Source organism: Typha latifolia, chromosome 10 (assembly GCF_019914945.1).
Source record: "Typha latifolia isolate L0001 chromosome 10, TyphaL0001v2, whole genome shotgun sequence".
NCBI classification, from domain to species: Eukaryota; Viridiplantae; Streptophyta; class Magnoliopsida; order Poales; family Typhaceae; genus Typha; species Typha latifolia.
In genome coordinates this window covers 4,658,522-4,722,042 of record NC_133095.1, presented here as the reverse complement: position 1 = coordinate 4,722,042, position 63,521 = coordinate 4,658,522, and the positions used below count along the sequence as shown (strand labels likewise).

Genomic DNA, 63,521 nt, shown 5'->3' with positions numbered 1-63,521 from the left:
ATGTATGATCACTATTTTAGTTTCTCAATGACATAAGTTTTATATGTTGGAAAAATCATGATTTGAACTACTTTGAGGGGGTCCACACATTAACTAGTGATGAATTAATGGTGGAAGAAAAAGAGCTCAAAGAATATTTTAATATTATATATTTACTTATTCAGTTTTACGAAGGAAAGTGAATAGAAATTAGCTTTGAAAAGTGAATTTAGTATCATGTTATTTATTCGTGAAATATTAGTAATACATGCAGGTACTAAGTTGCTAGTGAACTTTAGACCTTAAGAGGGTGCTCATTTTTGTGGTAAAAAAATCTATGATTCAACTCACACTTGTATGCATGTTCGAAGTTCAAATTGTTTTTTTTTTCTCTGATTTAGTCCCAAAAGTGCCCTTTTGCTTGAACAATTATAAGTTTCGATTTGCTTGAGCCTATTATCGATTCGCTCGAGCGATTTGCCAATTGGTTCGAGCAATTGTGGTGAGATGTTTCTGCGAAAGAATGTCTCTGTTGAAGAAAAGATGCTTCCTTTCGACTAGCTGTTTTCCCAACTGATTGGATTTTTGCACCCCTTTTGTAGTAATTGTTTCATCCATTATAAATAGATTATCATTTTACATTAGAAAAAAAATGCAATTGATATGAGTCGATATGAATTGAATTAAGTTAAATTCAATTCACTCATTCATTCTTTTAAGTCTTTTGTTAATGCAATAAGAGAATGAGATAACTGCATTATTTAGGTTCGAAAAGTCACTCGAATTTGTTGATTAATTTTGTGTATAAAACAATCGTTGTCTTAAAAAATTGATCTAAAAATAATCGGTGGACGAAGAATTAATTTTAAGGACATAGTGTTCAATGCTAGATTCAGTTTGTACAAAATACTATGTTCTGTGATCTATAAGTTTTATTATTTAATTTTATTATTATTTGGGTTAATTTTGTGACTATTTGTTGGTTCATCAAAACTAGACTCAATTTGTGCGGAATACTATATTATGTGATCTATAAGTTTTATTATTTAATTTTATTATTATTTTGGATTAAATTTTGTGACTATTAACAATAGTATCAACATGATGCTATATAGGTTTTGAGTAACCTAATATGGTGTCCTAGCTTCCTTTATTAAAGGGTTAATTATACCTACACCTCTTGAACTATACCTAATTTTTATGGAGACCCCTAAATTATTTTTTATTATAGTGTCCCTCTCAACTTTAGAACAAATGAAGGAGTGAATATTAAGCCCTCGTTTACTTGTGGAATAAGGGTGGAATAAATATATATTCTTAAAAAGAAGAGAGCTAATATTAATATAAGTTATTCTAATATTTAGTACAATACTAGTATAAGGAGTATTAATTATATTTGATGTGACATAAAATTGATATTAAAGTATTAAAAAATAATAAAATTGTATTGGGGATAGAGTTTAAATCAAATGATAAAAATACCCTTTGAGTATATAAAGTAGTAGTAAATAATATATTTCTAAAATAATATTATTTTTTATTATAAATACAAGCTTAAATGCTTTATATACCTGCATTAAGAATAAATATAGACTTACAAATGCATAGTAGTGCGTAATAGTGTGTGGCAATGCATAATAATGCATTGACTATACGGTAGCAACGTAGTGCGTGACGATGCGATGTAGTACGTGACAATATATTGACTATGTAATGTGTCACAATATGCTATAGTGTGTGTGATATGATTCGATTTATATTGGCTCCACACGTGATATTGGGTTCATGGGAATGAGCTTATTTATCTAGTTGAGTAAGTTGAATCAATAAAATCAATTATTATTAGGATGCATTCGAACGCAAGGACCGCATTCGAACGGGGTGGTTCGAATGCCTGCATCACGTTCGCATCGACAGAGGACGGAATTTGCGCGTTCGAACGAAAACGAGCGTGTTCGAATGTGGTCGTTCGAACGCCTACATCACTTTCGCATCAACAGAGAACGAAAATTCCGCGTTCGAACGTAATCGGGCGCGTTGGAACGCACCGCGGCGAAAGTATGGGTTAAGTTAGGGATTGTTAGGGTTGTTTGGAGTATTTTTATATTAATTAAGGAGTTCTTAAGGTGAGCATCTATATATATATGGAGGAAACCCTAATTGAGGGATTATCTTGTTATTGGAATTGACTTTTGCATTATCTTCTTCTCTTTTGTCTTTAGCCATTGGCGCCCTCTCCCACCTCCCTTTTTTCACCGCCCAAGTCTTTGGTCTGCATCTTCCAGCCTCTAACCACCCTCTTCCACAACAACTTCTCCCCCTTCACACCACGAACTAACCCTAGCATCCATCTAGCCATTGGAGGGCTATCAAGCTAGGATCTAAGTTTCAGAACCGTTGCGGATCGGATTAGGCCGGTTCGTAATAACTGGTATCAGAGCCAACGTTCCTTGGACCACTATAGCTACCACCAGATCCAAGGCGGCTAAGCAAGTAAGTGATCAAGACGTGGAGACGGACTGCGTGGCTATATCAAGATCTCCATCCCCTCAGAATTCTTGAGGACGGACACAAAGCCCACCTGATCTCGCGCAAACCCTAGCGCTTATGGCACAAACATTGTTGGAGATCAAGACCATCCTTACTGATAGGAATGAATACCCTCCAAGGCATAAGCGTCATCGAAGACATGAAGAACCCCCCCTTACCTAGAGAGGAAAACTGACGTGGATCGATCCTGGAGGCACCTTGGAGACAACATGACGAGCTGCACAGGCGTCGCGTCGACTTACCTCCCTTTCACCCGAGGGAACCTATGGCCCCACACCCAGAGGAGGAGCCTTGGGATGAGTGGGAGGAACTCTCTCATTAGCCAAGGGCCCAACAACAAGAGCCGATTCGCCGAGGACATGAGAACGGGCGTGACCAAATGATACAACCCCGGACCGTTCGAATCAATTTTCCTACGTTCAACGGTGGGGACCCGTTGGATTGGATTTATAGGGTGGAACAATTCTTCACATATCAAGGGACACCTAATCATCAAAAGGTGTTATTGGCCTCATTCCAACTTTGAAGACGTAGTGGTGAGGTGGTATCAAGCAACACATCGCTCACATCCCTTCGCTACTTACGAGGAGTATGCTGATGCGCTTTGTGTGCGTTTCGGACCTTCGGACTATGAAAACTTCCAAGCCACCTTGACGAAACTAACCCAAAAGACTTCTGTAAGAGCCTATCAAGAGGAGTTCGAAAGAATCAGCAATAGAGTCCATGGGTGGTCGGACTCGGCTCTTAAAAGCACTTTCATCTCCGAGCTTCGTTGTGATATCCAAGCGGAAGTCAAGGCTAACCATCCTACATCCTTACTAGAGGCCATTTCAGCGGCTCAAATAATGGAAGAAAAGATAAAGGAATTGAAGGCTACTCACTGCCCCAATTGGAGCGTTACAGACCTGCGTGTTAACACCAGATTGTCGGTCTCGGGAGTTGCACGTTCGGGGTGGGCTCGGCCAAACCTTAATCGGCCAAACCCACCACGAACAGGCCCTGACTATAGGGGACAGCCAAGGGTGACAAAATGATGCCTCACACCAACGGAGGTCGAAGATCGGCGTTCAAAGGGCTTATGCTTCTATTGCGACGAGCGCTTCACGCCGGGCAACAAATGTGCCAAACAACCTGCAGCCATCATGCTCATGGAAGAGATGATTGAGGAAGATCCTATTGAAGATCTTGAAGGACAGCAAGTGGAAGAAATGAATCACATCGAGGAAGACAACTCGCTGGAAGTTCAAGCCGAACTCTCATTCTATTCGCTTGCCGGCGAATCGACTCTAAAAACCCTTCGGGTCGAAGGTATGATTAAGAGGAAAAAGGTGCTAATTCTTATTGATTTAGGAAACACCCACGACTTTGTGGATCTACGGATAGTGAGGCGATTGGGATTAGAGTTGGAGCCTTCTAATGGCTTTGATGTGATTATCGGAGATGGCACTGTGTTGAGAACTAAGGAAATATGCTGCAAGGTACAGCTACAAATTTAAGGCCATACCTTTTGAATCGACCTCTACCTGTTGGCTCTTCAAGGAACCGACATGGTGCTTGGGGTGCAATGGCTACGGAATCTTGGATCGGTCACCTTCAATTTCACCACCATGGTGATGGAGTTCAGATACGAAGGCAACCCGATCCAATTAACGGCAGTATCAAACACGGAAACCTTTGGAGCATTGCAGTCCCTATAAGGGTTGCCAAAACCCAGGTGCCGCGGGGTCTACATGCAACTCATCAAGGGGACCCAAAACATGAATGATTCAGCACCCTTACCCACTGATTTAAAGGTTGTTTTGCAAGAATTTAAAGATGTGTTCCAGCAGCCCCATGGACTGCCACCTAGAGCGCAAAACCATCGCATTGAGATCTTGCTAGGGGCGAGTCCAGCTAATGTAAGGCCATACTGATATTCATTCATCCAAAAGGAGGCTATATCAAAGATGGTCCAAGAGATGTTGTTCACCAGTCTTACTTGTGCGGAAGAAGGACGGGTCGTAGCGGTTCTGTGTGGATTATCGAGTTCTCAATTCCATCACGGTCAAGGATCGGTACCCCATTCCGGTGATTGAAGAGTTGTTGGATGAACTAACTAGTGCATATTATTTTTCAAAGTTGGATTTGAGAGCTGGATACCATCAAATCAGAGTCGAACCATCTGACGTGCACAAGACGGCGTTTAGAACTCATGATAGACACTATGAGTTTCTGGTCATGCCTTTCGGTCTTACCAATGCCCCAGCCACTTTTCAGAGCTTAATGAATAATATATTTAGGTCTCACTTAAGACAATATGTGCTGATATTCTTTGATGATATATTAGTATACAGCCGCACATGGGAGGAGCATTTGGGGCATCTTCGAACGGTTCTTAGACTACTTCGACAGCATGAGCTAAAGGCAAAGGACTCCAAATGTTTATGGGGGCAGCAAAGGGTCGACTACCTAAGTCACATCATATCAAAAGATGACGTGGAAAACCCTAAGAAGATCCAAAGCATGGTGAATTGGCCGACACCAAAGACTACTAAGGAGCTGCATGGTTTCCTAGGTTTAATCGGCTACTATCGTCGGTTTGTAGCGAACTACGGCAAGGTGGCAGCTCCTCTCGCGGCCTTGCTATGAAAGGGTGCATTCTCATGGACGGACAAAGCTAGGGAAGCATTTGAAGCCTTGAAGAAGGCAATGGTCTCAGCCCCGGTCCTTGTCTTAGCAGATTTTATGAAATCGTTCACCATTGAGTGCGATGCATCCAGAGTCGGTGTGAGGGCGGTTTTGATGCAAGATGGAAGGCATGTAGCCTACATGAGCAAGGCTCTTTCCGAGCGTTCACAGCTGCTATCTATCTATGAAAGAGAGATGCTCGCCATCATCTATGTTATCACCAAATGGAGGTCTTATCTCATCGGGCGACGCTTCACGATCTGCACGAATCAAAGGAGTCTATCATATTTTCTTGAGCAGCACATTCACACACCAGCCTAACAGAGATGGGTGTCTAAGCTACTCAGATATGACTACGAGATCGTGTACAAAAGGGGGACTAAAAATAGTGCCGCTGACGCCTTATCCAGATGCCCGAACCTAGCCGAGTTGGCAGCCATTTCAGCACCGATATTTCCCTTTTTCCAGCAGCTGCGAGAGGCCTACAAGAATTATCCGAATACCAAGAAGATGATGGATGATATTGCTGCAGATCCCAACTATAAACAGGGGGTGTTGATGAGGGATGGACTCTTAATAGACAAGGGTAACATCATGATTCCAGCTGACTGTCAATTGCACCTAGAGTTGATGCGTCACTTCCATGACTCTCCTATGGCTGGACATAAAAGGGTGTTACGCACCTACAAAAGGCTGAGACAGAATTGCATATGGGCTGGAATGAATAAGGATGTATAGGTTTATGTCAAGGCTTGTGAAGTGTGCCAAAGAGCAAAGACGGAGTCAGCAAAACCTGCTGGATTGCTTCAACTGCTTCCCATTCCGATGAAGGTTTGGGAGGATGTCGACATGGATTTCATTGATGGTCTACCCAAGGCCAAGGGACATTCTGTTATATTGGTGGTGGTAGATCGCCTCAGCAAGTATGCGCATTTTTCAGCTTTAGCGCATCCTTACATGGCAAAAAGGGTGGCGGAAGTCTATGTGCACGACGTGGCCAAGATACATGGTATGTCAAAATCAATTATTTCATATCGTGATCCTATATTTATGAGTCAATTTTGGCAGCAATTCTTTGCACTCCAAGGGACTACCTTCTGAATGAGCTCAGCCTATCATCCTCAAATGGACGGGCAATTCGAAGTGTTGAACCATTGCTTAGAACAGTATTTGAGGTGCTTTGTGGGCGAGCGACCACAGCAGTGGATATCTTATTTGCCATGGGCAGAATGGTCATATAATATAGTTTTTCATTCGGCCATTGGCATAACTCCGTTTGAAGCCATCTATGGACAGCCACCTCCTACCTTGCAGATATACTTGCCATCAACCCGAACTGAGCAAATCAAGGTAGATGCAGCTTTGCGAGATCGTAATGAGGTGTTGAGGAAACTCAAAATACATTTAGCGACTGCCCAAAATAGGATGAAGCAAGTCTACGACCAGATGCACCAAGAAAGGTCCTTTTCAATTGGGGATTGGGTCTTCATCAAGCTCCAACCATATCGGCAAAGCTCGGTTAGACCAATTCCTAATCAAAAGTTAACTCAAAAATTTTATGGATCATATTAGGTGATCGAGAGGAGTGGACATGTAGCATATCGCCTAGACTTACCGGAGGAGGCGCGGATACACCTAATATTTCACGTGTCGAATCTCAAGGCCTGAGTTCCTCTTACCGAGCCTATCGGAGGTGTTCCACCAGAACCAACGATGACAGAAGCTGAAGAATCTGAATCCGAATCAAGTACCCCTACCCGAGTTCGGATCCTACCTCGCCGACGCACTCGAGTTCAGGGCGAGTGGATGACTGAGATTTTGGTGGAGTGGCAAGGTCGCCCAGTGGATATCTAATCTAAAGACAATATAGTAATTATAAATTATTATTATTATTATTATTATTATTATTATTATTATTATTATTATTATTATTTTAAGTTGGTACGGAATAAAATGAAAGAGAATGATAAATTATTATATTACTGCACCATAATTCATATTCTTATTCAAAAAGGCAACGGGGGCCAAGTACACGAGACTCGACACCGCCGGCGTTAGCTTCACCTCGTTGCTCTCGTCCTCCCTCTCCTTGTGGTGGTAGCAGTGGTGGTCGCGATCCGATGAGGAGCCCTCCCCCTTGCTGTCGCGATTGATTCTCACCCAGGAATGGATGCTGGTGGGCTTCTTGGTACTGGACGGAGCGGAGTCATCAAGGGATACCTCAAACGAGAGCGAGGAGACGAGGGGTCCCACGGCGTTCTCCCTCGCGAACTCCTCTTGCGCGCCCCGGGTCGTGGTCGGCCATCCGACCGACGAGCTCGGCGACGCGCATTTGCAACCTCATAGGCGAATCGGCGATCACCTGGACGACGACAGAGACGGCAAATTCGGCGAGGAGGGACTCAACCAGGTCGTGGTCGGCGGCGAGGTTAGTGAGTGCCATGGCAGCGGCAATCTGGGCGTCGAGGAGGGTGAGGAGCGGCGGCACACCGCCCTCCTTGACGATGATCTTTCGATTGCGGTGGATGGATTGGGTGGGGGGGACGGACATCTGAAGAGCGGTGATGTAAGACCAGAACCAGGCGAGTATGGGGTCGGTGCTTGCGATTGAAGGAAGGCTAAGGGCGTCGAAGGAGGAATAGATGGAGAGAAGCCATTTCAAGTCGGCGAGAGAGGCGTCGAGGACGGAAAAGGCTCTATGGAAGTCGACAGAACCAGCGGCCACAGCGACGGCTCGCCAAGAAGAGGAGGGAAGACCGCCGCAGGCATCGGCGGAAGAGGGCCTTCGAGGCCTCAGCGGCGACGCAGCGGGCGTGTCGCTCGTAGACTAGGGAATAGGAAGGGGGCCAGGGGGATATGGTAAGTAGAAGAGGGGAAGGCCTCGGGCGGGTCGGATTCCGGTGGAGGAGGAGGGAGGTCGGCGGCGGTGGAGAAAGGCGGTGACCGAGATGGAGATGAGAAAAAAAAAAAGGATATGAGGAGGGCATTTAGGTTATTTCATATATATATATATATAAGTAATCTGATATGATTGGCATATAAGTTAAATCGTCCAATTTAACTAACAGTAGTCTAAAATAAAATAATTGTTCCAAAATTTAGAGAATATTGTAATAAAAAAATGATTTAGAAACTCTCCTCTCCATGAAAATAATTAGGTATAGTTTTGGGGTGTTGAAAAGGGTCGTTTAATTGATAAAGTTGTGGTGCTGAGCCATATTTACAAAGTTTTTCAACTAATCTAGAATAATAAATTTATCTTTAAAACACAAAAGCAAAAGATAAAGTTTTCCACCCACTTTTTATTGAATTTATCTTTCAAATCACTGGGCCCTCTTATTTTACAATAACATTTAGAATCTTTATTCTCTTTATATTAAAATCATGTGCTTTTTTTTATCATTAAGAGTGGAAAGATTAGGTAAATGGTTGACAAATACCGACCGCACTACTGAGCTATTAAGGTGCGTCGTTGAGCTAAATCACTAAATTATTAAATAATAGTGTTTTAAGTTTTTTTTCACTATTTATAAATTTCTTATTTTCTAAGTAGATTATGAGTTTGTTGGCTAGATAAAGGGGCTAATTTTTTTTCAATATATTTGTGGAACAATTGAATTAATTTTTTCACAATAAATCTGAACCATATTCATATAACGCTCTGGTGGAATATTCACTAAAATATCAACCTCAATATCCATCAGGAAAATTAAATTTATGAGCTCTAATATGAGCTAGTATGACTCAATAACTAAGCTACGGTGATGATCTTTTATAACTTTCTTGTAGTTAAGTGTGATGTCAAAAGTGAAAGAAATTCATTCCAATTGGCTACCGAAAAGCTTAGTTGTTGATCACCTTGATGATTTCCTAATATCTACATGACTGAGATAATTAAACAATTTGCATCTCAACATTTACTAGAGCTATGTACATTGAAGCTATGTACATGAACCATATTTTTCCTCAAAATGAAAGCACCATAAGATCTCAGATAAAATTTAAGCTGCACTAATTCAACATGTACAATTTGCCTTTGATGATCCTCTTTTTCTTTATATTTTCTGAGTTATTAGCACATCTTTGATCACCATATTCGAATGATAAAAAGAATCAGATTACACAAAGAACTCTTGGACATTTTTTAAAGAAATTTGCATATAATACTCAGTCTTTTAATAAAATTATGGTTTATAAATCGAACCTTATAATTTAGTAAATATGTGCAGAAAATACCCTAATGTTAGATCTGCTAATTAAATTTAAACAAGTATCTATGTTAAGTTAACTATACTAAAAAAATATAAAAAATATTTTCAATCAAGTCATATAAAGGGTATTTTAATTATTTTAGAAATAAGGGCATTTTGGTTATTTTAGAATAATTTATCTCTATTTAATAGAATATTATTCGCTCAATTTATAAATAGTATAAATATAGGGTGTAAATAGAAATTTTGTTAAAGTAGGGTGTTAAATGCAAATTTTTCTTTTTTTTCAGTTTTATATTAAAAAAAAGAGCTGAATGTGTGTATGTTAAAAACGATGATAGTGGCAAAGTATAATTATCCCCAAGAAAAATCCACCTCAATCATTGAACAGAATCCTCCTCTATTCCAACTCCCTTCTATAATTTATACAGGCGTTGACTATTCTACTAACTCAACCTATTTCACCACCATTCCATAATACTCTCTCTCTCTCTCTCTCTCTCTATATCTTACCAGTTACCACCAAAAGCTAACGCTTTTGGATCCAAATCCATCATGCACAAACGTAGGCAAATCTCCTTGTCCTCCTCCTCTTGACCTTTCATTTGGATTTCTTTCTCTCTCTCTCTCTCTTAAATTCTCAAATAATGTCGTTCTCAATCCTTCTCTCTCAAACTTAGATGGGATCCCCAAGCTCCTCCTCCTCGTTCATCTCATTGCCGTCTCCACCGCCGCCGTTACGGTGCAGCACCGTGATTGAAAGAAGAATAAGAAACGGCTTCCCCCGTCGATGGAGAACCCGAGAGCCACTCCGCGTCTCGTGCTGAGCCACTCCGGCCGCGTCGAGGAACTAGAGAGGTTCTCGCAATACGTCGGTAATTAATTGTCGCCTTCTTCTTTCATCTCCTTTTGCGTATATTTCGTCAATACAAAGTGCTAGAATATAATAATTCTGAAGTAAAAAAAAAAGTTCTTTCTTTTATGATGGTTGGTGTTGATAATTATATGCAGCTAGGCAATTAGGTTTTGAGGAGACGGATGAATGCCCCCACTTGCACAAATTATCATATGATTATTTGAGGAAGGCCAATGGATGTGAGGATAACATATTTGCCTTCTTTGCTAATTACCCAAATGCTGAAGCTTTGTATGTGAAGTTCATAGAGGAGCTGGATAAATGCATACTGGGCTACTTTGCATTCCACTGGTGCCATGCAACTCTAATGGTTAGCCAGGTGAAAACTTTTTTGAGAAAATTACAATCTTCTTCTGCTTCTAAGATGTATATATTTTTCTGATTGTTTCCTTGTGTAGGTTTTGGCTGCTGAAGGTGAAGCTAAAAGGAAGCTCAAGAACTTGATCTTGGAGGCTACTAGGTATGCAATAATTCTTGTGGATAGACACTAACAACTACACCCACATTTAGAAAACTTCATTCTATTAGGGTCTTATGAAATGTTAATTTTTATTATTTTTTCAGTTAGTATTTATCTCTTGCTTCCCCTATTTGTTTATGACCGTCCAATTTGACCTGCATGTGCTATGATATAGTAAGGTTGATTAACTTGCCTATGAAGTGGTTGAAGGATTGCCTGAGAGAGTATTATTCAAATCTTTTGGTCATTGTTATTGTATTGAGGGGAATCCCCCCGGAAGGTTCTGATTATTTATGTACTTGATTGACATCCCTCTTGGGTATAAATAATTCAGCTCGTTGTGTGGGATCTGATTAAATATCACAAGTTGATCAATGGAGTAGAACTTATCTGGCCAATAAGATATCTGATCTAACACAATTTGCAGTCAAAGCAAATATAACTAGTATTGATCAATGTTCACATTTTACCACAACTAAAATGAGAGTTATCCATAAAAGAGTTTTTTAACAAAAATTTGTGGTCTGCATTGATGACAGGAAACTGAGATTTGAGAGGTTAACAAGAGACCTGAAGGTCACCAGGGTGTTCTCTACACTAGTGGAGGAGCTGAAAGCCATTGGGATTGCGGCACATGATGAACCGCGATATCCGGAGGTGATGATTCCAGCCGCACACAGCAATAGAAGCCCTGTACTACTCCTCATGGGGGGTGGCATGGGAGCTGGAAAGAGTACAGTGCTCCAGGAAATACTCAAGGAGTAAGTCCTCAACCAGTCAATTTTTCCACTTCCTACTTACTAGAATGAATTCTTGACATTTCTTCTCAAATCTCAATAATTGTCAATCTCAAAGTTAGTGAGAGCGATATAAAGATATGTTGGCAATTGTCCTTTCGCAGATTCTTATCTGAATTCTGAGAAGGACAAGAGCATCAAGAAAGCATAATTCCTCATGTAGTGATTGCTAACTTTTTGTAGCATTAGCACATTTGTGCAAATGTATCAAGAAAGTATCTTATCTAAGAGGGAAAATTAGACAAATGATGGATGATAAGAAATTGGTGAGTATTTAAAGAGTGTGGTCCTCACTTACAAAGTGCAGCATCCCTGTCACACAAAGAGAAAAGTAATGTGAAGAATTGATAGAACTAGTCCTGCTCTCCAATTGAAGTTAGCCTTAATTAGATTTTTGGTCTTGTGAAAATTGCTAGATCCAGGTCCTGACTAGTTTAATTTGTTGATCAAGGCTATTAAATTGCATAGATGTCATTAGGCCTCATCCAGTATGAAAGTAATTTAGCACCTGTGCAATTCAAATGGACACTAAACATGACTAGGTGCCAGATATTAGCAAAACTACCTCAGAAAACAAAGTTGGGCTCTCCCCAGTGATTGGAGATGTAAAGTGGTAATCCAATGGTGCACCTTTTGCCAAGAAATAGCAGGATTAGGAGAACTATTTGGATGGGATCAAAGTCTGCATAAACCATTCAATTTTTAACATATTATACATAGTTATTCAATTGAAGCCCTAGAAGTTTACAGCATAACAGTCTGAAAGCTTAGACACCGCACAACAGTTTAACACTATGGGTGTTGTTTAATAACATCAAATTGAAGAAATAACTACATAAAGTATAAAAGGAATACAAGACTTGGCACCAGGTGCACATGTCTGCTCCAATTCCCTGTGCTAAGATCAACTACAGAGCTTTCTTGACATATCCTTAATATGAAATGCATCAGGACTGCAAATTACTATCACTTACAAAGTAATAGGAAATTCTGGTAACTCTATTCAGGGCATTCTGGTCAGGAGCTGCATCGAATGCTGTAGTTGTTGAAGCAGATGCATTCAAGGAGACAGATGTCATTTACCGAGCCATTAGCTCCAGAGGTCACCATAATGACATGCTCCAAACTGCTGAACTGGTACTTTCTATGCTCCTTGTTAGTAAAATTTCATGTGCACAATTCGGATGATCACTAGACTCTTCTTTGGAATTTGTCTTCTGAACTAAAGGCCTAAATCCACTGACTAATTACACTTTTGAAGCTTCTTAGAAAGAAAATTTGAAAGATCTTACTGAAACTTTCTTCAGATAAATATCTTCATATCTTTCTAAAAGAAAAGGAATTGATATAGAAGTTGTAACAGGTGCACCAGTCATCGATGGATGCAGCCTCATCCCTTCTCGTGACAGCGCTCAATGAAGGTCGCGATGTCATCATGGACGGCACTCTCTCATGGGAGCCATTTGTACAGCAAACAATTGCCATGGCCAGGGCCGTCCATCAACGGCGCTACCGCATGGGAGTCGGATATAAAGTTGCTGCCGATGAAACTGTCACCGAGGATTACTGGGAAGCAGTGGAAGATGATGAGGAAAACAATGAGCCTGGCACAAGAAAGCCTTACAGGATAGAGCTAGTTGGAGTTGTGTGTGATGCCTACCTTGCAGTGGTAAGAGGAATCAGGTGAAGTCTACAACACAAGTTATATTGCAATATCTCCACATGAACTTCATAGAGATCTAAATATGACAACAATTCTGAATCACAGACGAGCAATATTGATGAGGAGAGCAGTAAGGGTGAAGTCCCAACTGAAGTCTCACAAGAGATTTGCAAGTGCCTTCCCTAGATACTGTCTGTTAGTAGACAATGCCAGGCTCTACAGCACTAACTCTACGGGATCAGCAAAGGTCAGTGAGCTATTTTTTTCTGTTATGAATTCCAGTGCTCAAAACCAAGTCTATGATATGAAAATCTAATGATATATATCAAATTACATGATGATGTTGCTAATCAACAGCTGATAGGATGGAAGGATGGAAACAGCAGTTTACTTGTGGAGCCACACGAGATTGGTTGCCTAGAGAAAGTGAGCAGTTTAAATGAGGAGGCCAGCTCAATCTCTGAGCTGTATCCTAATGGTGATACAACTTGCGGGTTGCGATCGATTTGGGATGATTTGGTGATGTCCTCATCGAGGGCATCGATCCAGCAAGAACTCAAGCACGCAATCCAAGAGATTGAGGCTCATGCCCTGTGACATGAAAGCCCACATGAAGTAATGCTGCTTGGAGGTCTGAAGATTTGCATAGTATTGCAGATTATGTACGAAATGAGCAAGTCAAGGAATCAGATCTTAGTGGCTCTTCATTTCAATCTGAATGTGAGATTACCTTCATCAGTTTAATATTGTGCATATAAATTTTAGTCCTCATCATTCTTTGCAGCATATGACTTATGGCATCATTTGATTTAATTTGCACATAATTTACTGAAGAAAATTAGAAGTGGCTGAATGAAGTGTTCTTCAAAGAAAGTGTTTGATAAGTAAATTCAAACATATTTCAACTATAAGCATGATACAAGTTTTGAATCAAGCTTGATCATATCAAACTCTTTATTTTGGGAGAATAGATATGAATATCTAGATCTGATCTGGTGGTCCTGAACTTTAAATATTCTCATTTTGAACCTTATCAAGCCGAGCTAGATGAGCTATCTATCTATCATAAGCTTGATTTGAAATTAACTTCGAACAAGTTGGCTTACTTATAAATGAGCCGAACTCGATCAAACCAACTTAATTAACTTTAAGGATTAATTATCCATAGCCACTCTAAACTATTGCTCATTTTTACATAAATTTCTTTATTTTATTTTTGGTACATTATGATGATTTTAGCACAAAATATCAAGTAACCATCTAACCTTTACTTTTTCCCCCCCCTAAAATAAAGGCAAAATTATTCCAAAAGTGTCTAAAATTGGTCTAGTGAATTTTTTTAATAGAGAAAAATTAAACAAATAACTAACCTAGGAGGCATTTATGAGATTTTACAAAGTTAAAAAGATTAATATGTTAGAAAAATAAATAGAAGAGTCTATGTGAAAACATGCAACAAATAGAAATGTCTAAGTATAATTATGCCTTATTTTAATACTCTAGCCTTGTTTTATATCATTCCAAGTTCAAGATGGGCAGACGCAAATAGGCAATACTTTCCATGTGAATTACACCTGCAATGTTTTATTATTATTTTTTATATAGTTGACAACGAAAACTTTAAAAAATATTATAATTGCCACTTTCTTCTGTAAATTTTAAAGTATCATAATTGCTCTTTTGTTTTATTTTTTTTTATAATTACCATTATGGTTATTTTTTCATGAGATATTTATAAAATATTTCTGCTAGATAGTTGTTAAAGTCAAGCAATATATGTAAAAAAAAATTAAAAAAACAGAAATATCCATTTTTTTTCTTGAAGTTGAACATAAAATATTTATCACTGAATTTTATTTTCTTACCAAAAAAAATAAGATATTTTTTCCCATAATATGATAGTCTAACATTATATGACTTTAAAACCATTTCAAATATTTTATTTAAGATTAATGATTTAATAAGAACCACGAATTGCTCTCTCCTAATCCAACGATTTAGATTAAATAATATTAAATAAAATTAAGTGAAAGTGCCCATGACTATTTTAATTTACATAAGTAAATTAGTCATATTTTATTTCCCTTCTAGTAAACCCGTTCGCATTCCTTTCACAAGTCAGCAAACAAAAAATTCACCATTTTTTTTTCATGTTTTTCTAGTTTACTTTCTAAATGTTTATTATTTACAATTTGAGCCCTACTTTTTTACAAAATATTTACAATAGAACATCCCACTATTAGATTTGTTTGGAGAAATGTATAAGATTAATTTTTTTTTTCTTTTGCAAATGTGATCAAATGGGCTTAATTTGTAAATATGAAAATAAATCAAATCAAAATACACCCCTTTAATTTATCAATGGATTATTATCGAATCATCCCACAGTTGTTTTTTTTTTTGAAATAGTTTAATAATTTTAATGGTAATTATGATATTTAAAAAAAAATTTAAATATATTTTACTCTTATATACACTTACATCCAAAATTAAGACCATTAAATTTTTTTACTAATATTCTAAGCTCATCTCACTTCAACTTCTCTATTCTCTACACCATCATCCCCCACCTTCGTTGGAAACCACCTAGCCTCTCTCTGTGCTCCCTTTCCACCGTACTTATCTCCCTTTGTTAAGAGGAAAGAGGATGGTGGTGAGGAGGAAGAGAATGCGAAGAGGTTAGAAAAAAGAATGTTTTTTTTATTGTTGATTTTGGCATAAGGTTTAGTCTATAAAATATATGAACTTGAATTAAAAAATTAATTTTAAAGATTATTTGGGTAGGTCCAGTTAAATTGAAAAGAAAATTTAAATGTACAAGGAATAGAATTTAAAATATATTTAATCTTTTAAAAAGTAAAAATTTTTATAAATCTAACTCTATATTTTATCTATTATAATTCACGTCAGTATTTTGTAATTAGACACCTTCTTTTTTTTTTTGTCATCTTTTTTTCTTCCCAAGAAGAAGAAGAAGAAAATAAGGAGGAGGGAGGAGAGATGAGGAGAGGTAGTGGCCGTGGCGATGATGATAATGGTAACTATGGAGGAGGTAGGTAGAAAAATTAGTAAAGAGATATAGAAAATAAAAGAAAATAGTATAAATATTTTAATAATTTGGTCGATGTTAGTCAGTCAAAATAACGTCAGGGTGTTAAATAAAAATTATAGAAAAAAAGATCGGTGGTTACAAAATTCTTAAAGACGGATGTGAATAATAAAATAGATAAAATGTAGGTTATGATTTATAAATTCCCTAAAAGAAATATAATGACAAAATAGATAAAAGATAGGCTGCGATTTGTAAATTACCTAAAAAAATATATAAGGGCTAATACAATATTTATGGAAAATTAAGTGGCAATTATGTAATAATCCCATCTATAAATACCACGCAAACCCTATTTCACCGCCCCTCTCCCAGAAACCCTAATAGCGAGCTCGCCCTCCTCTCGTTGCAATCTAGGGTTACTCTGCTTCTTCTCCCCCACAACAATGGTAGGCCCAACATCTAAGCCCAATCGAATCGTTCAATAGATCTACCTAATGGCTTCTTCTTATCCTTATTCTGGGATGCAGGCCGACGTAGATGTCGATGTCGCCGCAGGGCAGCCGAAAAAGAGGACGTTCAGGAAGTTCAGCTACAGGGGCGTGGATCTCGATGCACTTCTCGACATGTCCACCGACGAGCTCGTCAAGCTCTTCCCTGCTCGTGCTCGCAGAAGGTAAAGCCTCATCTCCATGAGATCTAGTTGATTTTTTTTTGGTTTAGAGTTTTTATGTGAATGATTTGTTTAGGTTTCAGAGGGGTCTTAAGAGGAAGCCGATGGCTTTGATCAAGAAACTGCGCAAGGCGGTAAGAGTGAAAGATTTCTGCTTTCTTACCATATGTATGGCTATATTAATTTTGTTTATGATGATTTTCATTAGAATTATTTCATAATATAACCTTAGTTAGTAAATAAATCTATGTCAAGGTACCAAATAGATGCGATAAGAACTTCTCAGCATATTCTAAAGCGTTATGAAGGACATCATTTGACCTGCTGCTCCTTAACGTTTTGAAATTTTCTTTATGTTGTTTTTCAGTTCGGTTGTATCAGGGAAATATTTTTCAATCTCTTATCTTGATGATGTTTAAAATTCCGGAGATATAAGATAAATACAAGTATTAACATTTGGTGAATGCTTGGCAGAATTGTACTTGGTGTTTTGAAAATAAAGTTGCTGGTCTTGTCTACAGTACTGTAAATAAATCTGTCAGTAGGAGATACAAAGGAGTACAAAATATCAGATATTCAGTTTGGTTTATTACTTAGATAAATTAAGTATGGATTTATGCTCTCTCTCTCTCTCTCTCTCTATATATATATATATATATTTGATACTGGGTTTGGGATCAAGATTGATTGTAAGTTGTTTACGGCCAATTTTTGACCCTTGTTGGGATCTTTTAGCTATGAGTCATAAGAACGATAAGAATGTTTGAACCGTAACACATTCTTTTATCATGGTGCTTATCAGATCTGTGCACTATACTTGTTTCTTCCAACTGGATAATGTGGTTATTTTGATGTACATTAGGGGTACATGATAGATGAATTAGTTTATTACACTTAAAGTTTCTCATTGAGACCAATACATCTATTTGATCAGGATAGATCTCATGAAAATACATGTACTGCCTTTTGTGTTAAGAACGCAATGCTCTTCACTCTAGTAGTTTAACATATAATTTCTTTGAAATTGTGCATATTTTTGTTGTTCTGGGAACTGCTTCTGTAGTGAAGGGTTATAACTTGTCTTAAATAATGTCAAAGGATTGTCGGGTTTATATGATCGACCAAGTGACTCTGGTATGCATAATACAGACAGCGTGCAATTTGTTATCTTATCCCTGATGAGTTTCCAACATCTTCTGGAGTTTGTTATGAGGGCTTGTAATGCTTTCGGTATTCATCTCACAGATTTCAGCTACTGTTAACCGTCGAAGATATTGTCTTGGGATGTTTGCATATGTAGCATTTGGTTGCTGATTGCCCATCTCATGTTTCATTTCCTTTACTAATGCTGCATACTGTGCTTGTTGTGCGGTACTGCTGTCTTTATATTATATCAGTCCAAGGAAAACTCTGGCTACCGGCTAGTCTTTCTGTTTCCTTCTTTTCACTTTCTACTTTCTCACGAAAGTAGATTACATATATTTTATGTGTTTCTTCTATCATTTCATATACGGTCTCTAAACATTTTATCTGTACAGAAAAAGGAGGCCCCTCAAGGTGAGAAGCCTGAGCCTGTCAGGACTCATCTCCGCAACATGATCATCGTGCCCGAGATGATTGGGAGCATCATTGGTGTCTACAATGGGAAGACCTTTAACCAGGTTGAGATCAAGCCCGAGATGATCGGTCACTACCTTGCAGAGTTCTCCATCTCATACAAGCCTGTCAAGCATGGAAGGCCCGGTATTGGTGCCACCCACTCTTCCAGGTTCATTCCTCTGAAGTGAGGAGTTCTGCTGTTAATTTTATGTTAGGCCAAACTTATCTTTTCCTCTCATGGGATTTTTGACTGGTAATGCTTATTTTGTTCTGGATTTGATTACTCTATTCTTCTCGGGGTTCCTATAAACAACTACTCATGGTATCAGTTATTGTTCAAATTTGAGAATGGTGGGTGGATGGATCACAAAGGCAAGATCCGAAAATCTATATTTGTCATTTCTCTCCTATAGGTGAAGATGATTTACCAATTCTCCTTATAGCAATTAGTAATAGATTGTAAAATGAAAGAGATGCATGTGTACTTCCTCTATTCATCGTTAGTGACATCATTAAAAACACGAGGGAATAAAAAAAATATTAAATGAAGTGAAACAAGATCAAATGTATTTATTTTTGCTCTAGTGTTGAGTTCACAAGTAATTATTTCATCTCTTTTCTTTTCGGAAAAAGAACAACTAAATCAATCTTGGTGGTCGGTATTACCCGTTTGATAGATGGGCTACCTCGTACCTTAGTAAACTTCATGATTCAGTATTATAAATAAAAAATAAAACAGCCATAGTGAGCAATTCCAAAGATTTGAACTCATCCTAAATATATGAAGAGGTTTTTTTAAATAATTACCACTCAAATTTTTAAAATTTTATAATTGTCACTATATTTGCCGCTGAAATTTTTTCAAAATTGCCATGGTTCAATTTTTAACGAATTAAAGTTTTATCGAACATTCCTAATAGAAAGTTGTTTAAGTGGATAAATACATATAAATATTAAATATATTTTTATATGACTCGGACCTAATTGAGTTATGTTGGAGAACATTATTCTCGATGAATAGAGTCCATTTTATTGTATTAGCTTATCTGTTAGTGAGGATTTAACAATTTACTTAATTAAGTATGCTAGTTTACTTATTTGCTTGCTTTAGTCATAGTCAACTAGACTTGTTTAAATAGTTATGTTAAATTTGAATTAGAGCTGGATTAGTCTCTTTAAATATGCGGAGAACAGTTTTTTTTTATGATTGTGTAATCATTGAGTTACTTTCTTAAATCTAACTCTCGCTCTTTCCATCTCCCCCTTCGCTTCTCTCCTATCATAACCTACCTAGGGTTTCAACCTCCTTCCCTTACGCAACTATTGACTCCCCCAATCCCTTAGGCCCGACCAACCACTTCTTCCCCTTTTGCCTCTCTAATATTCGACCTACACCACTCTCATATGCCACAACTATCTTGCTGCCATAACACCATCCTCACCTCAGTCTATTGAGCTGCACCAAACCACAGCCGTTACCTTTTCTCCATTGGCATATTACTCCTATTTTTTTGCAATGTATAACGTGTATTCCTATATTTCATAGTATCAAGGTTTCTTCACGAATATGATCAATAATACTACTACTCATAATTTGGCCAATTTTGCTTTTCGATAGTCTACTTGTAAAGAATGTACTGATCTACCTAGGGGTGAAAACGGATCAAATACAGATCGGATAGTGCTCAATCCATATCCGGATCTATATTTTTAGTCCGGATACGAATATTGGACGGATAGCAAAATTTAAAATCATATCCTAACTAAACTGATAGGGATAATTTTCGAATAGAGGATTAGATGATATTGATTGAATTTAAAATAATTATAATATTTTATTTAGATATAATTAACATAAAATTATTAAGAGTTTTGCGACAAATAATTTTTTTGTATGTCAAATTTATAAAATTAGAGAAATTAGTCTCTATAAATAATATATATAACGTATTATTAGTAACAATATTAATATTTACTATTTAAATAAGCAAACTAAAAATTGTAAATTATTTAAAAAATTATACGGATAAACGGATATCCGATATCCGTATCCGAATCGAAAAAATATATCCGACCCGTATTCGAATCCGTATCCGAATTTTTTTTTTAAATTCTATCTGTATCATAATAAGATAGAAATTTTTTATCCGAATCGGATCGGATCAGATAGCGGGTCGGGTCGAAGTTAATCCAACCCGTTTTCACCCCTAGATCTACCTCTAGATCCTTCTTGTAATTCAGCCATAAATGAAAGTTGCAAGGCAGCGGTCTACAAACTTTTCTCCAAAAATTAAAAAAAATCATCAAATAGGCTTTGGACATAATAACAACTTCATTTTCGTCGTCTTCTACATGTTCAATCTATTGTAATCATTCTGGACAACTTGAGAGCTTCTTACACATTATTATTCTATATCTTCGTACACAATGGAAACACCTCTTGAATTCCTTCAATCCAAATATGTGCCCAAGACATAAAGATTCAGGTCTAATCACGCGTAATTAACTCTTATTTGGAAGAGTAGATATGAAAATGAGAATTGAGGACAAAAATTGAGATAAAAATCCCTGATTTAGGACAATTTTTATAGAAAAATATTAAATTAAACTACCCTTTTAACCTAAAAAATAGATAAAATTGTAAATTAAATAACCTTTTAAAAATCTGATAGTTGGAGGCCAGCCCAACTATACTGGTTGCAGAGAGGCTACAAGGCTATACTAGAAATCCTATAATAATAATTGGGCCAAATAGTTAGCCTAACGGGCTTTAGTTCGGATTGCAGAGAGGCTAAGCCCGATTCGAACCAAATTAGCCTCGGGTCGGGCCCGGTCCCGGCTCGAGTCCGGCTTCGGCCCGAACGTCTCGGGCTGGGTTCGGTGCATATATATATATATATATAAAGTTTAACGCCATGGATAGTTGCATCTAGGGTTTCCGCCGCTTCTTCCTCTCTCGCAAGAATGGTAAACCCCAACCCTAGCCCACTCTTATTGTTCTAAAGATCTCATGGCTTCTTCTTCTCCTCCTCCTCCTCCTCCAATGCAGGCCGACGCAGATGTTGATGTCGCCGCAGGGCAGCCGAAGAAGAGGACGTTCAGGAAGTTCAGCTACAGGGGCGTGGATCTCGATGCGCTCCTCGACATGTCCACCGATGAGCTCGTCAAGCTCTTCCCTGCTCGTGCTCGCAGAAGGTAAGGCCACATATCCATGAGATCTAGTTCGTAGATGTCCTCTTGATTGGATTCTGTTTGCTTTGTTTGGTTTAGTTGGTTAAAGTTTTTATGTGAATGGTTTGTTTAGGTTCCAGAGGGGTCTCAAGAGGAAGCCGATGGCTTTGATCAAGAAATTACGCAAGGCGGTAAGAGCGAAAAGTTTCTTTTTTTTTTTTTAATCATATGTATGGCTAATTTTACATTTTATTAATTTTGTTTATGATGTTTTCAACCTACTGTAAAGCGTTATGATGAACTTTTTTTTTACCATATGTATGGCTAGTATTGTATTGTGTTTCAGTTTGATTGTAGGAGGCAAATGTTTTTCATCCTATATCTTGAAGATGCATATCCTGAATTCGCGTAGAATTTCGAGATATAAGACAAATACTATTTGCCGAGAAGAGTATTATCATTTGTTAAGAAATAAAGTTACTGTATCATTTATCATAGTTTAAATAAATTTGGCAGTAGGATATAAATGAGTACAAAATATCATATGTTCAGATTGATTTAATATGTAGATAAAGTAATTATAGATTTATGCTCTTTCTCTATTTACTGCTGGGTTTGGTATCAAGATTGTTTACAGTGAATTTTGGATCCTTTTTGGGATCTTTTGGCTGTGAATCATAAAGAGGATAACAATGTTTGAACAGGAACACATTCTGTTATCAAGTACTTAACTGATCTGTGTGCTTTACTTGTTATTGCAAATTGCATAATGTGGTTATTTTGATGTTACATTAGGTACATGATTGACATATTAATATATTACACATTAAGTTTCTCATTTAGTTCAGTATGTCTATTTGATCAGGATAGATCTCATGAAAATACATTTACTGCTTTTTTATATTAAGAAGACAATGCACTTCATTCTAGCAGTTTATTAATTTTTTTTAAATTTCTTGGAATTTTGCATATTGTTATTGTTGTGAGAACTGCTTCTGTAGTAAAGGGTTATAACTTGTATTAAATATTGTCAAAGGATTATCAGGTTTATGATATGCATAATGTAGATAGTTTGCAATCTTTTTTCTTACTCCAGATGAGGTTCCAATATCTTTCGGGTTTGTTATAGGGGGCCTGTAATGCTTTTAGCTACCATAATCGTCAACTTCTGCTGCCATAAGATGCATGTAGTGTCTCTTGTTAACAATTGCCAATCTTGAATATCGAAGAGTTTCAAGTTGTTGTCAGCCATCAGTTGTTGATTGTCCATCTCATGTTTCAAATTCTTTACTTATGCTGCATTCTGTACATCATTGTCTGTGTTCGTTTACATTGGTCCAAGGAAAACTCTGACTACTGGCTGGTCTTTCTGTTTCCTTCTGTTCACTTTGGTTTGTCACGCAAGTAGATTACATATATTTTACATGTATTTCTGCTAACTTTTCATGTACAATCTCTGAACATTTTATTTGTACAGAAAAAAGAGGCCCCTCAAGGCGAGAAGCCCGAGCCTGTCAGGACCCATCTCCGCAACATGATCATCGTGCCTGAGATGATTGGGAGCATCATTGGTGTCTACAATGGGAAGACCTTCAACCAGGTTGAGATCAAGCCCGAAATGATTGGTCACTACCTTGCTGAGTTCTCCATCTCGTACAAGCCTGTCAAGCATGGAAGACCCGGTATTGGTGCCACACACTCTTCCAGGTTCATTCCTCTGAAGTGAGGAGCTCTGCTGTTAATTTTATGTAGGCTCTTATAGCTAGCTGTTTGAGTCGGCCAAACTTATCTTTACCTCATGGGATTTTGACTGGTAATGCTTGTTTTGTTCTGGATTTGATTACTCAACTTGTGTTCACAGTTTCTATAAAACTACTCATGGTATTAGTTATTATTCAAGTTTTAGAACGGTGGATGTGTTCATTTTTGTCAATTTGTTCCAGTTCTGAAGACAGGCAAGGAATGGTTTAGCCTGTGTAGCTGCCATATCTCTTTCCATCAATAGCTGGTGACTTAAGCTTTTATGTTCTGCTTATAGATTGTTAATTCCTTTTGTTCTTGTTGCTCAGATTCTTGTAAATGCAATGAGGATAATAGGTTATTATATCCAAGTATTTGATGTCACCCACAGGGATATTTTTCATCCATGTAATTTGGCTCGTAGTAGTACACAAGGTTCTTAATATTAGGGTATTGGGCAACCAAAATTCCCGTAGGATTTCATTGGAATCCTGGTTTCTTTGGGAGAACTATCTTATCCATTGTTCTCTTTTTTTCCTAATGAAGTGTCTGGATAAATCTTTCATGTGATACAGACATACAGTGTGAGGTAAGAGTTATTTTCTATAAAATTTTCCAGATAAAATGAACATTAAAAAAAACTGGGCCGTTCTTGAAGAGAAAAGAAATGGATACTTGTTTGATTTCCAAAGGTAAGAGGAGGTATAAGACTTGGGAGGAAGTTTAAGACTTCATCTTTTGTTGTATTCTAGATAGTCAGAGATGGAGTGCTCACATTTTATTTCACCTTATGATGAAATTTTATTTCAAATCTTCTAAAACTGAATTAGATGGAAAACTCCATATTGTAGTAAAACACATGAATAAATGTACTAAATATGAAACCGTTATAAGTAATTCTAACTCAATTTTTTTTTTAAAGTGCACAAAATGTTATGTTACATCATGTACATTTAATACATTGCAACTTAGGCACCATTTGGTTTGCTGGGGATATAATTTCTTCTCCTCTTTGATCAATGCACCCTCAATTGCTCTCTCCACCTCAGCAATAGGAATCTTTAACACGAACACACAGAGATAAATGAATTTAGTAACTAATTACATGAAGTATATATAGAGAAGAAATAATTTCTACTTGGGCTTCAATGAATGTGATCACCATCCATCAAAAAGTATTCTATCCACCTTTTAAACCAATGCTCTCATTTATCAAATTTGCTTTAGTTTTTATTTATATTGTTTAATTTAAATGTATTACTTCTCTCATTTTTCTCACTTCTTTTGTAAAACAAAAACCACCGGAAAGGCATTATTCAAACATCATTAACCGTGATGACGGTTAAAGTTAACAAAATATAACACTTGTTCTTATAAATAAATATATTTTGAAGAAAAAATAAATCATAGTGACTTAGTGATAAAATAAAAAATCAAGAGCTAAAGTAATTTTCATCCGAAGTAAAAAGGCAAACAAAGGAACTCAATAATAGAATATTTTTGTAAATAGCACTTCTTTAGTACCGTGGTTTGATGAAGATCTAACGGTTAAAATTCTTAAGGACATAATAGTAATGCAACAAATTTAAAAGATATTACCGGTTCAATAGGTAGTTATTATCTTTTAAATATATTATCTTGCACATTATTTTTTGATAATTATATTATCTTAATAATTTATCAAGTAAAAAACATATATATCATTAACATGGAGTAATGTATATATATCATAATAGGGTTATTGATGTCTTTTTATAATTTACTTGATGAAAGTCTAACTAAATTTTATCTATTTAATTAGTTTTTATTATTTACATATATCTCTCGTTAGTTTAAGTTTAATTTAAATTAAAATTAATAACAGATATAGATAGAGATATATAATTATATTTAAATTAAAGTTTATATCCAAAGAATCAAATTTAAATGGTTTAATAACTAAATAATATCTTCGATAAGTAAGGTAAAATTATATCTATTAATTCGAAAGTTAGTCACACTTAATTAATTTTTTTTTTTTTTTTGTGACTAGTATGACTTTTATTTTACAATCGGATTTGAAAACTGATAGAAGAGAACTTTGAACGCTATTCAAACTCCCTATCCCACGTACCTCAGTTTCCACACCAACCTCCACCAAGAGATCATCTCCGGATAAGCTGGATACGATGCTCTTCACCTTCAACTCTGTCACCTTAACGCATCGAAGAACCCCGATAAGAGATCCGATAGGCGACGAGTTATTCAGGACGCGCAGTTTGATCACCCAGTTGGGCTTCTTTTCCACCGCTGCTATCGCCTCGAGCACCGTGTTGCCCCGTCGGAGCTTCTCCTCCGTGCTCTTCATCTCCGCGAGGTACGCCGCTGCCGACCGGACGATCGAGTTCTTATCGGCCTACCGAATAAAACATTTGTACGTGTCAGCGCCTACTCTCTCTCTCTCTCTCTCTCTAGCTTAAACTTTTAGAGTATAGTTAGTAAACCTTTGATTTGTAGGGTAGCATGGAGCGGAGATCAGCGTATCCCTGACTCATCCTCTCTCTCCTCTGCTTCTCCCTCATCATATGTCGGAGCCCTCGGCTGCTCCCCTCCTCGCCACTGCTAGCCGGGGTCGACATCCTCCCAAGAAACCTTAGAACTCTCCGGTGGATGTTCCGAGAAGCAAAAGATGGCTGTCTCGATCCTTCGCGAGCGAAGCCGCCCTCCTGCGCCCCGGAGTATCTAACGAAGGCGGTCGCCGCCGGCCGAGACGGAGGCAAAGGAGAGGACAGAATATAATGGAGGATTTGATCGAAGTCATCCTCCTCTTCTTGGCAGATGAAGGGATCCATAACTTCAACCTCCTCTTCTCTCTCTCTCTCTCTCTCTCTCTCTCTCTCTCTCTTCTCAACTTAGTTTTGATTTTGTGCCGGGAAATTTGAAATGTGGTTGGGTTTTACGAACGGCTTCCGAAGGGGAGGAGTTAGATGTAGGAATGAGTAATATGCGACGACTAGTCAAAAGAGGAGGAAATTTGAAGAAGGTCAACGAGGAAGAGAACAAACCACACCACACCACACGTGATGGTTTAGTGTGTATGTTCCTTAATTTTGCTCGTTTCCCACGTGGAGCAGTTGGTTGGTCAAGACTCAAGAGTCAAACTGGCCACAGCTTAAAAAGGCTCTCTTTGGAAGAGTCATTATCCTTCTAGATGGGCAATTAGTTAACTAATTACGGCTTAATACATAAATAATATATATATATAGGCAACAATAAGATGAAAGAAGATTTTATTAGAGTATATAAATAGGTATTGTAGTTTCTCTGTTCTTTAAAAAAGTTATGGTTTGATGTTGTTTTTTTTTTTTTTTTTTTTTTTTGCCAAGGTATATATATTTAAGAAAGAAATGAAAATTTAGAATAGGGACGAGATAAAAAGAAACATATATATAATTCATTTGTATTTAATTTTTTGATTTATATAATAATAGATCTTAATGTGTATCATATATATATATATATATATATAAATTATGTGTACTCTATAATAACAAAATATACGCCTAATTTTATATATTAAATAAATAAAAATTAAATACAATTAAATTACAAAATCTTATATTCTAGCACTTATCCTCCCAATTATTTAAAATAAAGATATTATAAAATACACCACATATTATATTCACATAAAATAGTAGAGAAAACAAATCTTAAATGCTTAGGAGTTGAGATTCTATTCTCAGGCACCAATTCCTCGGTCAAAGAAGGGTCGCTTAACCGTGGACTCAGGCTTAATGGCAAAGATTTAGTTAATCTAATCCACTATAAATAACTACTAATTACCTACAGCTTGCTTCATAATATAAAATTACGTGCTAATTGAAGTCACGTGCATGGTGCATGGTGCATGGTGCATGGCACGAGTCAACGCAACATGGCTTGGTCACTCGGTCACGAGGAGAGCTATACTGGTCAACGACGTCAAAATGACTCGGTCTCTTATTTTCCCCCAATTATTTTTAAAAAAATTTAATAAAATTAACAAGGGGTTGAAAAATTCAAAGATTAATGGGATGAGGTTAGATAGTTAAACAGGCTTATATTGTCTCGGTTTTGACTTTTAGCAGCAACAAGAAATCTTGGGATACTATCAAATTTCTACTCCTCATTAGAGAAAGAGATGTTTTCTGACCCACTATTATTGACCTACTATCACTTAACAAGGTTATGAAATTGATCTTAAAAGGGGTTCTTAATTCCCTATTAAATAAGGGTTTGACGTAGTGATTGGGTGTATTATCCTACATTCGGTCCTACCATTTTAAGGAGATTGTGATTTGGTGCCAGTTGAGCATGTCAAAATCGGTTTGGATATGTCTGTCGAATACTACGTTGACATACATATATCTAACGATGTGCTCAAACTAGTAGGGATGGATTAACCCATATTAAATATATCCTTAGTAATTGGATTGATTCTACATGCTACTTTAATAGTTTTTTTTTTTTGGAGAATAAAAGAAAATGTCATAGCACGATACGTGCATAAATTGAGTTTATTATGTACTAAAAGTAAATAATGAGTTAATCACATTTATATTATATAAACTATCACCCTTTAGGCCAATTTTTGTGTATATATTCTGAACTTTTTTTTATAATATATGTTAAAAGTATCTTAAATATCTTTTTTATTCAGTCCTTTGTTACTGATACGACTCGGTCGGATTGAATCCACTCGCGACATTGGATTCATTGGGATGAGCCTATTTATCTAGTTTATGTTTGTTTGAGAGAATAAGAACTTTTGCTAGGGGGCGTTTGAACGCCATGGACCCGCGTCCGAATGGGGTCGTTTGTTCGCCTACACGCGTTTGCAACTACAGAAAAAAGCAATTGCGTCTTCAAATGCGATCGAACGCGTTCGAATGCATCGCGACAAAATTATTGGTTTGTTAGAGTTTTAACTTAGTTGTTAGTTTGTTAGAGTTTATTAGAGTTATTTAACTTAGTTGATGAATCTCTAGAGTGGACCTTTATAAATATGTGGAGTTTATCTTAGATAATTAAATTGGCTTTGGTCTTTATCTTTCTCTCAACTTGTCTCTAATCATTGGCGTCCACCCCCAAGTCTTGGGTGTGCCTCTTTCAGCTTCTAACTACCCTACAATCTCCCTTCATACCAAGGAGTAAACTTAACAACTATCTAGTCATTGGAGGGTTATCAAGCTAGGATCTAATTGACTTTCAGCCACTGTTTGGTTGATATCTTGAGATCTAACCGTCCAAATCTTGTGATCTTAGATTTTTTAGAAAGCTCTTTCTAAGAAAAATTCAAGAGGATCCGTTGATTAAATTGTTCGCAGATCCCTTCAAAAGTTACGAGTTTTATCGAGTCCAGAACCGTTGCGGATCGCATCAGACCGATTCATAACAGTTACATTTTTCATTTATAAGTTGTCACGTGCAAATCATGTGTGTAGCTATATGATATGTTTACCTTTACGTTTTAAAGAGAAGAAAAAAGAATTTAATTTACTAAGGGATTTTTTTAATCTTTTGAGCTTTTTCATCTATATATTACAAAAAATAATAATAATAAGTGGAGGTATATAAAAAATAATTATAATTTAATGGTCTAAGTATAATTATGCATTTTGTAATATTTGGTCTCAAAAACCCTATTTATTCATATTTTAACAATCAAATACCTTCTTATCTATAGTTATGGTTACACCCAACCAAAATAGGGGGAAAAAAGAAAATAAATAAAAGGATACAAAATGAGTTATAACACTAATCCTGGAATTTTTACACTTTAGCCCAATCTAACGATAAAATAGGAATTAGGTCCATTCTAGCTCTGTTCGCAATTTCGAGACCTATAACCCAAAAATTATTCACTTCGTCGGCTCGGGAGGAGAGAGAAGAAACCGGGCTCCAACGATGCAGCAGGTAAACCCCTAAGGAAAAATGATAACCCTAACCCTAGATCTCGATGTGCAGCAGATTTGTGATGGTTTTCTCTGATCGATTTGGTTAGGGAGACGGATCGGAGGCCCAGGTGACGTGGGAGGATCAGCAGAACATAAACAAGTTTGGGAGATTGAACAATAGATTCCATGAGCTCGAGGACGAGATCAAGCTCGCCAAGGTAACAATCCAAGCTTCTCTTCGGATAACGCAATGTTGCATCTTTGGAAAGTTCAGATAACATTTGTCGATCTCATGATATTAATTCAAACCGGAGTCGTATAGCCAGTTAGAGAGTTAGTAACCTTGGAAAGGTTAGAAATTTGATGAGTTTTAGGTGAGATTTGGCGGTTAATTGTAAAAAATCGAGGTGTATTTTGGGGGTGAAATCAGAAGATGCTCCTACTGAAGGTGTTAGATACGGACGCAAAGCTGCGTTATTTCCTGAATTATGTGAAAGGAATAAATTTTCAGTTGCATGAGAGAATGTAGAAACACAAGTTGAAAGAAACAATACACCATGATGCATCTTCTCTATGAATCAGGTAGGATCTACTGTCCTTTTATTTTGCCTCATTCTAGCTAACATGCTTCATAGTGATTTTCATCTTTTCACACATACATGCAGAGGACCATTAAGGACACAAACGGTAGCTTTGTAAGTTGATAGAAACAGACAGTAAATCAGATGAACAAGCATATGGTGGCATTTGGAAAAAAGCAGTCTAATGTAAGTAATTAGAAGTACCAAGTGGAATCTTCTTTATCCCATTAGGTTGTGGTCAACTTGTTTTGGAAGAATTTATATGAGAGGAATGACTAACCAAGAACCTCGCCAAGAGTTGTAGTCTGACCCCCTATCATACCTTGCTTTTGTACAACTACTACTGAGATTGGATTGGAGATTTTTAGTGCTGGTGTGATATTGAGATGGATTAGGGTAATAGTTTATGTTGGACAAGATTAAGGTTTTAAGATTTTGATATGTACTTAACTACTTATTTAGATATCTCACTTAGTACATATTGCAGAAAAAGAGTTTATCATATTATGTTTAGTGTTTATTTATTTATTACTCGCTACTAAAGAAACAAGAAAGTTTGTAATGAAATAGCAGAAAAAGAATTTTTCACATCTTGCCATCTGATTATTAGTGCACTTTAGGCAAATGTTTCTATGTATATAAGTTCATCTTTTTTTTTTATATGCATTAGTAAGTGGCTAAGTGCTGAATAGCAGTACACAAGTAACTGGAGCAACTCTATTGCACGGGGAAAACTACACATCCATGCAGGATCCAACTTTTTCAAGGGAGAGAGAACTATTGCTTGGTGGTCCCACACATACACACACCAAGATAGAGTGCATGATAAGAAATATTAGAAATAACTGATTTTGCATAGAAACTGAACAAACTTAATGGGCTGACTCATAAAATGGAGTTTGATTCTTTTGTATATTCGAACTCAGAAAATGCTCTAAAACAAATTCAAAAGTACGGCGTTTGACTATTCCTTTAAATTGATATTAGGAATATTAAGCTTATACAAATTGGCAACCAAACTCATAATGTTTGGTAGTTCTCACACAACTTCAGCTACTTGGTTTTGGGATGGTACGTGTACATGTAGTTGACAGAAAGTAACATGGCATTGGATGAGTAATTGGATTTTCATGTAATCTTATTTTAGCTTAGTTATGGTGAGTGTGAAACCATATTACACAGTTCTGCAAGATAATTAGATAATGTGACTTGTGTTTTAGATAGCTTAGTTATGAGCTTAATGCAGTAGATTTAGCTTGAACAACGCAAGTCTCTGGGTATTCTTAGGTACATAATAAATTGTTATTGAATGTATGAGCTGAACTTGCAACCAGTATTTAGGATTCTAAGGTGTGTAAGGTGGATATATTAGTCTTTGATATTTAAAAGATTTATTCAAGGTTTCGAAAGAATTAAGTGGCAGATGGGAAGGTAAGGACCTTCTTGTGGTTGCATACTAGGAGGAAGCTGTCAAGTAGAACTTGACCAAGAAAATAACACTGGAACTAAAAAGTAGTGCATGCAACCCAAAATCTAAATAGTCATATTTGTTTTTTAAATTAAGCCATCAGTATTCAACAATTTGGGACATTTACAACTACATCGAAGTTTGAGGCCATCATACAGCAAAAATATTTAGTTATTTTGCCCTTGTTTTCTTGCAGGAAGCCAATGAAAATGTGGAGGATGCCAGCAATGAATTGATCTTATCAGATGAAGATGTGGTGAGGTTCCAAATAGGGGAGATCTTTGCCCACATGCCACGGGAAGAAGTCGAGAGCAGGTTAGAGAAGATGAAAGAGGACACTAGCAAGGAATTGGAGAGGCTGGAGGAAGAAAAGGAATCTGTGCTCGCACAGATGGCTGAACTGAAGAAGATTTTGTATGGGAAATTCAAGGACTCCATCAACTTGGAGGAGGATTAATTAGGCAAACAGCATGCGATGTCCCTTTTGCTGCCTTTTTCTATTTGTTAAGGCTTGATGCAATATAGTTAGGTGTTTATTTTGGATTGAACTTGGTTTTAAGTTTATTCAGCATATCATGGGGAAAGATTGTAGCATGCTTGTTTCGTCGTTTGGATCACTAATAGTTAGAGAACAACGGGATGTGTGAACTCTAAAACTACCCATGTTCTGCTTATCTATACAAAGTGAGCGAAGTCGCATGCAATTTTGTTTTTGTATGATTTTTCTTGCCATTACTATCATCACTCATGATTGGTACTCAGAAATCTTGTGCCTTCTTTTAAGCATTGAGTTCTCATAAAGAAAAACAAAACAAAAATAAAAAATAAAGATGCAAAGGAGGATGCTTATTTCTTCAGATCCCAGTCTTCTGATGAACAAACTGTGAAGTTTAAGGCTTGATTTTTCTCCTCTACAATGTACTAGTGCTTTACATGACCAAAGAATTCATGACATTCAACATATTGACATCCTGTGGATAGTTTTAGCATGCATGGTAGATCTATGATATAGAAGGCTAACAGAAGAGTAATTTTGAAATATATCAATCCTTCGTAGGGTAGTATTGATATGAACCAGGATAAAAACTATAGATATAAAACAGTGGGTCAATATATCAATCCTTCATAGGATAGTATTGATATGAACCAGGATAAAAAAATATAGATATGAAACAGTGGGTCAATATATCAATCCTTCATAGGATAGTATTGATACGAACCAGGATAAAAACTATAGATATGAAACAATGGGTCCCCACACTGGTGCAGCCTTGCCCAATGAGATCAAGTGCTTTCTAGCTTCCAGGTGGATACTGTCCAGGTGGAGCAACCTGTGTGGCTGTGAGAGGATGAGGCATGAGAGGAGAGCTATCCATTATCCAATCCATCCATTGGTCTCAAAAGATCTCTCCTTTGTGGTGCATATAGCCACACTTTCTTATTACAATTTGCTGACCTTCTTTTAAAGCAAATAATACCAATAGCATCCTACTCCACCACCAAAGCTTTCTCCTAAGACCCCCCTCCTCTTCTTCTCTCTTTTATCCTTCCCCAATTTTATAGAGAGAAGATGGCCACCATCAGCTGCACCACACCAACCTCAACCATTCTTCGCGCCACCGCCGCCCTGCCCAAGTCCGGTGGCCTCGCCTCGTCGTCCGTCATAGGTAAAATTATACCAATTTGGTGTTACACATGCCTAACTTTTATTTTTTTTTATATAATTTTGTAATTTCCCTTCCCTTGTTTTATATACATAAATATATATACATTTTTTTGTAAATGATATTTTATTTTGTAAACTCCTCTAAAATGTTTTAATTGCATATATACCCTTAAAAAGTCATGACTTTTCCGTGGATTCAAATTTACTTTTTGACAAGATTAAGATAAAATCTTACTAGTTTAACAAAACGAAAAGATATACATACCCTTAACCATGAGAAATTAATGCAAACTAGAGTATATAGAGATATTCATGCAAAATGTAATGATTTTAAGTGTTATCACGCAAAAAGCTAAATGTACTTTTGATAGATAAATATACAAATATCAAGTTTAGAGAAGTATGCATATAAATAAGAGATTTTAGAAGGGTATACATACCAGAAAAACAAACCTAAATATATCACTATATAAGAAATATTGTGGTAAAATGAAATATCTGCCTAGGAGCATTAATTAAAATTTTTGTATAACTAAAAAGAATACAAACAAACATGGCAGGACTGCCTCAATTTGGAATGAGGGGTGGAAGAGTGAGATGCTCCTCATCAAAGGATGACAAGCCATCGGCGGCGGCCGCCATCGGTGCGGGCGCAGGCGCTTCACTGCTCGCGGCGGCGAGCATGGCGGGGCCAGCCCTGGCCCTGGTGGATGAGAGACTGAGCACAGAGGGGACTGGGCTGAGCCTGGGCATAAGCAACAACCTTCTTGGTTGGATCCTACTTGGTGTGTTTGGGCTCATCTGGGCACTCTTCTTTGTGTACACCAGCACACTGGAGGAAGATGAGGAGTCTGGTCTCTCCCTTTGAAGGCTCTGATTATTACTTTGTAGATGTTTTAAGAAACTTTGTAATGGAAATGCCATGCATGTTTATTTGATATCAATCTGTTTGTATGGGATCTCTCTTGTAACTGTTCTTGAATGTTTTTTTTTTAAAAAAACAAGTTTTACTCGTGATGTGAGCTCTGGAGATGAGATATGGTAAGTTAGTAAGTTACTCGTTACTGTTCTCTCCTTATTATTACAAGGAATATCTAAGAATATTTTAATGGATAGGACTGAAAGATGCAGCAAAATTTATCAAAGAGAAGATAACAAATGGTAGATGATCATGCAATTTTGACTTCTGCCGATCAGATAACGTAAAACGCCGAAGTGATTGAAAAAATATTATTCTACGCACGAAAACGCCAAATAGATCATCAGTTGTATAAAAACATAAAATACTTATGAATTTAGGGCTAAAATAAAATAGATAATAAGGCCGTCAGCAATCACTCTTACTACAACAATGCAGTGAATGTACTATGCATTAACTGTTTAACAAAATATTGCTACTATTAAACTTTTTTTTTCCCCAAAACTTCAGGTGCATCAAGTCAGTGATCACTGGTTCATTAGTATTATTCCAGATCCCATTTTGATAGTTACATTCCACTCCACAATTAGGCACCCAGTGGTGTTTCCAGTAGGATATGAACAGATACTATTCTGATACATGTATGTTGCACAATGCACTCATTCTTCCTCATGTATAATGTAAATATTAGTAAAAATTAAAAAATTGTATATTTTACAGTCATGGTAAGACATGATAAATTGATCTTCAAATGATCCATCTGCAGATATTCTTATTGAACCTGTCCTACAAAATGAATATTATCTTATCTCTACGTCCATGTCGGAGGCTTAACTTCGGATCTAATCCCAAGAGCAGTGTCAAGAGCCAGTTCTGATTGATAAGCCAGCAAGTACGAGATACAAGACAATAGCTGCTTGTAAGCTAAGTGCATAGCCTGGAAACTGACATTCTGCACCCGGTGGAGTTCTGAGAAAAATCATTCAATATCATCTTTTCTGACTGCATGCGAAACAAAAATGTTGAGATCTTTGATACATACGCTCCCAGTTGAATCTGGATCATCTGCAGTTATGGCTTATGGCCTTCTGGTCAAGCAGTTAACAATGGATTTCACTATCGATAGTATCATAATTCTGTTGCATTTCTTGATTTAGCAGTGTCTGCATCTTTGTTTTCTGTAAGATGATTGATAGAATCGGGATTCTCATTTTCTTCACTGCTGCTCTTCTCATTCTTACCAGAATTTGCTGACTCTTTCTTGGCTGGATTAGGGCTTACAATCACAGAATGCCCCTGAGTTTGACTGCTAGGCTCCTGCTCATAAGCATTTCCCTCTTCTTCGAAGTAGGATATGCCAAACTTCTGCGAATGAGTCAACCCTGGACATTGTCCCTGCAAAAGATGTATCTAATACTAAGAATAGCAATGTCGTAAAAAAAGAGCAATCTTGCCCAGTTGTAAGTCAATAAGTTGTGGTTGTTTTCAAATCCAGATATAGCCCACTTACAGAAGACCATGTGAAACAGTTTGAAGCTAGCAAGAATATGAAATATAGGAATCAAATGGAAGAGGCAGCACTGAAAGTTTTTCAACTAAATGAAGATACATGACTGCATTGCAAATGGTAAAACTACAAACGAGGATTTGATATCAAAGCAAAGCGGATGTTTCCGAAGGACTTGTTATCCAGCTATGAAACCACTATTTTTGATATTTGGAGTCTCATTTGATATGAAGTCATAGGACTAAGAATGTTAACCACATCATCTGTTGGCTGTAGGCAATTGATTCTTTTGTTAACTATTATGTAATTTTAGGAAAGTGAAGTGCAAAGAACTAGGTTTATAAGTTACATTTCAAATGGGTTTTCATGTTGCCGATGTTGATTCTTTTGCTAACTATTATGTAATTTTAGGAAAGTGAAGTGCAAAGAACTAGGTTTATAAGTTACATTTCAAATGGGTTTTCATGTTGCCGATGTTGAATAGTCCACAAGGAATTAGGAGCATTGCCAATGAGTGCTTTGTAATTTGAGTTTCATTATTTTACATTCAAAACTGCCTGGTAGACTACTCCTAGGCCAGCATAAGCAGTCCTGTGAAATAGGTAGTTCTCTCGCCTTAAATCAAACAAAGCTTCAAATTGTTACTGCTTTCTTTATTCTCTATATGGCATATTAGATGCCAAATTTAGAGAACCCAATACAATTTTTGACATAATATTCTTCTGATATTCTCCTAGGACAAAGTAAATCATCCTTTTCATAGTCTGCATGATGCCAATATGAGAGGCATACCTTGATGAACCCTGAGGTTGTAGTGGAATCCTTTCTCTTGACATGATGAATAGAGGGGGCCAAATTACTACTGAATCGAGTGTCATTTGCTTCTTGTTGGTGAAAAATTGTATTTGTCATACCATAGTTGTGCCTTCCACTGCCATTGCAAAATGCTCCAAAATAAGAGCAATGTTCATTTACCAAAGCTATTTCTGGTGTAGCAGGCAAAAGATGACCTTCTGTGCTAAAGATGTACCTGTACTACAAAGAAATAGAATGCATTATTAAGAGAACCTTTCCTAAAATATAGAGTGAGAGCTGACCTTTCTGGTTTTTACTTACTTGTATGGCCCATTCTCGACAATGTTGTCCGGGCCCACAGCTAAATCAAACAGAAGCCACAAATACTTGACCTGGAATGAAGTGATATTAGCAAACTTAGCATATGAGCAACTAAGGTACTTGAACAAGCAACACAAGGAAATAACCACTTGGTCTGCATTTATTAAAACAACATATGTAGTAGTTCCTGTAGATTATGGAATGACACATCCACCTGACTAGTGATCAGATATATGGCATACAGCATACCAGATTAAAAATGAGTATATACTCATTTCACTTCAGGAAAAAGCTATCCAAATATTGGAAGAGGCCTGCTCATCAAAATAGTGAGTTTTCTTACCGTTTCGGCGAGGAAGAAACTCTCCATGTGATCATCCTGCTTGTGAGACTCCACATCTGCTATATGACAGTATCCGCATGGACATCGTGCACCATATTGAATGCTTGCTACCATGTCTCTTCCAACATCAAGATACCTATATTCAGCAGTTCTGTACAGGTAAGTGTTCAAGCTTTGAACATCAATGCATAAGTAGATTATATGGTATAAAAAGCCAATTGTGATTTGAAGGTATCTATCTATTCTCAAAGCACCATCAGTTTAGATTTTCAACTTGTAAGATGTTAATTTGAATGGCCATTCTCGACTAAAGCCATAGTATATGATTTGCCGACATACATGCGTACATTTTGGATCTAACAAGAGCATTCATTATGCACCACTTTGGTTTAATCACTGTGAATTAGGTAAGAATAGAACTTAGAATCTTCCTTCGATATTGTTACACACACATCCGATCTATTTCGATAGCAGAGAGGCATAGCATGGCATTGAGAGATTAATACCAGAAGGAAAAAAGTCCACATATCACATAAAAATAGAAAAGAAAACTGCAGTGCTTGTTATAAGAAACTTTTAGGTCAATGTGTTTTATATTCAATTGTATCTCATTGTGTTGTACACGGTTAAAAGAGTTAAAAACAAATCGTGGCAGACGCTATGCAAGAACTTTCATAAGATATGGTTAGATATAATGAAGACAAAGGGCACAGCTAAAACTTCTATGGTTTTCCCACTGCTCCCTCATTTAATGGGCTAGCTGACCACCAACATATGTAACAACAGAGTTCCCTGAGTAGACAGTGAAGTTCAATTAATGGCCGGATCGAAAGAGAAAGAGTTTGGCAACCTATTTGCCCAATATACTCCTCAAGTCCATCACCATATCTAGTTAGATTTAGATAGGACATCGAGAGTCACTTGTGTTATTCCTTTTGGAAGTAAGTGAACAGTCATTCTTAGCTTTAACTGGAAATACAGTGTTCTCTCTAACAGATTTTTGAAAAGAAATGCAAAAATAAAGTTTCTATCTGGAACCAGATTATAAATAACTGTGGATTTTAAGGTTCAAGATTTTTTCTTTCGTTTCTGTCCAAATCCAATAAAATAAAATGGTCATGGCTTTAGTTTTCGTAGTTTCTGCTCCAGTTTCAAATTCTTAGATCATCACATTGAACCACTAAAATATAGTCAACATACTAGAAAAGAACTTAAAGAAATATATATGACCATTGTGAAATAAGAAGAGCTTGTTTACATGTCAAGAAAACAAAGTAGAAATAATCATAGATGTATCCTTTGACAAATTCTTCTTCAAATAACTAAAATTATATCAAGTGACAGTAGGTCATGTTTTACATACTAAATCATCCTTAAATCTGAAAGAACAATCGCAAATTCCCAATAGTTGTAGGATTGATTATGTCAAAATTTATTTTCTTGTAAATCATTTGAATTCCACATTCAAGTCTTTAAAAGCCCCACAAAAGATGGAACTAATATAAAGAAACTAAGCATATACCTCTGACATTTTAAGGAAATGGGGAAATGGCGTATACGTTCATGTACAACAAATCAGGTCCTACAGAAAATATTTTGCTAAAACATTAAAGCAACTGCTAGTTTCAGATTGCTCCAGGTCAAACTAAATCATTTTATTTGGAGTTGCCCAATTCAGGCACAACTTCGGACTGTCAGAAATAGAGACCACTCTCTATGTGGCTTTGAATTTCTCACAGAGGCAAATTAAGACTGTAAAGAATATGCACACCTAGAATCCCTGGTAGCTTTGAATAGCCAATATGTGCTCTCTATCAATTCAGGGCGTAGCGGATAACTTCTCTGACCATTCTATAGAAAATAAATAGATAATCAGTAAAATGGGCAATATTAAGACATAATCAGGAGTGAGCAGGACATTGTACTTTGCTCACACACCTGAATGCTGAATGTTGCCAGATTAAACCCCTCAGGAGTGAAGCCGTATCTTTTCCAGACACTAAAGAAGGCAGCATGTGTTCGAATAGCAGGGCCAATATCTCCAGCTAAAACCTTCCATTTAATAATATAAGAAATCATCCAAGAAATTTAACACTAGGTTTTTTCTATAAAAAGTGAAAGTTCTAAACCTGAAGACCAGGCCAGAATGCCTGCAAACTATTAAACAATGGCCAGACAGTGGAAGCAGAGTTCATATTCACCTCCACATACCTATATTTCATAAAAATTTCAATGTAATTATATGAAACATAATAAATAAACTTCTAAAGAAGAAATTCCATCAAAATATTTTTCAAGGATACAGGATCTGTGAGAAAAGAAGAAATGTTGATACATAAATACTAATGAATTTATATTACCAAGGATCATGATGGAGATAATGCATGGCTGCCTTATAAGCTTCCTGGAATATAAATAAGTACTCCTCATCTCCGAATAACAGATAAGCCTGTTCCAACATAGAAAAAGTAAACAACTTAATGAAACCTAATAGAGAATCAGGAATCGTTATCATATTAGCTTTAATAATGAAACAAATCCTTAACAATATGCAGACTACATGCGTTTGTACAAAACCAAATAGGCATGTTACCACATACATAATACTGCATTTCACACATAATGCACATGTTAAGACATAATTAGTTTGTGTATAGCATACTATTTATAGTAAATTTATATAAACAATTAATGCAAACAAATATATAACAATATTCCTCTAACACACATATTGACGTAGAAATATTTCATAACAATACGTGCAAGTGACTAGCAGGGCAATGCCTACACAGCCAGAAATTTAAATCATCACTCTCCAATCCAAAGTAATGGATAGAAAGCAAGGTTTTCCTGGTCTAAGATATCAAGTCAAAGGGAAATTACCAAAAGAAGGTGTGATGATGCTTAACAGTGAAACCTAAAGTTCGTAATTTTACTCGAGTCTTCTGAACTAAAAGTGAAGAAAAATGGAAGCAAGGACTTCTTACGGATAATAATAACAATTTAGAGCATAGAGATGTCAGAGACAGGCATACAAAATGTGAGACAGATAGAAATTATTAATCCTAGTTTTGTAAAAAAGAACATTGATGTCCATATTCATCCACTTGCACATTTTGAAATTTCAAATTACGTCTGGAAAACCTCCATCTGCATATATACAAGTCAAATTGAAAGAATGCCCCAAAAGTTCATCTCATAAAGGATCGCCCCCTTAGAATAGAAACAATTAGGATAGTCATAATTCGTCGAACCAGCCAACAAATAAGATAAATTATAAATTTAAATCCACATGACAAACTAATACTAGATTTTCCATGCTGAACCTAGATCTGATATCAATTAGTGAAACAATGACTGGGAGTACGACCACAACCAGAATAAGGAGTCAATAACTCGATATGCATAGTGGAATCTAGATCAACTTAAAACTGCAGGTTGTAAGTTATGGACTCATTATCATGTGAAAAATGTTGACATCTCAATTTATTCCATGTGGACTAAACTCCATGTGACTCCAAACAGTTAAAGATTGAAGAGGAAAAAAAAAGAAAGGCAGATGTGTTTGAACTGGAGCGTCCATCTTGGATTGCAGCCTATGCTTGCGCTGGAAATCATGTTCATACTTAGTAGTAACCAGACTTCTCGAGAGAGAGGAAATGATTGTCAAAAGAAAGTGCCTGCTTACAAAACTATGGTCCCACATCTACTAGTGCAAAATTGATCTGTATTGCCAATGACTGCATAAATTCTGCTATTTGCATTCAAGAAGCTGTAAGAAACTAGACTCAGAATCCAAAGTCCCAAACAGTAAAGAATATGTAAAGGTATCTTAAAACTTTATTAAATCATGAATAGCAATATTGACACTAATGCCACATCTAAGTAATGTTTACTTAGCATTCAGCTTTTCCCATCCGGAGTTAGTTATAACCAATTTGCAGACTACAAATTGAACAGACTATTAGATGGAATGGTGGAACACTGAAAATATCATATTTACTGAAATGCAACATACAAATATCGGAACTATATGTCGACCGTGTCCTGTGTATCCTGAATTCTATTATACAGATCAAGTTATCAACTAACCCTCCACAACCCACCCCCATAGATGGGAAAGAAAAGGAAGATCTAAGAGAATAAAAGCAAGGTAACTAGGAGAGAATTATTGACATGATGCAAGGAACTTACCTTCAGAAGATACTCATAGAAGGAGTCGATGCTTGTGCCAATTCCAGCATCCTGCAAAATAGGCACAAAAAAAAAATTGCTTAAGTCAACTCACAGCCATGTACAAAAGCATAAAGAAGCATATATTCCAGACTTCCACAATTATAAACGATATGCATCAAGTTCTTACACTATCTTCCATACATGCTAACTTAATTCAACATGTCTAATAGTTAGGAATCATAAACAAAGGTGAACTTTCAACTAAGCATCTGACACCAACAGTGCCAAAAGCAGTTAAAAATTAAAATACTGTGGGCAATGGTCTTGGCAATCCCATGGCCAAAACACAAATAGTAGAACTCTTAATTTCTAAGCAAATGAAACTCTACAGTAAACATGAGTAGAACCAGTTGATTAGTATATAAATGTCCAAGCATCAACGGTGTACACGGCTTCTTTCAAGAGAGGAAGATATAAAATTTAAACCAATCTTGTCAGCTGCAACAGACTCTTGGCTTATTCTCAGCATGGCTGGAGCTGAATAATTTAACAAAGAAGAATCACATTTCGACCCTCTCAACTATAGGCTATTCAGCCATTATCACTTATTGCCCCTCAAGAATTTATTGTTGCAAGCTGATGCTAACTAACAAAAACTGAGAAACCCTTAACAATATTAATGAATGAAGCAAACTTAGACTTTTAAGTTTTAACCATCAAAGTTCATACACTACAAAATGGGAATAGAAGAAAAAAGAGATGAGTTTGCAATTTGCTGGATGATGAAGATGATTGAGAGTTAATTAGATGGAGAAGAAAAGGGGATAGTTTTTGGGATTTGGTAGGAAAAATTTTAAGAGATTGTTTTGAGATTGAACTAAGAAAAAAGATCATAGAGATATGGAGGAGAAAAAAAGGATATGACCAAGTTAAGAAGATGATGAAGTGGTGAGTTTTAGGATGTGTTTGGGAGAAGATGATAGAGTTGGAAAAGAAAGAAGAGATAGTGTTGGTATTTGGTTGGCGGCAAAGGATGATGGGGATAGACAAGAAAGAAGGGATGAGTTTCGATTAAGTTGGAGGACGAAGGTACAGAGAAGAGAAAGAAAAGGGCATTTTTGTCCAAAAGACATACTTTACAAGCCATTTCACTTGACTAATTTCCATCAAACATCTTAACAACAGACCAATTTGCTAAAACATATAGTTGAAGCAGTCAAATTGTAACAAAATGAGGCACAAAAAGTTTGCCTTCAATAAATAAGTAGAATTTGAGATACTCTCCTCTAACTTGAGTTCGCTCCAGACTTCTCATGTATAGCTGCTTGTATGGAAATCAGATTCGTCTTCAAATTAGTTAATTAATGGATGTTAACTAAGTCTGTTGCCCAAACCAAAAAAAAAAAAGAGATAAATTTAAAAAAGAAGAAGATATATTTCAGGCTTATTTTATAGTAACATATGGTAGGTATATTTTATTTTAATATATTGGCTTGAAATTTACAAATATAGATTTACTTTCGTAGTTTTGGGAAGCATATTCTTGACCAATGCCTAAACAAAATTGCTAGAGAGGAAATCAAGCTCAGCTCCGAACTAAACAAACCATCATGAGATCAGTTCATTTATGAAGGACCCAAGCTCCATGTTAGCCTAGCTTGCTTGAGCTCGACTAATTGACGTGCCTAGGTGGAACCCCAGAATATTCAAAAATATGCTAACAATGTCCTACTAAACCAAATTGTATCACATTGATTAAGTTCACAACCTTATGTCATTCTTGGAAACTTTTGCTATATACTATTAGTAGCAAAAGAAGTTACCTTCTGAGTCCATTCACCAGTAAAAACATTAATATGAGCTCCAACAAGGTTAATTTTCGATCTCCGGGCCCATATTCCACGCACCGCATTCTTTGTAACTTGTTCATAAACTAAATGATCATGAAAGGGAAACAACTTAGCCCACAGAACAAGCTACATTGAGAGATATCAGGAGTACATAATCTATTCCTATGCTGCATAATATCTGAGTACATTAGGTTAAACTTTTCAAGACAGTGAAAGATGATATCAGAAGAAAGGTTAAACATAAAACATAGCAAAGAAGACAGAAGAGCATCCTAACCAAAACAAGAAACCAATTAAATATAAGGCTTGCTCTGATGACTCGGGTGTATTCACTCAGAAATCAGAGAAAAAAAATATCTGAAGTATGGAGCCCTATAAGCTGCAGGCTTATTTAGCATTGAATTGTGTAATGTAATTCAATCCATCAATCTGTTTTCTATATGGAGAGTCAAAAGGAGGTCCAAGCTTGTGCCCCCGTATAAAATCTTCAGAGTCAATTAAATATTAAATAAGCAGCACATGAGGTTTAGGACCAAAGAAGTGTGAGGACATTGAAATATATGAACTGGAATTGTATGCTTAGCATCGTAAAAATGTTCTCTTAACAATCACTAGCAACAAAGGTACAAATAGGATGGAAGTCAGTGTGTTTTATGGAACAATATATATTTGATCTAGACAAACATCTAGAAAAGTTGTTTAGCATTTCTCATGTACTTGCATGAGAAAGATTCTACGTGATAGTTCATTGCGTGATAGTTTGTGCAATGAGATAAAGCACGAGAGGATACAAAATAAGCAAAAAAACAGATACAAATAAGATGTATACATGGTGACAAGGATTGTCGTGCCAATCGGCACAGGCCATGCCAATGGTGTGCTAGCACATGGCACAAGGCATGCCAATGGCACTCCCCTATGTGGAGGTGTGTTGCCCCGTTCTAACGCGTTCCGCCATGTCCTGTGTGCTGCCTAATACATAGCTTACTTAAAGAGACCCTAATTTGAGTTACCTTTGCTAGCAGGCTTAATTCCTAAACCAGAAAAGAAGAAAATGTCAAAATGAGAAAGCAAGATATAGGAGAGGAGATCGATCAAAGCATAGGAACTTCAAATCCCATCAAAAGATATGTTTTCTAATTCTCTTCCAATTTTCTTTGGTTGAGAAACCAAATTCCAGATTAATCATATCAGATGTGGCAAAATGAAACTAGATCTATCATTTATAAGTCATTCTACATAAATCTGACATTTGTGATAGATCTATGTAAAACAATCTTCAAAACATAGGAATCAAAGGGAAGGGGAAAGTAGTTGATGTTATACGTTGGATAATATTTCTACTTGACTATTGTTATATCTAGGTCTTTTACAACATTGTCTAGGGATAAAATACTAATGTAGGTTTCAGTACATATATTTTAATTTAAAAAAAGTATGATATCATAAAAAATCTATTTATAGGTGTGTTAGTAAGCATGTCAGTGTGCCAATGGCATACTAGGGTGTATCGATAGGGTGTCGGCACAGCGTGTGCCATTCGCATGGCAACCCTTGCATGGTAAAATATAAAACAATGGAATTTAAAGAGAATTAGATAATCTAAGGTCAGATGAAGTCATTGACAGGAGGTGCAACCAAAAAAGAGAATAGTTATCCTGGAGATGGACAACACTTTTAAAATCAATGTATAAAAAATGGTCCAAATCATTGAAATACATAGGCACTATGCCAACAGCAATTTGGAACAGCTGTGGAAGCTTGCAATACTTACTAGAATTGTTAGTTAAACGACTCAGCACCCCAAATTCTAGCGTCAAAGTACCACCACCTGCAGTCGATGTTATCTGGAACCAATTTTTCACATAATTAGTACTATTTTACAAAAGAAAACATAGGCAAATCAGAGAACTATTTATACAATCACCAAATGTTTAAGTCCTGGTATTCTATAGATCATGTATTCATGTATCTAGACAAACAAAAAAAGGTATATTCTCATCACAAGAAGGCTAATGTAACCAAACATTTAGACTCTGAAGACGCAAATTATCCCTTGCAGTTCAAAGAACCAAAATCAAATTTAACTGTCAAATATAATGGGATATATTCTCCAAAGCAATAAATCAGTCTCACTGGGCAAAAATCTTAACCTTTCTTTCAGCTGATGCAGTTTGAGGGTGCGTGCTCTCAAGAATGTATTGTATGCAATGATTTGTTAACTATTCTGGCTCAGGATTAGAAAATTGTGCCCATGAATATGTAGGATGAGCTTAATAAGAATACGTAATCATGTGCCTACGGGATAGATGACAATGAATATCACATTTTAAAAGGACAGCAGCATTAAATAGTACTGTTCAGTGATGTCAATGAGATGTCGCAAAACGGAAAATAGATTAATTAGAGAAATGAAAAGCCAGCTCATCATTTTCAATTCTTCACTTTCCTAAAACCCCCCGATATGGTAGGGATTTAGGAGATGAGAAAAACGCTAAGCAAAATGCAAGAGAGACACAGGATGAGTGCAGAGACATTGGAAAGTTAGGGTTTAAGAATTTTTGTGCGCTCCCTCCCTCCCTCGTGGATTACAACATAACTCTTGCAATGCGCATTTTATCTATACTTGCAAGCTTATCCAGATCATGCAAAGTAAGAACTTCCTCATTTCGGATCTGTTACAAGAAAGGGTCTCTCAAAGACAAGGCTTCTGCAGCCATACCTTCATTTCCGAAGAGGTTGTTTCTATAACTTGAACCCCATAACTGTATGACATCTTGGATGCAACGGACAAGCCTTATCGTCACACCAAGTGGTGTGTTGCATGGATGGCCGTGCCGACCACCGGCCAGCATGGCACCACACAGCGTGCCGCAACACTTGCTGGCCCAGCCGCAAGAGGGAGAGAAAAAGATGAGAGAGACTAGTGGTGCTTCACTCTTCGATCTCGTCGTCGCCGCTCGCCACTGTCATTCGTTGCTAGAGATGAAGGCATCGAATCCGAATCTGCAACTTAACTCTTTATTTACTCACCCTGACCCGCCCAAGGTCTTCTTCCTCCTCGGGCTGGGGCTAAGGTTAGGGTATCCTTATGTGGGACGCAACAATGCCTTTATCGACAAAGCTCTCCAGCACGACGAGCGACATCAGAAAGGTCGGCGGCGAACAGAAGGAATGAATCTAAAGGAATGCTTGTGGATGTTCCTCTCAATTTCAGCTACTATTACATCATGAAATGAATCTAAAGTAATGATACAAAAACTATCGAGTGGGAGGTACCACCTTGGACAACACGCATCAGAAACAAACTCTTACTACATAAACTTGAAGGACCAACATCATTAATGACGATACAAATACTATAATAGTTGATCTGTTATATATTATTCTTAACGAGAAAGAAAGAACAATAGGATCGATTTATCAATCAATAAAGAACTCCAAAAGCAAACAAGATGAAAAGGCTTGCCTTGCTTTCATTTTCATCCACTCCGTGCAACAGATTAACAGAACCAAATGGAATTCCTGCAAAAACTGTTACACTTAATTGACCAATAAAAGAAAGGAGAAATCATCAATAAAGATGTAACATAAATGGCATAATGCTGCCACCAACAGAAATAAAATTAGTGTAAGCCTTTTTCCAAAATGAGACAGTAGAAGATCCGGGATGCAAGTATTGGTAGAAACATATTAATAAACCTGGATAGACAAGCCATGTCTGCATCCGATGAATATTAGACACCATTGAACATGAGCAGATGTAATGCCTTTTTCAAGCATTTTTTGTCTCTACTATGAGAATATTTGGTAAAGATACATCTAGGGGAAAGCTAGGATAGAACACTTTAGGAAAGATATGATGAAGACAATACAAGTAATCTTGAGCCCTTCAAACTTAAAGCCAGATCAATTCTTCTTTTTAGTGTCGGATGAGACTGGGCGAATTTCATTCCTGGTAAATGTTAAAATCTTATAATAGTGGCATATAAGACTTTGTCAATTAGATGTTATTTTATCGACCAACCAACGAAAAAAAGGAATGCCATAAAGAGAATCATGAAGAAATATGGCAAAAAGCTTTTCAGACCTAAACTTAATGATATCAGACCAGTGAAACTATAATAAGCTAGTGCAAGAAAAGATATTCTAATTATCCAATAATGAATAATCAATGACAAAACTACGAAAATCTAGCTATGGATTCTGATACGAAATGTTTACATTAGTCGGCTTAACTCATATATATAGACAAAAACTGTCAGTTGTCTTAACTATTAGATGCAATCTATGCCAAGGCACCCAAGTCAGGAAATCTGCATATGTGACTGCACAAGCGGGTGCATGCGCCACTTTTTCTTAGTATTGCAAATAATTTTTCAAACATCACATCAGATTATTAATTCATTGAATTTGCACATGCATTCTGCAACAGTCATAGTGCCCCATCCAAAAAGCGGGCAACTAATTTGCAACTTGACCCAGATATGACACTAGAAGACATTACCTCCACCCACAAACTCTCTTCCTAACCTTTAATTGGAAATTGAGCCAATTAATCTATCTACTGATTCTAATCACATCGATCAGATATTTGCTTCACATAGCCAATTAATTTTCTTATTGTAATGCTCTCTTAATATCATACCAATCTCCATGGACCAAAGTTCGTCCAGAGAGACTCTGCTCTACCACCAAGTCTAGAATCCAAAATAGCAACATGATGCATAACAATGTTGTCCTCTTAGCAATCACAACAATGTTGTCTCTCATTAGAAGGGTAATCATAATCAACATGATGCATAAAAACTCAAGGTATAGGATTGGCTAGTTCAGTTGAGTGTTCTCTAAATTTATTCCTCACAAACCTAGGGGGACTATCAAGAACTGAATAATCATCATATAATACACTGCTTGTCCTTGAGCCCATTCTATCAGGAGGCGGTGAATTTTGTTAAATGTAGTTATCTAAACTGGGAGCTCCTGCAGGTTCCAAATAGAGTAGGAAAATGGGATCAGAGAATGGAAAAGAGCGAAGAGGAACAGGGAGAAACAAGAAAAAGGCATGAATATATAAGGACACACTTCATAGGGGTGTCAACACATGGCAATACTACATGAAAGGTAGACGAAAGAAGAGAGCAGCTCTTCTATTTTGGTGCATCATCAGTATGAGGAAGTATAGGGACTAGCTCTTTTACCTGTAGTTATTTGTCTATGAAAGAAAGTACCCATCAGTCCTCACTCCTCACTAAACTAGTTAATGGAGATGTATATAGTCAAGCAAATTAGAAGATTCATATACCCATGAAGACTAATCCAGTTTGATAGACATATGATACTATGTTGAAAACTCAGCTCAGGCATAATCAAACTCACTCCTTTTAATTTTGATTCGGGTCGGCTTTGGATTTCGGATCCAAATAATCTGACTCGAATCATTAGGTTTTGTGGGATTAAAACCTTAAGCTCAATCCATTTACTTTTGTTCTGCTGGGCTACGAGCAAGTCGTAGCCCAGCTCGGGTGCAAGTGGATTTTGGGCCATAAGCCTAACCTACTTTTTGATTTGAGTAGGTTGTAGGCTAGCTGCAGCCCAACCTAAGTCCTTGGGCTAAATTTGGCTCATTTAATAATTAAATTAGATTTTTTATTTTAGAAAACATGTTAATTAGTTAAATTAATATTTTATTATTAAGGTACCGTTTACTTTAGGAATAAGGTCAATTCTATAATAGACATTTCTTTTTATTATTCTCAAAATGATATCTTTATTCTATGAATAACTATTCTTATATTTACTTGTATTCTGAAATAAGGGTGTAATAACTAATAACTATCTTTGATGTGATATAAAAGTGATGAATTTTAGTTGATTATTACTAGAGTGTACAGGAGCTAAAGGTGATGAATTTTCTTAGCACGGGAACTAAAGATTTTAGTTGATTCATCTAAACTCAAGTGAGTGGGTCCACTCACATCTTTATTTGTTGTACTTCGTACTCTTTACCTTATCACGTATTTTTCTATGTGAAATTTAAACATCATATTTTTGTGTGCAATTTAAATATTATATTTTTGTATGCAACTTAAATATTATGTTCTGTGTGCAAAATATATAACTTAGTGCATTGCTATACTTTATGAAAATATCAATTTTAATAACCATGAATATTAAGGAAAAAATATAATTGATATTTGGTATGACTTAAAGAGTAGTTTCGACATAGATCGTTTGCGTCATTCCATGGAGACTCAAGTCTATCTACAGTTTAAAGGGAATCATATTTTAGATCACTATCGTGACTTTTGAAAAAGTTTCAAGTTAGATCGAACGACTTCTTACGATGACTCTAGTATCTCTCAACGGTTGGTGAAAGAGACTATGAGTTTATCATGTAGTGACACCTTCTAGTGACCCTTAGGGGAAATGATATGATGAATTTATCAAATAGTGACACCTTCTAGTAACCCTAACTGAATTAGCTATGAGAAAAAATTTCAAACGTCATCCCGATGTGATTTCAAATTGATATCGATCTACAGAGTATTAAGTCGATTGAGACGTGTCATTATTAATATTGAGAAAAATCAACTTATTGATATTAAGTATGTTATGAGATATGACTTACATTATTATTACTTGTATTGTTATTATTACTATTGTTATAAGCATGATTAGTGAATTGTTATTTCATGTTGCTGGACTTGAATTTATTTAAAGTTATGAATTTTGGATTTATTTAGCCTTTGAGTAAATTTCACTCACTGGACTATAGTTGTTGGCTCATGGAATCCCTCTTCTAACATTTCGAATACTGGTCAGTGCGGTGACTGAGCTAAATGCACCGAGATCTTACCTCCACTTAGGATTTACCAATTTATCTTTTAGTTGTATTAGTCTTATGTTCCAAACTATCAGTTATTTTAGTTTGGTTGGAGACACATTAGTAGTGATATTTAGTCTATATTTATTGGAATCAGTTATTCATATTAAACTTTTTATCATTATGGACTCAGAAAAGTGTTGTTAAGGCTTCATGTATTTTAAGTGTATTGAAGTACATGGTCATGATTCCAATTTTAGGTCGTGACATTTTTATAACATAACTTATTGATGAAAAATGAACAATGTTTATACAAAAGCTATAAGCATTGTAAAATTATTTTTGATCATGACACTTTTAGGGTATTTAGAGTTATATTTTCTTTTTTGCAGTTGTTTAGAGTTCTACTTGTTTATTGTCATTGTAAAGTCTATATATATACTAACTTGTTAACTAGTCGAGGTTAATAAAAAAATGAAGAATTTTGAGTTGTCTGCATTGTGAGTTTTGGGTGTGAAATCGTAGCTTGAGGTTGGAGATGTGAGTCATTCATTTCCTCTTTCTAGCTATCATTTTTTCTAAAACCCTAATGATCTTGTTGTTTCACAATATTTTTTGTATCAAAGTAATGATTTTTTAATGTTCAAATCTTCACCAAACCACCTTTTCTACCTCTGTCGCCCATTCATCTACTCGTACTACCCATCTTCCCCAACCTCATCACCATTTCCACCGTGTATGGATGGCAACCCACCTCCCAAGTTGGCAAGTTCTATGTCGCTCTGCACTTTTTCTTCGTCCAACCACTTGCATCATGAACGTCGAAAATTTGTCGAATATGAATCCAACCCAGGGACATCAATAACCCATGGGCCGTGCCCTCTCTACTCTCTTTTTCTCTCTTTTTCCCATTCTCTACTCTCCCACCCAACCCTTCAGTGCTTGAGCAAGTTCCCGGCAACCTTGATATCGGATGATGTCCTTGGACCAAGTTCTGACGACCTCGACCTCCAACAATCTCGGGTGAGTAATTTCTTGTTCTCTCTTTTTTTGTTCTCTTTTTCTCTTTCTTGTTCTTTCTTTCCTCCACTCTCTTCCTCTCTCTCTCTCTCTATCTCTAATTCTCTGTTACTGTAGCAGAAATCTACAATAGCAACAAAGTGAGATAGATAGATGTGAGAAAGTGGAGAATAAGAGAAAGAGAGGAAGAGAGGGAGGTAGTAACAGAGAGTAAGAAAAGAAGGGAGAGAGAAAGTGGAGAAAACAATCCATGCTTACAACAGTAAAAGGATGAGAGAAAGATAAAACGGAGAGAGAAGAAAAAATTAAAAAATTAGAAAAAATTCTTTTTCGTAGTAAAGAATTTGGGACAAATGGAAGAAGAGAGAGAGAGAGAGAGAGAAAAGAAAAAATCATAAAAAAAACAAAACTTGCCTTGCAGCAGTAAGAGAGAGTGGGAAGAAAGGAGAGAGGGTTTCATTTTTTTAATTTTAAATTATCTTATCCTTTATTTTGATCTTTATTTAGGTTTTATTTACATTGAAAATTGGAATGGCTCCAGAAGAGAAATTACACGATATTGACATCTGGTGACAACATTACAACACTATTAGGCAAAATAAAAAACATATCACATGCAATTAGTGTGAAAAGAAAATGAGTGGCGGTGTTAACCATTTGAAAAAACATTTGACTGGAAGCTTACACTCAAATAGGTGTAGAAGTTAAGCTTGATGCATAATTATGTAGACATTGATGATGACAACAATGAGTAAAGTTGAGATTAATGAGGAGAGACAGACAGATGATGAAGAGAGACAGACAAATGATGAAGGCAATGAAATAAAACAAAAATATGCATGGAGATAAATAAGAGATGAGAAGAAACAGTAGTGGTAGATTTTAAAAATATAGATCAATTCATATACAAGGAGAAAAAGAATATGAAACCAGTAGTTATATCCCTAAGACTACTGATGTTACAGTAAAGTCTAAAAATATTAGACCAATAAATATATATATATATTTATTATAAGAAGGGTCATATACAAACTACTATCAAGACAGCTCCGAAAAGAATTTTATATGCAAAGCACGTTGGTAAGATTATCTCTAAATTTTTCTTCTACAACCATATACGTTTCAATATAGTAGATAATCATTATTATCACACTATGATGGATATTATACAATCAATAGGGTCTAGTGTTCTACTTTCTAGTTTAAATGATATTACTATTAAATATCTCGAGTCAAAGGTAGATGAAACTTCACACTTATATTGAGACATTTAAAAAATATTAGATAAATTTGATTCTACTTTAATGTGTGATTGTATACTACAAAAAATAAAAGAATTATAATTTATTTCTTAGTGTATTCAAACATTGGAACAATATTTTTGAAGTCATGGATGCTACTATTCATTTCAAGCGTGCATATTATATTTGTCCATTGATGAATGAGATAGTAAAAAAAGATAAGTGAAAAAAAATAGTTCAAGTAATTACTAATAATAGGGCTAATTATAAGGTTGCTGGAAAATAGAAGAAATATGATAAAGAAACTATTTATATTAGACGTTACGGCTACACATTATATTGAGCTCATGTTGAAAGATATTATCAAAGATCCTAAAATTAATATGGTCATACATGAAGGTTAGAGGATGACAAATTTTAATCCAAAATTTTAATTCTCTACAAATATCAATGATGATACTGAAGTCTTACTAGGAGTTAAGAAAATAGTCAACAAACTAAGTCTGATATTCATAAACAAATTATTTGCAATAGAGAAATGAGTTATAATTTAATTAAATAATTTTATTATTATTTAATTTAAATATTAACTTTCACCATAATCAATTTCTTATAAAATATATGAAATAATTTATTTCAGATAAAGAGATACAAATTTAGAGCTGGGCAATCAAGTATTATTAAATTTCCTACAACTATATCTCATAATAATCTAGCTAAATATTGGTCTATTTATGGATAGGAAAGGTATCAAAATTTGACACCAATAGTAAAAATAATTTTAGATCAAACTGTGTCTTCATCACAATATGAAAAAAATTAGACTACTTTATCCTTGATTCACACCAAAACATATAACCGATTGATTAAAAGATTAAAGGAAGTTGATTTTTTGTCATTATTCTATGAGATTGAGTGAGAAAAATTTAAGAAAGAAGATAGAAAATAATTAATTGATTAATTGATTTAGATCATATTTTTTATGAAAAAGACCCTTGATTCTATGGTTTAGAGAAGTGAATGACAGATTATCAGATAATAGAGATAACACATTATTAGATGAGGTTTCAAGAGAGACCACAATAAAAACAAAAGGCAGAGGCTAGTATGAGTCGTTCGACATCAAGAAATAATACACCTACCAGTACCCGTGAAAACTCTGATGATTCTAATGATACACCTATTGGTGAGATCATCTCTTCTACATTTGTTAAAGAAAGTCAAGGAGATACAAAGATTGAAAACAGAAAAACTAAGGATGCACATACATATCAGCGACGTCGTCGCCGCCAGTAGTACTCCCAATCGACTCTATCACTGCTAGCATCACCTTTCACCACATTCGATGCCATCTTCTCTGAATTCCATCACTTATTGCTGCCTACTCATAGCCACCAACCTCTATCCGCTATCACCACCGCCACCGCCATCCTAGTCAACTCCTCCCATTCTCATGATTGATGCACTTTATGAAACTGAAGATAAATCTTGACATCAAAAAGGTTTGGGCGTGAAACTCAAACTTAAGGGTGAAAGTATGAAACCTATCATAAGCATGATGATTCTTGGCTTTACTAAATTGACTTGGAAAATAAGAACTCGACAAACTATAGTATGAGAAAAGTCTCAATCTACTACTTAAAATCACTAAGGACAAGTCTTATCATCAGGAAGATTTAGGTGTGAAACCCTAGCTTGAGGGTGGAGATGTGAAACATAGCTCTAAATCTAATGATATTTGCTTTGATCAAACGACTTAGAATAACTGGAAATCGTTGCAGTGGTGCCATATGAGTGCTACAGAGGACACTCGACTAAGTCAAGTTCTGTCCAACCTAGAGAGAATAATATGAACATCACTAACATACTACACGGGCACATGTATCAATACAGTTCCTCCTTCAAAGAATTAGCCTTCAGTCAATTATTTTTATTCTACATTTTATTTATAGTTTTAAGATTATATTTCCTTTTTGCAGTTGTTTAGAGATTTTTGTTTATTGTCATTGCAAAGTCTATATATAGGCCAACCTTTTTAATCAATCGGGGTTAATAAAGAAATAAAGAATTATGAGTTTCGTCTATATTGTGAGTTTTGGTGTGAAACCCTAACATAAAGATGAAGGTGTGAAATCTTATTTTTAGCCATCATCCATGAGGCATGGACATGGGACACAGACATAGACATGGGGCACAGACACGGACACGACACGATATGGACATGTGATACGACAAATCTTAAAAAAAAAAAAACAAGATACGGACACGACTAGGATACAACAATAAATAAATAAATTATATATATATATATATACATGTAACATTATAAATTATCGACCTATAATAAAATATACATAAAAATGTTGGCCATCACTAACTCCCAGTGTTTAAATCAAATAAAACTAAAATTTTAATTTTAAATTGGTGTCACTCACTAGAACAGTGTTGTATAAGTAAATTTAAAAAAAAAAAAACAACCTACCCACTCCACCTACCTACTACACCTACCCACTCCTCCTTCTCAACTCAGCCAACGAGAGAGAAAGAGAAAGAGAAAGAGAGAGCATCAACGTTGGGAGAGAGAGTGAGGAGCGTCAATGTTGGGAGAAAAGGAGCTTGTTGGCAGCGGAAGCATCGTCAACGGGAGAGAAGGAGCTTGTTAGCGGGAGAGTCTTCGAGCAAGGAGATTTAAGGTAAGTTGCAATTTGAGATTTTGTTTGCTTTTTAGGGTTTGAGTTTTGCGGGCGTGTCCTTTTTTTTTTAATTATCGGATACTCGGCAGCGTATCCGACACGTGTTGGTGGGTCGTCCGTGTCCCCGACGTGTCGGACACGGCCATGGCACCCATTTTGCCATATCCGTCCTTTGGAGGCCATCGTCTTTCCTAGAACCCTAATAATCTCATTGTTTCACATCATGAAGCCTATTGAATCAAATATCCATAGTTCACTTTTTTAGCAGAACATATGCTTTACTTGCCCATAATATCTCAATTGTTTAATAAGTTCCCTAACTCATCTTACGGTAATATGAATGAAGAAATGAACCTGTAGGAGTGTCAAAGGCAGGTAACATTCTGTCAGCCAAATCAATCGATAAATGAAGCAACTGATCATTGTAGGATTGGATCTTCATACCCTGCAATGATATAGAAAATAATTTCTAAAACCAATGCCTTTGAGTTATGTAGCATAGACTAAGAATAGAAACAGAAAAGAAGTGAAAAAGATGGAATTTACAGCATTCATACAGGTCATAGCAGGTCTCAGAAGAGGTGGAGTAGAGAGGTTGGTTAAACATCTAAAAACTGATAAACTTTCAACTTTACGAATAAACATGCTTAAACAACGGAACAGACAACACAATGTCAACAACTTATACACTAACAAGAATCAGAAAATAGGACTTTTAATTATTGTAGGCAAGCAAAATACAGCTTCTAATTATCAATATAATATAATACAACTATATATGATGGTGAAAATTTGAAAATTTCTAAGTTAGGGTTGTTAGGCCAGATTTTAGTGTGCTTAAGTCACTTCTGTGACTCTGTATTAATTTTTCTTGATATACTATGCTTCTGGGTTAATCAAGATAGCCATGCTCTACAAAATTTACACATACAAAATACTGCAGTCAAATATGTAATCTATCAATTTATGTGAAATTATCTTTATTTGAGTAATCACCTATTTACAAGAGTTCATTACCATCATCAATATGAAAATTAACAACTGACAAGCACTAGCACATCTAAAATCACAAATGCATTGATGCAATTTATAATAAAGACTTGAACAAGAGAAGGAAAGAGTGTGAGAAAGAAGTTATAAGAGGGCCGAGTTGAGGTTGTACCATGGTGCTCATGGCCACAACACAAAATGTAAACAGTAACAAGAGAGGCACAAGAGAAACAGAGAAGCAAAGGAAGAGGAAAGAGAGGAATATGTGAGAGTGGACAGCCATCTGCAGAGAAAACATTGGCACCTGGAAAGTCCCTAAACAAATATTTGTAGCTTGTGGATACAGAATCCTGCATAGCCTGCCTGAAATTTGACTAGTAGAAGGAATGCAAATATTATGGAAATAAAATTGAAATAAGTATCAGGCATTCCTTTAGATCTGGCCTCTTCTCCCACAACTTGTCCGCAATGTAAATGAAAATTGACATGAAGATATTCTATTAGGAACCCAAAAATGTTTACGGAAAGAAACTTTCAAATTAGGATCAGTCAATCATCTACATCTAACCTTTCAGTTTAGATGATGTTCATTATGCCAAAGATAAATGACCTATCAAACAACAAGATATCAGCAGGATGCAGCTTCTGATAACATTATTCTCTCTGTGCATAATAAAAATACTGCAAATTAATCTACAACCAAGAGAAGAGAAATAAACAATTTTGGAAACTTGTAATCAGTTCAACTGCATTTAAGGAATGACGTACAGTGGCATAATCACTGGCAATTAGATGAGCAGATAACAAACCCCCAAGAATCCGGATTGTGGTTTCAAAAACTGAGACTGTTTTATCCTGCATTTGTGGAGACATCATTTAACATAAAGATTCAATAATCACAGAAAACAACAAGCACAACAGATAGAAAATGAAGCAAGTGCATGAACTTTCTTCAATACAGAAGATTTCCAAAAAGCACTTCCTCTAGCACAGTAGAAACAATAAAAGAAACACTGTGAACTAAAGCCATATGATATCTGAACCTATTTACTAAAAATGATCAGTATTTTCATAGGGTAAAGTTTATACAGCAACTGCTGTGTGATCTTTTCAATCACCGTCTACATTCAGCATCAGAATTTTCTTTTCTTTTTTACTAACTTTTGAAATTTTAAGTTAACTTGTTTGCCATATTACTGTCATTCATTGGTATTACTTCTTATTACCATGCTTCTTATCCTTCTCTCCAGAGTGTTTGACTGTTCTTATCATTTTTTTTTCTCTTCGATATTTTGGTGAGAGTGTCAGATGACTAAATCAGTTGTTGCTGCTTTGTTGGATGGAACTAACTACCAATGGCTACAACTTGCCGCTACTACTGGCATGTCACTTAAGTTGCAGTAGTTATCAAATTAAAAAGGTACTCTAGCAACTAAAACTCATTTAACTTTTAAGAATAAAGTCACTTACAATATCAAACCGAACATTTTTACCAACCCATTCAACAGCTGCACCAAAATGTTCATGATCCCCTAGTAAGGCCAATGTATCCAAGGAGTCTATCTGCTCGATACAATAGGAGAGGAAAAAAGATAATTAGTTTAACATGATAACCATAAAACACAGCAAAGTTAGCGATAGGTAAAGTTTGTTACAAGAGTCAGGGCATAGCCTCCAAGCGTGTCTTCTCCTTTGCAGGTTAAAGGCCTCAGTTCATCTAATGGAAAAGCATTTTGCATATACCCATTAAAGGCATGATAAAACATATCCCGCACCTGCAAAAACCAAATGTTATCATATTTTACAAAATAAAATATAGCATCAGCAGAGGTTAACATGTCCATTTGTAGTATAAAATAATAGAAAGATTAAATAGGGAGAGAGAAACTTCCACATAGTATAAACCCAATTGCAACACTTTAATCCTTAAGGAGATTTTGGAAAAAAAAATAAAACTGGTACTCATCTTGTAAATCCATAGGAGATATTAACTTGAATTTATAAATTTCAGGATGATGAAAAGGATAAGAAAATCGTCAAAAGTAGTATTTCCTGCAACAGAAGATTTAGAAGTGAGCCAAGTGACTATTACCTGTGGACCTAGAAAGACATACTTGTTAACATAGCAATCCATCAAGAAAAGTCTTCAGCATCCCAACTAAAATCATCATGATTTTTTTTCCCTACTGAATAAGCAGTCCATTTGAGTTTCCATGGTGCATTAAAAGGGTCAATTCAAGCACAATTTATTATCTAGAAAACGGAATGATTATGAATTAGTATCAAAAGATTAATTGTTATTATGTTTAAGGCAAAGTTCTGAAACTCGTTATCGGGATTGGATCGGCCATTAGAAAAAACGATACATATCCACTGTATCGACCGCCCATATCAGATCGAACTATGTTTAATTAAGTAAAGTTTTAAATATTATTTAAAATGCAGAAAATTTTCTAAAAAGTAAAAAAATCAGAAAATAAAAATTAGTCACATATAATGCCTAAATATTAAAGAAAGAAACTAACTCAAAACTATAATGAATTCCGACTTGAATTTGATAAATTTGCATTCATATAAATTACTACTGCTAAACAACAATGAAGAGATAAAATCTCTTTAAAATGTTGTTCTATAGCAATAAAAAAAGATAAGTTAAACAGTGGGTGAGAAAGACGGAAATGAAAAGAAAAAGAAAATTCACCCAAGTTCACCAAAGTATAAAGTCCGGAGAGGCTCACATATCGGCACCAAATAAGCTCTATGAAGTATGAGAGTAGGAGGAAAGTGTGTATGAAAGATAGAGGATTAAAACTGAAAATTTGAAAAGAAGGCAGTTGAGGACATCAATTATTGATGTCTCATATATTAGATATATTTTATATTCGACCTGAATCTTAAAAAGACTTAGTTTTGATTCATACTATTTCGATTTCATTCACCACGATGACCGGCATCTAAAATATAAAAAATAGTTTAATGAGCTAACAACTTTAGCTCAGTGGGTAAAACTACCCAAACACTAGAAAATCATTCTTTATCTAATATGAGATATTAACCAAAGCTCAATAATTCAAGAAAATAGCTAACAAGCTCATAGTATGAATAATAAGTATAAGCCACAAAGATGCAATTAACAAGCTAATATCATATTCTATTTCATTATACAAATTTTCTAAATCTCAATATTGCCAACCATCTCAGTTTGGGATTGTGCCTATGAAATCATAGAATCCATATTAACTAGAAATTACTTCGAGATGGATCTCGAGTCTTCCCTCACAATTAATCATATTAGGGCCACTGGGAGGTGTCACTATATGATAAATATATCTTATCATTTTCACTAAATATGGAGAGAGATTAAGGTCACCTTAGGAAGACTCCTGGTTTGGCCAAGAATTGTTCCTTAACCCTGTTAGAGTTACCTAAATAGATCATAGGCTGATCAAGAATAGGTTTGTCCCCTCGATTTCAAAGTAAACTCAAGTCACCACAGAAAGATGCACGAAGAATATCTAACATGTCTCTGTTCTTAAGTCTCACATATTTATATAGGCCAAACAAGTTACTCATGACCAATATATTGGCTAGTTGCATGAAGAATAATATTTTATGAATTAATGTACGACACGAAGTATAATACATCATGAAAACAATAATAATACATAAAGTATGAAGACAATATAATAAAATTATAATAAGAAATATGAGAGGATAAATACATGAGTAAATCTCATCACCAACGGTCAACAATCAAGATATGAGTGCAAATATTCACCTTCGTCCATAAATAAACTCTTATTTAATTTCACAGTAACCAAAGTTTGTGACTTTAATCTAATTAAATTATTAAAATAAGCTAATTCAAGCCTAAAGGGTCACCTAAAAATCCAACTTAAATGGATTGGACTAAAGGCCCAATCTCATAAAGATAAAGGGGATTATATTTTAAAATATAGAAAAAAAAATTTAAAATTTAAAAAAGACAAAACAAGAAAATAATAATTACTTGCATATATAGTCTAAAAACTAAAAAAATACTAAATTACTCAAAATTGTTGCAATGAAGGAGAGAGTGGAAGAAATGAAAAGAAAAAAAATATTCTACCGTAGTGAAGAAGAGAGGAAAGACAAAAACTGCAGTGAAGAAATAAGAGAAGAAAGAGAGAGAAAAAAATTCGCATACTCAGTCATTGAAGTTGGATACGCAACGTTGGAGTTCGTCAGAGCTAGATCTCTGCGTTAGAGAAGCAATAGCTATAGTAAGGAGAGAGAGAGAAGAGGAATTCGGATCTAGATTAGCCCGGATCAGCCGATTCTATCCAATCTCAGTCAATTGACTAGGATCGGGTTTCGATTGAGATTGACTAATCCTTGGAACCATGCTTGGAAGTATCCAACAAGTATCTAACAAGTATCCGATAAATATCCTCAATATTAATTTTATTTTTAAAAATTTGAATACTTTGAAGAAGTATCTTATACGTATCTAAAAGTATCCAACGAGTATCATATCTGATATAGTATCCAATACGGATACAACAAGAGTATAGAAGTATTTGTGTTTCCTAGAGTCCATTCTTAGGTCCATAGCTAATTGTTGATTGAGCAATATAAAATAAAATGGGCAATATTTATCATTCTATAGTTAAAAGGCAAAGGGTTGTTAAAACTTAAAAGTGCTAATAAGATGGTGAAACCATGCTGAATGCCTAGGCCACACCTAACTAGTCCAAATCAGATTTTCCACTTGATGCTTTTCTTGACAGAAAAGATGGTTGCAAATCGGAGCACATAGAAAAGAAGCAAAAACCTTAGGATGTCAATAGCAGACTCAAGTAATTGCTCACAAAGACCATGCGGACAGGAGTGTGTGTGATGCCCAACTATGACAGTTGCTCGCAAAGATGGTGCACCCCTCCACCTCTTCAACCTAACTCCTCCCTCACCACCCCTTTCTCCTCAACAAACAGCCACTCAACATAAGCATTAACATCAATATCAGTTTCCCTTCTTGCTTTCTTACTTATTTCCACTTCAAAATAGCACCCTAAATATGTTGTCCCTAAATGACCCTAAACCCATTTGGGCATTTCGGAAATTTTTATTTTAATAATTAAGGAGGCTAGTATGTGATGAAAAATAAATTAGAGGATCCAAAATTCTAGATATAATCATCACTAAATATTATTATGACTTCACTCATATCATTATAAATCATACACATCCTACCAAGATTTGAATTCCTTAAAAGAAAAGGGCTTTTCACATTCTTATCATCAAAGTTGTCTTATACAAAAAGAGACCATGAAAACCTAGTCCATATTGGCCCGAATTTGCTTCTCTTCTTCTACTGTCCTAGATTAAAGACCACTACTTTTTATCCATCAATCTCTATTCTTCTTGAAGCGCATTCCTAACCCAGTTCTATGTGATCTTTTACTGATGGGCAATAAACCAGGGAACTAGGTCTCCTGTGCCTCAACTGAACTGAAAAATTGATTCAAACCATCATAGAAATTCAACATCCAATTAATTTCAAGATCCATTCAGCTGCCAAATAAGAACATTGTCTTAATGTAAGAAGGCGTGATCAGGTTAGAAGGTATAGAAAAGTTGCAGGGAAATGCTCTCGTACAAAATTCAACTAATATAAAGACGAGTAAATCTCTGCCCACGATCCACTTTCCACCATCCGCAACTTTTCTCCAGCCCCGTCAAATCTGCTCCTCAAATCACACGACTGTGGACCAGTACAATGGTTTCTCTAGCATCAGCCAACCTTCTCACTAATTTAACCACATAATCCAGTCTAACCAGGCAATAAGAAAAATGCCAAGAACGTATCGATCTCTCAATCAAAAATAAAACTCAGTTACCGATCACCCATCCTCTCCCTAAAAATCACTACGCTAAAGCCTCTATCGAGTTCCATCTCACTTCGAGGAAAAAGTAAAGAATTTCCACAGTTCTTTTGCCGATCCCATAATCATTGAATCCGGTAAATCCAGGTAGTGCTAATTTGATCTCAGGAAGCAATCAAAATGGGCATGTTTTTCTTGATAGGAGTGGCATTACAAACGCAAAAAATGAGGCAAACGCACGTAATCCCGACGAATGGGTAGGCCTCCCAAGCATCAGCCAACAGGAAAAGCAAAACCAATTACGGAAATGTTCGATCTGTCAAGCGAGAAATGCGGCTCCCTATCACCAATCACCCCTCCTCTACCCGAGCACCACCACCAAGCGGCCCATCAAGAATACCCGTGATCCATGAAATATATTTGGTCTCTTTGCGTGCGTACCTCATCACGGAGCTGCTTTGCTTCGGAAGGGGTGACCCCATCAGCGAGAGCTGCGGCGGAGAAAATGGCGGCGAAGGTCACAAAAAGTTGCAGCGGCGGCGCTTTGACCCTCATCTATCCCTCTCTATCCGTCTTCGTGAGAGATGGAGATAGAGAAAAGGAGAGCTCCGGTTTCGACTCCTAAATTCTCAAACACGGGAGAGGAGAGTCCATACAGATTTTGGGAGGTTGGAACTTGGAAGTCGGGTTGGCTTGGGTCGAGTTCGTTATGTTCGACGAAATGCGGCCGACAGAACAAGGGCGTACTGGTTTGTGTCCGTCTAAGATTAGCCCCGGATCGGAGGTTAACATTTTAATTTATTTTGATTTTTGTATAAAAAACAAAAGTTTAGTTTTCTTAATGAATATCGAACTCATAGACTAATTATCGGCGATACATGGGGGCTAGTTATTTTCAATATATAAGTTAAATATATAAAATCAATCATATGAGAAAAAGGACGTCACTAATCAAACTTAAGCCACAATGCGTAAGGCATACACAATCTACTTTAATTTCTTTATTACCATGAGCACTTGAACTCATAATCTCTTGTCACGCGTTGATTCAATTTTTGATTTGATAAAATTGCACCAAATTATTTTTTTTCTTTTACATATATACTCACTTTTAAAATTTCTTCCTAGATCATCACCCTTTTATTAAACGAAGTCATCATGATATTAGATTTGCAAATAAATTTAATTCAACTAAACATTATTTATTATTGCATTTTGATTTGAAAATATGATATCTATAAATTTATAAGATAGAACTCAGAGAATCATAAAAACTTAAATGATGTGCAAAATCTAACTTTTAAAATTTAAAAATAGCGTTAGGGCTTAAAAAAACTGAGCATTAAAGAATGAAGTTATTTGATGGAAAATGGGTTGAGTGCAAAAATAGAAGAAGAGAGCTTGATGTCCAAATTTGGGGCCAAACTAAAATGTCTAGAGTGTCACAAGGGCCAAACTTAATTGTGACTAAATTATGCTTAACGGACATTAAAATTTTAGAGGGATACCATGCTTACTAGGCACTTTAAATTTTATAAATTTGAGCGCTGAATAATAACATAGATTAGAAGCTTGTGAACAATTGTTTTACTTCCGAATGACTATGATTTGTATGCAGTCTCTTAATTAAAAACTTGTCGATTTATTTTTTGAGGTGCTTACAGTCGTTGTTGAATTTAAGACAACCCTACAACTTAGAAAAAACTAGCGCATATCGCCAATTTGTGTTGTGCAAATTTTTACGATATTTTACCTCATAAAATGTGAAGCTTTATAGTCATTGTTAATATTAAATTCATAATTATAATATTTGTTATGCTCAAATTATTAAATATTAATATTTTATTTTAACTAATTAATATATTTTA

The 63,521-nt window shown here is 35.9% G+C and overlaps 7 protein-coding genes across 11 annotated transcripts; 5 read left to right on the top strand and 2 right to left on the bottom strand.

Annotated features, from left to right (window-relative positions):
* The first annotated feature begins 9,855 nt into the window (after positions 1 to 9,855).
* LOC140796044 (calmodulin calcium-dependent NAD kinase-like) lies at positions 9,856 to 14,014 on the top strand. 3 transcript variants are annotated; one of them, XM_073148882.1, is made up of 9 exons: positions 9,856 to 9,972; positions 10,088 to 10,282; positions 10,419 to 10,642; positions 10,722 to 10,783; positions 11,323 to 11,544; positions 12,588 to 12,717; positions 12,944 to 13,263; positions 13,349 to 13,490; positions 13,601 to 14,014. In XM_073148882.1, the coding sequence occupies exons 2-9, from the start codon at positions 10,198 to 10,200 to the stop codon at positions 13,838 to 13,840; spliced, it is 1,425 nt and encodes a 474-aa protein (XP_073004983.1). In that variant the 5' UTR covers positions 9,856 to 9,972; positions 10,088 to 10,197; the 3' UTR covers positions 13,841 to 14,014. The 3 variants fall into 3 exon arrangements, with proteins under 3 accessions (XP_073004983.1, XP_073004984.1, XP_073004982.1); XM_073148883.1 differs by having other exon boundaries at positions 9,856 to 10,282; positions 10,419 to 10,633; XM_073148881.1 differs by having other exon boundaries at positions 9,856 to 10,282.
* Positions 14,015 to 16,632: 2,618 nt separating this feature from the next.
* Positions 16,633 to 18,905, top strand: LOC140796881 (small ribosomal subunit protein uS19). 2 transcript variants are annotated; one of them, XM_073150043.1, is made up of 4 exons: positions 16,633 to 16,741; positions 16,823 to 16,968; positions 17,042 to 17,099; positions 18,504 to 18,905. In XM_073150043.1, exons 1-4 carry the CDS (start codon positions 16,739 to 16,741, stop codon positions 18,750 to 18,752), a joined length of 456 nt encoding a protein of 151 aa, XP_073006144.1. In that variant the 5' UTR covers positions 16,633 to 16,738; the 3' UTR covers positions 18,753 to 18,905. The 2 variants fall into 2 exon arrangements, with proteins under 2 accessions (XP_073006144.1, XP_073006143.1); XM_073150042.1 differs by lacking the exon at positions 16,633 to 16,741 and having other exon boundaries at positions 16,817 to 16,968.
* Positions 18,906 to 21,433: 2,528 nt separating this feature from the next.
* On the top strand, positions 21,434 to 23,643 carry LOC140796257 (small ribosomal subunit protein uS19). Its single transcript, XM_073149199.1, has 4 exons — positions 21,434 to 21,531; positions 21,614 to 21,759; positions 21,869 to 21,926; positions 23,213 to 23,643. The coding sequence occupies exons 1-4, from the start codon at positions 21,529 to 21,531 to the stop codon at positions 23,459 to 23,461; spliced, it is 456 nt and encodes a 151-aa protein (XP_073005300.1). The 5' UTR covers positions 21,434 to 21,528; the 3' UTR covers positions 23,462 to 23,643.
* A 702-nt stretch (positions 23,644 to 24,345) lies between these two features.
* LOC140796256 (transcription factor BHLH148-like) lies at positions 24,346 to 26,462 on the bottom strand. The gene is made up of 3 exons (XM_073149198.1): positions 25,959 to 26,462; positions 25,589 to 25,870; positions 24,346 to 24,534 (listed from the first exon to the last, which is right to left on the bottom strand). Exons 1-3 carry the CDS (start codon positions 26,304 to 26,306, stop codon positions 24,409 to 24,411), a joined length of 756 nt encoding a protein of 251 aa, XP_073005299.1. The 5' UTR covers positions 26,307 to 26,462; the 3' UTR covers positions 24,346 to 24,408.
* Positions 26,463 to 29,322: 2,860 nt separating this feature from the next.
* On the top strand, positions 29,323 to 32,159 carry LOC140797071 (probable prefoldin subunit 4). The gene is made up of 3 exons (XM_073150357.1): positions 29,323 to 29,412; positions 29,501 to 29,611; positions 31,639 to 32,159. The coding sequence occupies exons 1-3, from the start codon at positions 29,404 to 29,406 to the stop codon at positions 31,897 to 31,899; spliced, it is 381 nt and encodes a 126-aa protein (XP_073006458.1). The 5' UTR covers positions 29,323 to 29,403; the 3' UTR covers positions 31,900 to 32,159.
* A 789-nt stretch (positions 32,160 to 32,948) lies between these two features.
* LOC140796509 (photosystem II reaction center W protein, chloroplastic-like) lies at positions 32,949 to 34,125 on the top strand. The gene is made up of 2 exons (XM_073149554.1): positions 32,949 to 33,109; positions 33,669 to 34,125. The coding sequence occupies exons 1-2, from the start codon at positions 33,013 to 33,015 to the stop codon at positions 33,974 to 33,976; spliced, it is 405 nt and encodes a 134-aa protein (XP_073005655.1). The 5' UTR covers positions 32,949 to 33,012; the 3' UTR covers positions 33,977 to 34,125.
* Positions 34,126 to 34,538: 413 nt separating this feature from the next.
* On the bottom strand, positions 34,539 to 62,315 carry LOC140796798 (alpha-mannosidase I MNS4). 2 transcript variants are annotated; one of them, XM_073149921.1, is made up of 18 exons: positions 62,095 to 62,235; positions 57,782 to 57,841; positions 57,445 to 57,564; positions 57,260 to 57,352; positions 56,558 to 56,644; positions 55,154 to 55,244; positions 46,489 to 46,544; positions 44,794 to 44,866; positions 42,993 to 43,102; positions 41,188 to 41,238; positions 39,354 to 39,442; positions 39,123 to 39,204; positions 38,932 to 39,045; positions 38,765 to 38,844; positions 36,994 to 37,129; positions 36,651 to 36,721; positions 36,327 to 36,564; positions 34,539 to 35,422 (listed from the first exon to the last, which is right to left on the bottom strand). In XM_073149921.1, the coding sequence occupies exons 3-18, from the start codon at positions 57,553 to 57,555 to the stop codon at positions 35,156 to 35,158; spliced, it is 1,749 nt and encodes a 582-aa protein (XP_073006022.1). In that variant the 5' UTR covers positions 57,556 to 57,564; positions 57,782 to 57,841; positions 62,095 to 62,235; the 3' UTR covers positions 34,539 to 35,155. The 2 variants fall into 2 exon arrangements, with proteins under 2 accessions (XP_073006022.1, XP_073006020.1); XM_073149919.1 differs by lacking the exon at positions 57,782 to 57,841 and having other exon boundaries at positions 62,095 to 62,315.
* Between the last annotated feature and the right edge of the window lie 1,206 nt (positions 62,316 to 63,521).

Bases quoted from the DNA above. Each gene is read 5' to 3' on its own strand.
- LOC140796044 (XM_073148882.1), top strand. From the start codon at position 10,198: ATGGAGAACCCGAGAGCCACTCCGCGTCTCGTGCTGAGCCACTCCGGC. The intron at 10,784-11,322 runs GTATGCAATAAT...CATTGATGACAG, and splicing joins TTGATCTTGGAGGCTACTAG to GAAACTGAGATTTGAGAGGT. The intron at 12,718-12,943 runs GTACTTTCTATG...AAGTTGTAACAG, and splicing joins TGCTCCAAACTGCTGAACTG to GTGCACCAGTCATCGATGGA.
- LOC140796509 (XM_073149554.1), top strand. From the start codon at position 33,013: ATGGCCACCATCAGCTGCACCACACCAACCTCAACCATTCTTCGCGCC. The intron at 33,110-33,668 runs GTAAAATTATAC...CAAACATGGCAG, and splicing joins CGCCTCGTCGTCCGTCATAG to GACTGCCTCAATTTGGAATG.
- LOC140796881 (XM_073150042.1), top strand. From the start codon at position 16,817: ATGCAGGCCGACGTAGATGTCGATGTCGCCGCAGGGCAGCCGAAAAAG. The intron at 16,969-17,041 runs GTAAAGCCTCAT...TGATTTGTTTAG, and splicing joins CCTGCTCGTGCTCGCAGAAG to GTTTCAGAGGGGTCTTAAGA. The intron at 17,100-18,503 runs GTAAGAGTGAAA...TTATCTGTACAG, and splicing joins TCAAGAAACTGCGCAAGGCG to AAAAAGGAGGCCCCTCAAGG.
- LOC140796257 (XM_073149199.1), top strand. The intron at 21,760-21,868 runs GTAAGGCCACAT...TGGTTTGTTTAG, and splicing joins CCTGCTCGTGCTCGCAGAAG to GTTCCAGAGGGGTCTCAAGA. The intron at 21,927-23,212 runs GTAAGAGCGAAA...TTATTTGTACAG, and splicing joins TCAAGAAATTACGCAAGGCG to AAAAAAGAGGCCCCTCAAGG.
- LOC140796798 (XM_073149919.1), bottom strand. From the start codon at position 62,208: ATGAGGGTCAAAGCGCCGCCGCTGCAACTTTTTGTGACCTTCGCCGCC. The intron at 56,645-57,259 runs GTAAGTGACTTT...CCACAAATGCAG, and splicing joins AAAATGTTCGGTTTGATATT to GATAAAACAGTCTCAGTTTT. The intron at 44,867-46,488 runs GCAAGCCTTTTC...AATTGGTTCCAG, and splicing joins TGGATGAAAATGAAAGCAAG to ATAACATCGACTGCAGGTGG.
- LOC140796256 (XM_073149198.1), bottom strand. From the start codon at position 26,306: ATGGATCCCTTCATCTGCCAAGAAGAGGAGGATGACTTCGATCAAATC. The intron at 25,871-25,958 runs GTTTACTAACTA...TTTATTCGGTAG, and splicing joins TGCTACCCTACAAATCAAAG to GCCGATAAGAACTCGATCGT. The intron at 24,535-25,588 runs GTACGTGGGATA...TTCGTGTTAAAG, and splicing joins AGGTTGGTGTGGAAACTGAG to ATTCCTATTGCTGAGGTGGA.
- LOC140797071 (XM_073150357.1), top strand. The intron at 29,612-31,638 runs GTAACAATCCAA...GTTTTCTTGCAG, and splicing joins ACGAGATCAAGCTCGCCAAG to GAAGCCAATGAAAATGTGGA.